The sequence below is a fragment of the Tachypleus tridentatus genome, chromosome 7 (assembly GCF_004210375.1).
Source record: "Tachypleus tridentatus isolate NWPU-2018 chromosome 7, ASM421037v1, whole genome shotgun sequence".
NCBI classification, from domain to species: domain Eukaryota; kingdom Metazoa; phylum Arthropoda; class Merostomata; order Xiphosura; family Limulidae; genus Tachypleus; species Tachypleus tridentatus.
In genome coordinates this window covers 54598049-54670137 of record NC_134831.1, presented here as the reverse complement: position 1 = coordinate 54670137, position 72089 = coordinate 54598049, and the positions used below count along the sequence as shown (strand labels likewise).

At 33.7% G+C, this 72089-nt stretch overlaps 1 protein-coding gene across 3 annotated transcripts; it reads left to right on the top strand.

Moving 5' to 3' along the window:
* The first annotated feature begins 39737 nt into the window (after positions 1-39737).
* LOC143257998 (uncharacterized) lies at positions 39738-69564 on the top strand. 3 transcript variants are annotated; one of them, XM_076517039.1, is made up of 5 exons: positions 39738-39861; positions 50181-50299; positions 56865-57074; positions 59091-59183; positions 69389-69564. In XM_076517039.1, the coding sequence occupies exons 2-5, from the start codon at positions 50210-50212 to the stop codon at positions 69398-69400; spliced, it is 405 nt and encodes a 134-aa protein (XP_076373154.1). In that variant the 5' UTR covers positions 39738-39861; positions 50181-50209; the 3' UTR covers positions 69401-69564. The 3 variants fall into 3 exon arrangements, with proteins under 3 accessions (XP_076373154.1, XP_076373155.1, XP_076373156.1); XM_076517040.1 differs by having other exon boundaries at positions 39799-39848; XM_076517041.1 differs by lacking the exon at positions 39738-39861 and adding an exon at positions 45958-45979.
* Positions 69565-72089: the final 2525 nt, after the last annotated feature.

Sequence of the window (72089 nt, the reverse complement as noted above, 5' to 3'; positions counted from 1 at the left end):
AAAAGATTATCTTGTTTGTACACTTTACCTTGTTAGCTGTGATCGGCTTAACTTTATTGAACTTTCACAAGAGAAAGATTTAACTAGAAAAGAGCAGTTCTAGTAGACAGTATGGGTTTACATGTCCCTCTTCCCTTCGGCTCAGTGGTAAATGTGACGGATTATTACTTTAAAATTCACAACTATATCGATGAGGAGAGTACAACACAAATAGCTCGTTGTGCAGTTTTGTGTTTGAAAACAGTAAAAAACATTGCTATGGGATTTTTCTGTGCATTTATTTGGAAGCTCGACTGTCTGACTGAAAGAAATAAAGGGATCCATACAATTAACAAGGGACCTCAAGCTTGTTCGATTTCTATTTTTCAACTTCCTTCAATAGCTTCTAACCAAGGAGAAACGGAATTCTACTGGAAAAAAAAATGCTTGTTTATTTGCATTTAAAAACAAATTAACATAATACTCTGCAGGTTTCTGTGCTATACCCTCCACGGAAACCGAAATATGGTTTCTAGTGTTACAAGTCCCCTTATTGGCCGCTATGCCACTTTAATGCTAAATAAAGACAGCGCTTCTGGTAGACTGCACGAAGATAAATAATGCATGATATCTATTTACATTTCTATCTTGTTCCTATTGTAATTTCCTTGTACTTTTTGAATGATAAACTTGAATATAAAACATAACTGTAGTAAGATATCAAGGTGAGATGTATTTTACTGAACTCCCACTTATTTTTATAATTTTGGTCTCAAAGGAAGTTCACATATTCTGTGATATAGAGGAATTTTATATTTTGAAATGTTGAAAAATATTTTGTGTCTTGCATTGTATTTAATTATTTGTATACTTTAATACATTGTAGTTACTGTCAGAGATTATTTTAATTACACACAATTTTTTTATTAAATGTATTCATCATTTTAAGGTTTAACGAAGAACTGATAAAATATATAACTATTTAATTTCATATTGTCATGAACCATTTACTGCTAATAGGCCAGTCATGGTCAGGTGGTTAAAGGCCAGGCATGGTCAGGTGGTTAAGGCACTTGACTTATAATTTAAGAATCACAAGTTTGAATCCTCCTCACACCAACCATGCTCAACCTTTTAGCCGTGAGGTGTTATAATGTGATAGTTAATCCCCCTATTTGTGGGTGAAAGGGTAGCCCAAGATTTGACTAGCTGCCTTCCGTCGAGCGCAGATAAGATAGTTCTCGTGTAGCTTTGTGCGAAATTGAAAAATAAACAAAGAAATGCTGCGAATAATAAAGTTGTGTTTCAAAGTCATCTGTGTTTGAAATAATTACAGCATAATGTAAATAAACGTCAGTGCTACTTGTTTGAAGGCAAGCACAAAGCACTCTCTGCTCTGTCCATCAGGGATATCGAAACCCGATTTTTAGCGATATAAGTCCCGAAACATGCCCCTGTGCTAGTAAGGGTGATACAGATTGAGATATTGATTTACAAACAATGTAAATGAAGTGTTAATTAGTATAACAAATAAACCAAAAGTGTCACCAGAGAGCCCGCAAAAAGTAGTTGTACTCTAGTCTATAAAGGTGACGGAGAGGACGGAGACATTTCCTGAGAACCCATACAAATGGTAATAAAATGTGTACGGAATGTATCAAATCCTTACAGGATGTTTAACCAGACATCAACTATGTCTTGAAATAAAGCACCATACAAAAAACTCAGAGATGGGGACGGAAAGTGCATTTTTGTTTCAACGCCCATGATAGCTCTCGGCAGCCTTCGGTCAGTGAATAGTACAATTCTCTTCTCTTTCAGTTATCTAAGCGTAACATGTTGGATTATGTAAAAAGTTCTTGGCTAAACACTCATAATGGACCTGCTAAGGACACTGCTGTATCATGCTTATTTTTTATTCATTTTGCGCAAAGCCAGACGAAGGCGATCTGCGCTAGCCGTCCCTAATTTAGGAGTTTAAGACTTAAAGGAAAGCAACTAGTCAACATCATCCACAACCAACTCTTAGGCTACTCTTTTAATCACGAATAGGAAAATTGCCCCTTCACATTATAACGCCCCCAAGGCTGGGATGGCGAGCATTTTTGGTGTTTGATGGGGATTTAAACCTGCGACCCTACAGATTACGAGTTAAGAGCCCTAACTACCAGACCATGCCCAGCCGCTTTCGAAACATCTAGAATGTTTATTCAAACATAAATTAAATATTGTTTTTATTTTATTCATATGAATAACTGTTAACGTTTCTCTAAATATTATTCTCTCTCTAAGTTTGATTTTGGTATTCAAAAATGTGTAATTTTCTTATGAAACTTTGTAGAACGGACGACAACTTGTGTCTCCACAACAGGCAGTTGCCATCCATTCTCCAAAGTTTCATCATGAATACACTGCCTAAACAATCTATCAAAGAATGTGCAATTTTTGTTTTTCCAAAATCATTTGTGGTTTTATTTCTCATTTATGTAAGAAGGTCATTATATTTCTTAGGTCAGTCAAATTACTTGACCAATAATACTTTGAGTTTTTCTCAGTTACATTTTCAATAATAAATATTGCTCCTAATGTCCTTAGTAAAGAGTATAATTTTGCTTTTCACATAAAATTTTCATTAATTTTATTTCATTATTCGCTATTCGGTTCTTTGATGTTGGACGTATATCTGAATGACAGTCATGCAGTTCTTTTGGATGCCCAAATCTACTTTTAAAATAAAACCAATCTTAGGATCATCCTGTACTTTCATTGCATCAATAACTGCATAACTCTATTTAAATCTGCTATATGATGAATACTGACTCAATATTGAGTATTATCTCCAATATTAGCTAAATAAACAGGTTATTTATTACAACCATAATATTACATGTATTTATTTCTTGCTTTGCAATATGTATTACGATACTGAGTTGCACCTCCATGAATATCTTTCACAAACATTAAAATCATACCATGTTCAACCAATAATTCTGATTTAATTCTAATCATTTTTAACATTGCACCCCGTAATAAACCCCGTGCTGTCTTAATTTATGTTTTCAAACAAACATCTAAAACGTTCTCGAAAATATTAGTGGATATATAAAATTCAACCTTTGCATAAATATCACAATATTTTACTATAGTTTGTAGTTTAAACTTTTTACAAACATTTTGAGCATTTTTATAGTCATGGTCATCATGCAAAATATCACATTCATTTAATATAATATAAAATGTTCCTTTCAAAGGCAACCATGTTTTGTTATATTTATCTAATTTAAGGTTACCGATTGTTTTATTGAATACAATTTATTTTTGTTTATTGTTTGGAATTCAACCAATTTTTTTATCATCTAAGTCTGAAACCTTGATGAACATGTAGCTATCATATCGACTCATATTATGAATAAACAATGATATGTATGAAAAACTTATAAACAATGGATTACAACTTTTGTAGACCAGTTCTCATAATTATAATAACTGTGAACGTTCTGTCCATTATGTGCTAATTTATCTTCATATTTTATATAACTAAATTTAGCTATGATTACCGTACAACAGTGTTACTTATTATAAGTTATTCCGGATGAGCCCGCAATTATTGCGTTACGTATTATGATTTCTAATAGCCTCAAACCGAGTTAAATTATAATTTAAACTTATATTGTTTGTTTTTAATTTGGCGCAAAGCTACACGAGGGTTATCTGCGCTAGCCGTTCCTAACTTAGCAGTGTAAGACTAGAAGGAAGGCACCTAGTCATACCCACCGACAACTCTTGGGCTACTCTTTTAGCAACGAATAGTGAGATTGATCGAAACATTTTAATGCCCCTACGGCTGAAATGGCGATCATGTTTGGTGTAACGGAGATTCAAACCCGCGACCCTCAGATCATGAACCGAAAAAACAAACCTTTTTATACCTTAACAATATCTCCTATATTAAATTCAAATCAATAAGCATCGATATAGTTATTAACATTATCTATTGAAAAGTTTACAAATGCCATTCGTTGGCTGTTTCTACTTTTCGAACAGATATTTGCATATTTCTGTATATCATACTTAATCAAAAACACTTTAGATACAAAAAAGAATTGAGTGTGACTTAAAGTAATAAAATAAAAATTGGCATCAAGTCTGATAGTTACACTTATAGCATCTAGTAACACTATGTAACACAAATTTTGTTCCTGGATAGTATGTGTTAATTCTTAATTGCTTATGTTGTAAAAGCGCAGAAAATGGCCATTATTCCCTCCAAACTTTGCTTTAGTGACATGGATAATTTTCTATGTAAAAACGAGCAAATATGCACATTTTCATTGATATAAGGTTTGAATAAAACAACATATGAATCAAGATTTACATGTATTTATACTAAAGTTATACAAAATGTTTAGAGGTGAGTAGTTTTTCGAGATTTGCGACTGTAATGTAAATCACTTTCACGTATCAGCCCCCCAAATATAGTCTCCCATCATGTTTTCGTTATACGCTCCTTGGTAGCGGCGTTTAAAGTCCAGTATACCTTGGTGGAAGCGCTCGCCTTGCTCCTCTGAGTATACTCCCATGTTTTCCTTGAATTTATCAAGATGTGCATCAAAGATATGAACTTTCAGGGGCATCCGGCAGCCAATTTTGCCATGGTTCTTCACCAAAGCCTCAACCAGTTCCACATAATTTTCGGCCTTGTGATTGCCCAAGAAGGCCCGAACCACTGTGACAAAGCTGCCCCAAGCTTTTTTTGCTTCCTACGGAGCTTTTGGGAATTCTGTGCACTCCAGGATCTTCTTTACTTGTGGTCTAATGAAGACACCAGCTTTGACCTTTGCCTCAGACAGCTTACGGAAGAAATCTCGAAGGCACTTGAAGGCTGCAGATTTCTTATCAAAAGCTGTGACAAATTGTTTCATAAGACCCAATTTTATGTGCAATGGTTGAAACGACACCTTCTAAAGGTCCACTTGTAGCTCACACTTGACATTGTGCCTCCCCACAAAGAACTCGATCCGTTGCAGTCAGTGCTTCCTATTGTGGTGCGCTGTGGTGTCCCTGCTGTCCCAAAGGCAAAGATAACAGGTAAACTTGGTAAAGCTTTCTTGAAGACCCATCAGGAATGCCACCATTTTGAAGTCTCCGATAACCTCATCACACTTCAAGGCTTCTAGCAAGGTCTTGACGTTGTTGCATACCTCTTTAAGTGCATCAAATGAGCCAGGGGAAGAGACGGATATTTATTACGCTATAGAGCAGCACAGCTTTGAGGCTTCTGGATGAGCTATCAATGAAGAGACACCACTTGTTCAGGGTTACGGGCAATTTCAATTGCCTCGCACAGACCGGATACATTGTGGCAGAAGCAGAGCCCATCTTGACGAGTGAAGAAGCTTGAAAAATGTTGGTGACGCTTCCTCTGACTTATGACTTGCAAGATCTACAACATTCTAGAAAGTTCTTGAAAAGTTTTATAAGTTAGAGAAAATTCTCTATCAGCTTCTCAGCACTGAATTTATCTAGAATATTCTGGAAAATAGGTAAATTTGAAAATTTCATTACCCAGGTCACAAAAGCAAAGTTTGAAGAGAAAAATAGGTCTTTTCCATTTACTTTAGGCATAAGCAATTGGGAAATAACACTTTCTGCCCAGGAACAAGAAAAAGTAAATATTATGTTACATAGTGTAATTTACCAATAGATATTCAATCATTAGACGCGTATTCTGTTTTACCCATCATCATGCCCCAAATTAAATTTTAATATAGGCCTTACTAACTATTTTTTTAAATATTTGCTGCAAACACCTTACACTGTGTATCAACGCTATAAGTGTAGCTAACAGTTTGATCGCCAATTTTGATTTCATTTCTTTAAATCGCATACTCAGTCATTTTAGCAGCACTTTTTCCATACCTGTGATGCTTTTCTTTAGATGTCATGACGTTTTCTGAATACACACCAATAAACCAGAGTAAGCAAGAAAGTCACACTCGATAGCAACCCACTCTAAGATCGCAACCCTATTACTTGGAACATATTTTTACTTTGCAAATCCAGCTAGATTCTGTAAAATACATGAGGGTAATTTTCTTTCTAAAATAGTGTTAATAGGTTCATTGTAATTTATATTAGCAGTTTCTTGTTATCATCCTGGCCCGGGCATGGCCAAGTGTGTTAAGGCGTTCGACTAGTAATCCGAGGGTCGCGGGTTCGAATCCACGTCACACCAAACACGCTCGTCATTTCAGCCTTGGGGGCGTTATAATGTTACAGTCATTCTCACTATTCGTTGGTAAAAGAGTAGCCCAAGAGTTCGCGGTGGGGGGTGATGACTAGCTGCCTTTCCTCTAGTCTTACACTGCTAAATTAGATACGGCTAGCGCAGATAGCCCTCGTGTAACCTGTAGGCTGTTTTGGTCGCACAGCACACTGCTGTGTGTCGTGATATATGTGTGTGTCCTTAGTTTTTTAAACTGATGTTATAATTCACTTACAAATTCATTTACGAAAAGTTGAATCTTGAATATCACTCATATTTTTCAATTCTTGATCTGCAATAAATTTATCATCTGTAGATTCTGATTCACAACATACTTCTTGCATGATTTATCTACTGTGTTCTTACTAGGATCACCTCTAGCTAGATCCTTTCACAACTTTCAAAAGGATTAAATTTATTTAGCTTCGAATCAGCTAGATCAACTAGATAGACCAAAGAACTGCAAACTGCAGTAAAAAACAAACAAGCCTGTTTTTAATGGTTTCTCTATTGGACAGCGGTAGGCTTACGGACTTACAAAGTTAAAATCCAGAATCCGATTCCTAGCGGTAGACACAGCAACTAGTCCGAATTTAGTTTCTTCTAAAATATAAGAAAACGAACAAAATAAAACTTTATTTAGAGGAAACAAAATACCAGTAAAGGTAAAAGTTGCCATTTATAAGATCATATTAAACCAATATTGATATACGGATCAAAAGAATGAGTTTTGGAAAACAAAGAAAAACAAAGAGTAAAATGCAGGTAGCAAAGATGATAGCCTTGAAATTCACTTGTGTGGTTACTCACAGAGATAAAATAAAGACGAAGGCATAAGAAGTGGATTCAGTGCCGGAATTCATAAAGAAGTCACTCGAGGTGGTATGAATTTGTCAATCAGACAGGTAAAAAGAGGTAATTGTGGAAATAAGGAATAAATACCAGCCGGAAGAAGGCATGTAGAACTACCTAAAGTAAGATTGAAACAGAGTATTAAACAAGCAATTGGAAATAGAGGAAGAAGAATTACACCACAATATGAGTGGATAACAAAGTTTTGTGGAGTAATGCAGGTTACAAACTTATAGACCAATAGGAAAAAGGATAATTAATTTTCCACTTCATTCTGTAATTTTATTTAAATGTTCTTCGTTGGTTATCTTATCCTCCTCTATTTTGGTCCTTTACAATCTTCCCATAAAAAGTTGGTTTTTATTTTTTACTCAAACGAATTAATAAACTTGCATCATTTTCAAGCAATGGCACAATGGCTCCGAACTGTGTTTTTTTCAAGTACAAACTTGTAGCTTATAGCTTCTCATTTGTTCACCATGTTCAGATCTAACTAAAATTTTGAGATCAAGAGGTCGAACACTTTCGACTGAAATATTTACCCACGAACTCATAGATTAATTTGCTCTAATTCTGCCTAAAATAATTTCAATTTAAGGGTAGCCTGGTGGAGATCCTAATGAGCAATAAAATCGTACATGGTAGACAAACGCTTCAGGCTTCGTATTGTTTGTGTTTTGGAATTTTGAGCAAATCTACACAAGGGCTATCTGCGCTAGTCGTCCCTAATTTAGCAGTGTTAGACTAGAGGGAAGGCAGCTAGTCATCACCACCCACCGCCAACTTTTGTGCTACTTTTTTTACCAACGAATAGTTGGATTGACCGTCACGTTATAACGCCCTACGGCTGGAATGGTGAGTATGTTTGATACAACGGGATTCTCAAACTCGTGACCCTCAGACTGCGAGTCGAGCTCCTTAACCACCTGGCCATGCCGGGCCTTTAGTATTGATATCGTACAAAACTATAGCTGATAAAATGAGGGAAGTGTCATTGATTAACTTAATCCTACCTAAAAAATTTCAAGAGCCACAGCTACTAAGGTTTTCCTTTTATTTAAATTTGTTTGCTTTGTGTAATCTTAACATAGACTTACAAATGCCCAATTTCCTAGACAATGTACTTAATATACCTTTACAACCTAGCTAATATTTTTAACAGACATACACAAATAGTCCTTTTCCTGGACAATTGTCTTGACAGACATTTATCGAAATATTATTCTTCCACTGTACATACATTCCACTTTCTGTCCCCTGATGGGACAGCAGTAAGTCTATGGATTTACAGAGGAGACATCCCATTGTAGCTTTGATCTAAAAACCAACAATCAACTGGCCTATTTCCTAGATAATCATTTTAACAAACATTTACAAATATGTCTTATTTCCAGGAAATATCTTTTAAATTTATTAAGATAAAACTGGACTAGATGATGAATAAATTTACAAACTGTCTCTATCTATAATTATTATTTTTGTTATATCCTTCAAAAACATGAGGTCGGAATTTGTTGTTTTTATTATTGGTTAATATCAATCGGAATTATTTTTATCGGATATGTCACTTAAAAAATAAACACAAACTTCAAGTACTATTTTACTAATTGAAACAAAGAACTATGTGAGATTCGTATGAATTTAAATGTTTATTGTTCAGCAAGAATATCGAAGTTAAAATATTTCACTTTCATCGTGAAATTATTTCAAACAATTTGATTTATCAGTTATACTTTGAATAACCCCGTAAATCAGAGCTATGCGTGTTTCTTGATTTTAAATTAAAACAGTATTAAACTTAGATATTTTAAATATTTACTTTGATATCTCCTAGATATATACACTGAAGCTCCTTTGAAATATTGAACGTTACGCCATCTGTTGTAAAAGTGACACATAACTTGATAGAGCCTCCAGAAAGTGCAAAAGAAACAGAAGTTTGGTTTGTTTTGAATTTCGCGCAAAGCTACACGAGAACTATTTTCGCTAACCGTCCATAATTTAACGGTGTAAGACTGGAGGGAAGGCAGCTAGTCATCATCACCCACCACCAACTCTTGGGTTACTTTTTTGCCAACGAATAGTGGGATTGACCATCACTTTATAACCCCCCCCCCAAGGCTGAAAGGGCGAGCATCTTTGGTGTGATGGGGATTCGAACCCACCACCCTCAGATTACGAGTGAAGTGCCTTGACCACCTGGCCATGCCGGGCAGGAATAAATGTAATATAAGTGTTATACAACGGTAGCAATATATTTTAACACGACAAAAAATATGCATGACATTTGTTTTATTTTTATGTCCTTTGTTATTAAATAATAATAATTCGCCCACTACATTTATTATTTTATATATTTTTACCAAATAAAGTATCTCATCGAAATCAGAAACATCGTTTTCAAGATGTTTATAAACTCAAAAGTTGGAAAAGAATCCTTATTTATATTTAAAAAAAAAAGAATTTGTTAAATATTTCGCAGAATTTTAGCTAAAGAAACTTTGTCAAAACTTTATTTTGTTTTAAATGGAAGTGGCATACTATGAACATTTCATAAATATGACCAGATTTAAAGTAAATAAATTTTTGAATAATAATAACTTGTTCATTATTTTAGTTTGAATAATGTCATATCAGTATTGTTAAATATTGAAATAAACATAATAATATTTGACATAATGTTACATCTGTAAGATAAACAAACCTTTACTCGTTAGGAATGGCTTGCAAGAGATTGATTATAAGTGCAAGAGTTTGTAAAATGTTATACATATCTGAAATTCAATAAACTTGTACAGTCAATGGGAAAACGACATATTAATCATAAACAAATCTCAGGAATGTGTAGAGCCAATCATCCTAAGGTATTTGTTACGTATTATAATTTATTTCGAATGAGTCTTTGATTTATTACATTACATATGTTAACAAATTACCATTTCAAATAACTGGAAATTTGAATTTGAATTTAGAAGTTGATTAATTTTAACATAACTATATTTCAATATACCAAAAAACAATACAATTTATAACAACAATTATTATTAATAGTTATTTAAAAAATGGCTTATATACAAAAGTTTTATAAACTTACAAACAATACTGAGTTTTGTATCCGGTCTAGAACTGAATATTTTGTTGACGATCCAAGTGACGAGCAAATTAATTCTGAATTGATACACACAATTTGCTTACACTGGCTAGCTTGGTTGGCCTTGCACTATTTATAAGTTCTCTTACCGATGAAGATAGTTAACGTCCTTGCAAATACAATAACGTCCGAAGTAATTCAGTGAAGTTGGACAGTTTGTAATGTTCGAAATATATAAATGTTCCTGGTCCAATTCTGTAATTTTCTGATTAATAGACATTAATCACAATTATAGCTTCTGAAGCCTATACCACATCGACTGCAGCTGTCCAATAATAATACACTGTCTCTCGGCTAGCCTCTTTCTATACTAATCACGCGAGCTTGTAGAAATTTCATCAATTTTCTAGCACGTTTTCGTAAAACACGTAATGTTGATTCTTACTCTCTAGAACTTTCTACAAATTTCAAAAAAATGCGAGACTTGCGTACTACACAGTCAACAATACACTTTGCAGGCAAAAAAGGAAACTATAATGAAAGAAACGTAGGCACTAAAATAAACGCATGATGGTAAATCCGTTACATTTTATACACTTTACACTTACAGATGTTTACAAGATAAAGATATTGATAAAATGTTAATCATAAGTGATTTTAAGAGTCGTGCAGAGTCAAAGTTTATAAAATGCTATTACATATGTAAAATACAGCGACAGGATTGTTACCTATATTTTTGGTATCTGTGAATTCTAAACAGTTCGAGAATGTAATACTATCATATTTAAAGTTTGACTCAGGTGACACAGCAGTATGTTTACAGACTTATGACGCTAGAAACTGAATTTCGATACTCGTTCTGGAAACAGCACAGATAGCCCATTGTGTAGCTTCGTGATTAACTACAAACAAACACTTAAAGTTATGTCTGAAGATTCATAAACAGCTTTTCTGAAGATAAGTACATAAAATGAAATTATTAAATGATGTTAAGTTAAATAACACAGCATTTCAAAGACGAGAACCTGCAATGATATACTTGGAAGCGGACATACTTGCATACTACAACATTTATGACAGCAAGCGGACTCCAAAACTACACTCCAAGCCATTCGGGAATAAAATCCTTTTAGGTTATAGTTATCAAAACGAACCATCTGACTCCAAAAGCCTGTGTTTTCAGACCTAGGTAAGTCTGAATAATTGTTTTCATACATCTCATATCAGGTTATCGAAATGGATAAATTAAAAGGAATTTCAAAAACAAAATATAAAGTTTACATGTAAAAACGGTTGCTATGAGTAGAGAAAACTCTATGTAGAAGAGCGAACAACGTTTCGACCTTCTTCGGTCATCGTCAGGTTCACAAAGAAAGAAAGAGGTAACTGACCGATAGCTGACCACATGTTTCAAGGGGGTTGTGTAACTGAGTGTAGGAATGTAGATGGCGTGCTTAGATGTTTGAATATATAATTTTATATTATTGGTTTTATTATTATTATTCATTATATTATTTTTAATATAGGTATAAAGGTGTTCTTTTGTATTTGTTTATTTTGGGCTTGAGTTGTTGCGTAAGTAAGGCTTCTTTAATTTTGCGTTTGTTTATGTTTGTTTCTTTATTTGGCCAGGTGGTTAAAACACTCGACTCCTAACCCCAGGGCCCCGGGTTCAAATCCCCATCATACCATATATGTTTGCCCTTTCAGCCGTGGGGTGTTTTAATGTGACGGTTAATCCCACTATTCGCTGGTAAAAGAGTGACCCAAGAGTTGGCGGCGAGTGGTGATGACTAGTTGTCTCCCCTTTTGTCTTACACTGCTAAATTAGGGATGGCTAGTGCAGACAGCTCTCGTGTAACTTTGCGCGAAATTCAAAAACAAACATTAGGGATGAAGATTGGCGCTTATTTTATATCTATATTATTCATTTATTTTTGAGATGGTGCTAATTATATTATAAAATATACTGTTTACTTTGATTTTTGATCTATTAAAATAGAGTAGAGTTTGTTGTTGTTGTTGGTGGTGTAAGTCCAGAGGGAAGGTAGGTAGCCATCACCACCCACCGCCAACTCTTGGGCTACTCTTTTACCAACGAATAGTGGGGTTGACCGCACATTATAACGCCCCCACGGCTGAAAATGCGAGCATGGTTGGTGCGACGGGGATGCGAACCCGCGACCCTCGGATTACAAGTCGCACGCCTTAACCCACCTAGCCATATAGAATAAAGAAAACAAGGAAATTTACTGGGTAAATTTGACGTTCATTGATAACTCTGAGTGAGGGTAGTTCATTTTTTATTTTATTTAATTTTCCCATTATCATACTCAAATCGTTTTATTTTTATTTGAAACACCCCTTGCTACATTTGTTTACTTAATAAAATATCAAAACATGTAAGAGTTACAGCCCCCCCCGGACATCTCTTACTCACTGAACGTTTTGTAGCGTATCTTTTTATTACTTTTTTAGATTCGTTTTGTAATAAATTTTGCGCAAAGCTACACGAGAGCTATCTGCGATACCCGTCCCCAATTTAGCAGTGAAAGACTAGAAGGATGGTAGCTAGTTATTACCACCCATCGCCAACTTTTGGGCTACTCTTTTACTAATGAATAATGAGATTCACCGTCACATTATTACACTCCCATGGCTGCAGGAGCGAGCATGTTTGGTGGGATGAGGACTGTAACCACAAACCACAGATTATGAATCAAGCCCACTAACTACCTGGCCACGTCGGGCCAATACAAATGGAAAACCACAAAAACATCGTATCATGTTTCATGTTGTTGTTTGTTTAACTGTATATTTAAGAACAAACCTACATAACTGAACTATCTATTCTCTATATTATGCTCACTGCAATTAATGAACTCCGAATTTTAAAATTATAAGCAATTGACCTTTCCCCTGAGTCACGTGGAAGCATTCTGTATCATTGTCTGTTATAGATAATTTCATACTTTCAATCATCTAATTCACATCTCTATAAAAAATACATGAAACTTTATCCTGCTTTATGCTTTATTTAATTTTGTATAAAAAATCATGAAACTTCATTTTGCTTCAAGTTTTATTTAATTTGGATAAAAAATACATGAAACTTTATCTTGCTTTAGGTTTCATTTAATTTTGTATAAATAAATATATAAAACTTTATCCTACTTTATGTTTTATTTAATTTTGTATAAATAAATATATGAAACCTTACCCTGCTTTATGTTACATTCATTTTTGAAGCCCTCTTCACTCGTGACTTTGTGCAGTTGTTTGTTCGACTACTAAACCAACTACTGTTAGTAATCGTCATTTTGGTGCGGAATTTAAATATTTAGTATCACATTGGCTTCGACTGGAAGTTTCATAAGAAGTCAAATGAATAAATTTACAAACTTTATTTGTAAAAATATAGTAACATTACGCTTAAAAAATTAACATCAGTATTTGCCGTTTAATTATTACACAGTTTGCCAATGCTCAGTTTTTATATCACAGACTAATGCTATTTTAGCCAAAACTCTTGATTTTGAACGTTGCAGTTATCGCTCTATTGAGAATAAGACTCAATTTTGTTTAAAAATTGCTTAGGACTGAGTATATTTAGAAAAGCGTAGAAATTATTTGTAATGTATATTTACAAACTAAATATTATTTGCAAGTAAATCATACCGGTTCGAGATAATAAATTTAATAACTTTACTAATTTCTTTGGCAGACCGAAGCCTTATTTTCTCGAACACTGATAGTCAAAGGAATATTCCATTTTATAGGTTCTTTGTGCTTTGCTAGTGTCGCCATCTTCTAATGTTAAGTACAACTAATATGTAATAAAAACGTGTTAATATTGCATATTTTTCAAACAAGCAGATTTTTGTCACAGTAAAAACACAACTGAATTTTGAAATAAGTCAGTATTTTGTTGATCTGGTAGTTAGATAGTTCCCCTTAAACCTTTTATTTCTTATTTACTTAAGATTATTTTCGATTTAATTTTTTCTTTATGGCCAGTAACCTGAAAGTTGGCGGTGGGTGCTACTGGCCGGTGGCCTTCCCCTTGTTAACAGTTCAAAATAAAGATCGACGGTAGATAGTAGTAGTTTTACAGTAAACAAAACAACCAAACAAATTATTCCATTATTCATGCATCCTTCATCTGGTATTGAGAACTGCAAACTAAGTAAAGCAATTCATGATTACGAGACACTCCCTTGAAATAAAAATGTATCCTCAAGACGGTTGATATGGGTATTCACAGTTTATTTTAATTAAAGTTTTAATACCCATATCAGCCGTCTTGAGAATACATTTTTACTTCAAGTGAGTTTCTCGTCATTAAGAATTAATCATGTACTTTATAAATTTAGATGCTTCTTTGTTTGTTTGGAATTTCATGCAAAGCTGCTCAATGGCTATCTGCGCCAGCCGTCCTTAATTTAGCAGTGTAAAACTAGAGGGAAGGCAGCTAGTCATCACCGCTCACCGCCAACTCTTGGACTTCTATTTTACCAACGAATAGTGGGATTGAACGTCACATTATAACGCCCCCACAGCTGAAAGGGGAAACATGTTTGGTGCGATGGAGATTCGAACTCGCGACCCTCAGATTACGAGTCGAACGCCTTAAGCAACCTGGCCATGTCGGACCAAGCTTAGATGCCTCATTGTGATTGGTGAGATTCTTTAGAAGTGTGAATGATCACTTTGTTTAGTTTAATTGAATGGAAAGTATTCAATAATTGTATACTAACTAAGATGTCCCATTAAATATCGTAAGCACACAATTAATGTTTTGTATCACTATGTAAGGTGAAAGAACTACGTTTATCGACTTTATAATTTCAGTAACATACAAAGAAAGCTTTGGTTAAAGAATGATAACATCAAATTTGTGAGTTTGAAATAGAGTTTGAACCTTTATTTTCAATACTAAGAATAATGTAAATGTATAGATAGTGGATAGTGACAATGTATTATAATTATGTTGTTCAACTCATGTTTCCATAAAGTTTTTTTGCTATACTGATCACCCCTCTTCTATTAATAAACCTATGAATTAGGTCGAATGTTTTATATTCACAAAAATTATGTTTTAGTGAACACAAAAAGTCCAAAGCTTGATGTCTTGTCCTGTATATTTTTTAAAACCAAAGTTTGTTGAGTCTGTCAGTGGTTTTGAATATCAAACATGTGACTCGTGTATAGTAATATACTGAAACGAACTGAGTAAAGGTATAGACTATGTGCAGTTAGTTAGTTAGTTTGTTTGTTTGTTTTTGAATTTCGCACAAAGCTACTCGAGGGCTATCTGTGCTAGCCGTTTCTAATTTAGCAGTGTAAGACTAGAGGGAAGGCAGCTAGTCATCACCACCCACCGCCAACTCTTGGGCTACTCTTTTACCAACGAATAGTGGGATTGGCCGTCACATTATAACGCCTTTACGGCTGAAAGGGAGAGCATGTTTGGCGCAACCGGGATGCAAACCCGCGACCCTCAGATTACGAGTCGCACGCCTTAACACGCTTGGCCATGCTGGGCCTTTAAAATGTTTTGAGAGAAAAGGCGTGTGTGTTTTTTTTTCTTATAGCAAAGCCACATCGGGCTATCTGCTCAGCCCACCGAGGGAAATCGAACCCCTGATTGTAGTATTGTAAATCCGAAGACATACCGCTGTATTAGCGGGAGGCGTGCAGTTAGTAAGAAACAATTTTGACGTCATACAGTCTCAAGGTCTATTGAAGAAAACATTTTAATCTTCAAGTGAATGCTCTATAGAAAATTAATGGATAAATAGTAATTCGTTCATCTGTTATATTTAACTGTAGCAAAATAAGCTTCCTATTCAGGATGAAAAAAGTGTTTAAGGTAAATTGTTGGTTATAATAACTGTCTCATTCAAATAATGGATAATATGTACATTATAATAGTAGACTTGTGAAAATGAGTGTCTTATGGACCATTGCCAATTTAAAGTAAAACTTTCCTTAATGATGATAACATCTTCAACTCATAGAAACACTATGAAAAGTACGTAAGTGACACGACATATTTTGTCAAAATATAATTATATTTTGTAAAATGTATGCTTAAATATAGAAACTAAAACTATAATCAGTAAGCTAAATCAATATCAGTTGTGTATTTCCTTGGATTTTACCATAAGAAAAAACACTGAAATATTTTGTCAAGAACATAATTATATGGATAGCATAAAGAAAAACTAGTGAAACAGTAAGATTGTAGTAAGTTTGAATGTTAAATAAGGGTCCTTTTCAGGACAGTATATAACTTAAATAGTAAAGGTCAAGAACTGAAAAGGTACGATTAAATATAGAACTGATGAATTAGTGAAGTGTTTCATGTATAAAACGACTCTATTGCTTTAAGATCATAACGTAGTCCAGCCATTAACTATACATTGAGACGTGTATGATAAGCTCATCATGATCATGTCTGCACTTCATCGAACTGTGATATCATTGTCTCTGACGTCCTGTTGTCATGTTCTCCTATCATGGCTGCCTTACAATGCACACAAAGAGAACTGACAAATGTGGACTTAGAGCAAAAACCTACTGCAATGGCCGTATTCATCTGTGGGTGGACAATACTGTATATATAATTTTCTTATTATCATTGTCAACATGTGTAGAAATGAAAACTCTTATCTAAACTTAGAATACACAAATATAGTAATGATATTTTTGTTCATGATTTTGTTGCAAAACGTTTTCATGTAAATACATTCTTAATTGATGTCCTTTTATGTAGATCAGGTTGCAAAATCTTTATTGTGATAAAATTGAGTCAAGTACTGATTGATTGTTATATTAGACAAATAATAGATTTACATGTATATAAATACAGAGGTTCATCACATGATGAGACAATGAAATCATCGTCCTTCATGTATACAAACACTATCTTTGTAAAACACGTGTAATTTGAAGTCTGCATGCAACCAACAAAAGCATATTTGAAACTTAAACTGTCAGCCTTTATAAGTTGTGTTTAATGATTTATTTATAAAACAAAATTGTAAACACATGGCCGTGAAATTACATTAAATTATTGGTTTTAAGATTTTGTTACTATAATGTTATGTTAATCAACATCATGACAATGCGCCCTCTGGTTTCACTTCGTAGAACTATGATGTAACACCTTGTAAAGCTCGCTTTGTCTTTTGCTTGTCCTAGCAACATGCCCTCTGATTAAACTCTTGGAATGATTACGTCATCCTCTCTACCCTCTCTATTTCCTGGCGACTCCCCTTCCTGAAGCAGCATCGTTTGGACACAATAGTACTAAAGCAACTACTTTCTCCTATCTGCATGACCCCACACCTTGTAGTGCTGTGTCTATTAGGATTTCATTCGAGGACAACAACAGTGGCCAACCTAGAACCTCAGCTTATGTCCAATCGTACCGCTTTGGTTGAAATGTTGCCTGATGGCTTAGATCTCACATACCATGATTCAGTATTGAACTGTCATTTGCTCTGATGTAATGCTACATCTGACATCTACTAAGGTTTGGTGCAAATGGTTAAATTGTTGGTTGTTAAACAAGAAATTATGCAACTCGTTATCTGTGATTTGTCTACCATGGATATTGAAACCAGATTTTTAGCGATGTAAACACATAGGCTGACCACAGAGCTACTAGGAGGTGTTAGTGACATAACCTACTCTATTATTGTTACCAACATCGTATTAGAAATGGTATAAATGATTTAAATTAAAAATGGCCTAACATATATATGTACGATCTCAATACTTTGATAATATACTGTATAATGTAGTAATATTAAATAAAATAGTTAACTTTAAATGACACTGATTTACAAAATATCAGAGATTAAGAATTGAAGTTATACATATCACATAAATCAAACGTTTAGTTGAAATGTTTACTTTAAAAGACTACTAGAAAAATATAAAAATCTAATAATTTAAATAAAGATTTAATTTTAGATAAAATAGGCTTCGCCATAATGATTAATACATATAATGAACATTATAATTTCTTAGGCCTGGTATGGCGCTATACTCTCAATCCATGGTTCATGGGTTCGAATTCTGGTAACAAACCTAAAAATATTCTCGCACTTTTTTGGAGTGGGTAATTTATATCTAAATCATAAAGATGATCTGATATCCCAACTTTTGGAAGTGTTATCCGTGTAGCAAATGAAATATCTGCATTATGCCCACAAAAGAGTTTGAACCTGGACTTTAGCTATACAAACTGTCAAGCTTATCAAAGAGCCATAAGGTGGTCTTTAATCACTGTATACAAAGCCTATATATTTTATCATCTAATCTATTGCTATTTAGGAAAGCACTTAGGGGTATAATTACAATTATATATAACCATTTTACATCGGGCTTTGTTTTCGCCACAACCAATAATGTAAGTATTGAGTGTTTTAATATCTTTCTTTCTCTCTCTAGTACCTATAATAAAACCTTAGCTAAAACGTAGCATGGTTTGGTTGTCACTTATTCGCAAACTGACCAAGATTCCTACAGTGCGCAACTTGCACGTATCTCTAACAAATATAGTGAGTTGTGGGCCTTGAAATATACGTAATGAAGTACCTAAACGTTACCATTAGAGCTGATGTTTGTGTATTAATAATTACTGTGTTGATCTATTCTGTACATTATGAAATACAAGTTCATATCTCAAGGCAGTTCTGACTTACATTTCTCTTCAGAAAACTTTTATAAAACTTTCTAAGAATTAACCAAACTATCGCTGTTGTTGTTTCAGTATATATATTTGAACTAGTTAAAGCTACCATATAGCCTTCAGGGATTTCAGGCATCAACTAGCTGGGCCCCGCTAGGCTTGTTCTTGTGATGTTGCCAACTGGGATTCATAAGTGTTGATTTAATCAGTACTAGCTGCCACTTCAGTTTGGTTGTACGTGGTTTATTTAACGTATTAAGACTTCTCTCCGTTATCTCTCTATCCCACTGTCTGTCTTCTCATTCATCCATCAACTCATGCTCCTATCTATCTAACTATTTGTATTTGCTCAGGTTACACGAACTGTATTCTACCGATGTTTGATTCTTCTACCTTGCGGGAATATAACAACATTCTTACACTACTTGGTCACGTGAAGGATGAGCACGTTTATGTATTTATAAGCTACGAGAAGACAACATCATAGGAAATGTGGTTCATAGAAAATTCTATGACCCAACAAAGATATGATTTTTAGGTACTTGAGCGGAAAACTTGTTTCTTCTAACACATAACGACGGTTTCTGTCATATGAAGAAAATAGTTTTAGCTATTTTTTTCCATATTCCTTGTTTTGATTTATTTTCCTAGAACTTTCGCTATATAAAATAAGTTTCGGAACGGCGAAGAATTATCATCGAAAGGTTTATTTTCTTTCGTACATTCGTACACAAGGCCTATAAGCGTTATTTGTTCCTAACTTTGAACTGATATACTAGAGTGGACGCAACTAGTTAACAACACCAACGTCAAACTCTTGTGTTAATCTAATCGAATACTGGAATTTGATCGTCACACCCACAACACACCCTTCATTCCAACACGTTGAGCGCAGTTTTTTGGCAATGTGATGAAAGCTATGAAAACCTGGAATTTACAGCTTTGAAAATAATTGAAATTCTACGCCGGATCCTCATAAAAAGGACATTTTTGAAATAAAAATGTGCTATCTTATAATAAAACAAAGAACAGTATGTGAGAAAAATGTGCTGTTCCAGGCCTTCAAATTGATTTTTTTTATGAAATTTGTACACAAACTCATGGAAACAAAAAACTATAATTACACCTCAAGAAATGGAGTCAGAAAACATGTTTTGGTATGTAACATTTTCTTTACCATTTTAGTCATTAAATTTCTTTATATCTTTAAAGTATGTAAATAACTTACTCTTTCTGTAATGAAGAAAATATGATACCGAAATCCAGTTTATCTAGCTTTGCAAGTACATTAATGACATTTATGTGCAGTGTTTATTTGTGTTGACTTGTCACTACCACAATTTTTACTGTAATGTAATTTCAGCATACCCTATATGAACCCCTAATTTTCAAGTTAAAGTGTAAGTTTCAGGCTATACTCGCCATATAAGACGATTCTCCGAATCGAGCACTTAATTAATGGAACTAAATGAGCCAGTAAAGAATTCCTGTCCGATAGTCTTTAGTCATCAGTATTCGAAATAATATACAGTGTATATGTTAAGTCTTATTATTGAAAGATAAGGTAATGTTGTACTTTCTTGGATCATGAGCAACATTTGACCGAATTTCAAAAACTGTGTTTTGTTTTCGACAACAACTTCTAAAATGACGAAATAAAGCATGATTTTTTGTCAGAAAATCTTTATCTTGATCCCAAAACTTCTCCCCTAAAAATACACTATTACCAAAGACAATTTATTTCATTAATCAATGAACAGTAATGTTATAAAATCTCCCCTAGGGCATCACTGATCCTAAATGCAAGGTCAGGTTTGATCGAATATAATATTCGCTGAACTCCTTAGAGGAGATATGGCTTGTTCTTTTAATTTTATTCCATCACCAATACATCGGAAATCAGCTCCACTATCCAACTGTATTGGATCCGCCAATATTTATACTTACCGTACACCACCGGATTAAAGGTTCACATATGATACCTGGTGTATAAGACAACCTCTAGTTTTGAAGAATTTTTTTAAATGTTCAAACATTGTCTCATAGGCCAGCATATATGGTAATTCTAAGTAAATTATGCACGAAATGGATATCACTAGAAACAACCTCTTCTATTGGACAATAGTAGTAGATAGAAAGCAAAACTGAATAAAATAATTCAGTTGCGCTATTAACTGCTGAAATGCGTCAAATTTTGCATGATGAAATTACTTTCAATATTAAACACTCTTATACCTGGTGTATAAGACAACCTCTAGTTTTGAAGAATTTTTTAAATGTTCAAACATTGTCTCATAGGCCAGCATATATGGTAATTCTAAGTAAATTATGCACGAAATGGATATCACTAGAAACAACCTCTTCTATTGGACAATAGTAGTAGATAGAAAGCAAAACTGAATAAAATAATTCAGTTGCGCTATTAACTGCTGAAATGCGTCAAATTTTGCATGAAGAAATTACTTTCAATATTAAACACTCTTATACCTGGTGTATAAGACAACCTCTAGTTTTGAAGAATTTTTTTAAATGTTCAAACATTGTCTCATAGGCCAGCATATATGGTAATTCTAAGTAAATTATGCACGAAATGGATATCACTAGAAACAACCTCTTCTATTGGACAATAGTAGTAGATAGAAAGCAAAACTGAATAAAATAATTCAGTTGCGCTATTAACTGCTGAAATGCGTCAAATTTTGCATGAAGAAATTACTTTCAATATTAAACACTCTAACGGTCGTAATGATTTAAAGGATCTTTAGGCATAGTAGACGTAGTGGGTTTGAGAACTTTAATGAACTACAAATTCGTGTTTAATGAAAAAGGGATAACGTTTTAGCTTCTATATTGAGAACATAAAAAAGACTTCAGTACAAATAGTGCAACGGATCTACTATGATATATTAATTTTAATAATGATGTTTGTTAGTTAGATATATACTTAGAAGTGCATGTAACTTATAGTACTGATTATGTGTTGCGAAATTTCCGCCTATTCTGTAAATGTGTGGAATATTCTCGAGTGTAAGAATCAACACAATATTTTATGTAGTAAGTAAAATTTTGTTTTCAACTGGACTTTCGAGAACCTCGCCTAAAGTTTATAAATCGACGCGCCAAAGACAGTTTTCATATTATTGTTAACTTGTTACAGTTAGTATACTATAAACCTCGAAATCTATAACTGAAATAAACGCTTTTTAATTGGGAAACTATAGATACTTAACCAGGAACGTTCATAGATTACGAACATTATAAACCGTTTGACTTTAGTGAATTAATTTCGGATGTTAGTGTTTCTGCAAGGAAATTAGACATCTTTGTCGGAGAAAAGTAGCTTGTAAACGGCGTGAGACCAGTCAAGAATAGAGAGCTAGCTTTTTTACCGGTCATGTCAGTTGTACCTGTAACAACTTAGAATTATATCACTCATCGTGAAAGGTCAATAAAATTCAATTCCAGACCAGATAGAACACTCAGTATTGTAAGCAAGTTTGTAAAACTTTTGTATACAAATCATTATTTGTAATAACTAATTGTAGTAATCATTATTATAAATTGTGTTATTGTTTGTATATTAAATATATTTGTGTTAAGACACAACATTGTGTGTTTCAATCTTGCTGGCTATTATCATAAATTTGATACGTATCTACATTCATTTCACTTCTAAATTAAAATGTCAGGCTACTTGAAATCATAATATGTAACATGATAAATCGAAGACAACTCTGAGATAAATTATAATACGTAATAGAATAGAAGCCGAAACTTCAACCCATTTTTATTAAAAAAGAAGTTGCATGCAGTCCATTAAGATTTTTAAATCTAAAGACCTTATTTGGCACTGCAAAAATTAATCCCAAGAAAGCTTAATTGGCTCATAGAAAATTACTGTAATGAGGATGAACATTCAACCATTTTTTAGCCTTGAAACAAAGAGTTTTAAGAGCATTTTGGTAATAAATTTAACAACTTGCTTTATCCTGAATATTTCGAGTTTACAATGAAATACTTTTTATTTCTACAAAATAATTTGAAATTTGGTTAAAAGATAATTAGTGAATAGAGGAACAACAGACATAGAAGAACAACTTTACATGAATTCATAAACAAACTGTTAATCACACTGAACGGAATAAAGGGCAAAGGTTATAAGCAGAATATTCAAAACATCATAAATGTCACAGCTAGAAAGCTTATTCTGTGACCTACTGACTGTAGGTGGAAGAAGGTTTATTAAGTAAACCTCTTTTACTTAAGTATTTACTCTGTTTAATTCATAACATTCATGGATCAATAGACTCCTTCCATAAGATAACTAGTTTTATCTACCCTTTCAGGTTTAGGTTTCACTTCTATGCTCTCTCGGACTGTGTGTGCTTCATATCACTACTATGTCCTTGGTATTGAAAACGACAAAAGCGAGACTATTGCACTTATCCGTTCTTCCATATCATATGTAAACAAAATGGTTAAAGGTTTTTTATGGTCAGATCCATTCGCCTTATTTTCTGAATTTAATTACTTAGCTTTTCTAGTTTGAGTTTTAATCACTAGTTAATTGAGTTGAATAAACAATCGCTGCAGTCTATTCTTACTCTACAGTTACGTGAGATTTTTATCAGGAAATGTTTAAATAATGTTGAGCCACATGGTCTCAGTTTCCTATTGTACAGCTTCAGTGGCATCACTTACACGTGTGAGATAAAAACAGAGCAGTATATAAAAGGCAAAGTTTTTACTTTATGGTCCTTCACTCTAAAGGACTCCAACTTCAGTTTTAGGTGAAATGGTAAAAAAAACAATCTGAGGATCGCGAGTTCGAATTCCTGTCGATGTACATGTTCGTCCTATGTAGTTACGAACTGAAGCAGTCACCTGGATGTAAATATTATTGTCTTCCAAAGACACCGACCAAATCCCAAACTAGTTGGAGCTAAGGTTGTAATAGAAATATAAAAGTAAAAAATAAAGTTGTTCTGTAAACTTTCTGGTTGTTGCATTAATTTATATGTGTTTACTTATTTCTCTACTAAAAAGCTAAATAAATATTGTTGGAAAGGTTGAATAAATATGTTCAGGTTGTTCTTGATCTCGCTTCAATAATTGTTTTTCTCACAATGTAAGAAAGGTTTATTGTAATTAAGTACAAAGCTACACAATAAGTATTTCTTCTTACCATGGGTATCCAAACCCATTTTTTGAAGCTGTAAGCCTGCAGACACATCACTGTGCCACTGGGAGATATGTATTAAAGACTTGTACAGTCATACACGTGTCAAGCGTGTCTTTATAAGGAGGTTAATGAGTCCCTTTCTCAGGTACCAAAATATTATATGTGAAAATATAAATTTATTTCTTGTATTTGAAGTAATACTACATGAATAATTGAATTTATTTTGTGCGTTTAAACATTTCATACTAAAACGCAGTATTATATTACCTTATTTTTTGTCTTTTTTAGTATACGAAACACACTTATATAATCTCGATTCTACAAAAACGGCCCGGCATGGTCAAGCGTGTTAAGGCGTTCGAATCCCGGTCGCACCAAACATGCTCGCCCTTTCAGCCGTAAGGGCGTTATTATGTGACGGTCAATCCCACTATTCGTTGGTAAAATAGTAGCCTAAGAGTCGGCGGTGGGTGGTCATGACTAGCTGCTTTTCCTCTAGTCTTACACTGCTAAATTAGGGATGACTACCGCAGATAGCCCTCGAGTAGCTTTACGCGAAATTAAAAAAAACAAACAACCAATGCTACAAATATTTTTCTTCTTGTATATTAAATAATATTTGCAATCTTAGCTGAGAGACGGAAAATAGCTTTTATGGTACCTTCCACTGTTCAAAGTGTTGGAAGTTCCATATTATTTTGAATTGTTCTAGAAATTGTTGAAACAAATTTTCAGTGTATTTTACTTATGGCTATTACTGTTAAAATATTATATATAAACAAACATTTTAGATATATTCGCATTTAATTCAATAATCATCGATATTTTTAGTGGTTATGGAACAAATAATAATGTGAAAATTTTAAGAATAATATAATATTTTTTACGCACTCGTACGTTAATTGGATGTTTTACATATATCATATATCATAACATTTATTTTTCATTTGGTTTATCCTCCAAGTTGAAGATTCAATTTCACATCTGTTTCAGATCAAGTGTCCAAGTAATTGACGAAAGTATAGTTCATAAAGGGTTTTTGGAAAACAACTTGAAATGATACGAGTCTATCCTTTTTTAACTACAAATTCAATATTTTCTTGATTTGGTAAATACAGGATTTATATGTGGTAATAAAGTATTGTTGTGGTAAAAAATGCTACAATATATTAATTGTTGGAGATTAAGTAATGTTACGTCACTAACATTTCCCATTGAACAAAGGAGAATAAAAAGCTAAAAATTTGGAAAGTAATCTGTTCGCGAGAATCTTGTTCCTAATAATAAGATTTATTTGAAAAACAAAAACTTTGTAGTAGTTGTGAATAAATTGCAACATAATCAATTAAGTGGGTTACTCACGTCTCCACAAAAAACCAACAAAAATTAAAGGTAAAACGTCATTGTTCTGCTCAAAAAAATATTCTCCATTACTCATAAAATAAACCTGACAATATAAGAGAAACTAGAACATGTTTTAGTTCACTCTCCTATTATCTCAGTCATAAGTTCAAAAATCCATCTAAACCATTATTTGACAAAAGTATGTGTTTGTTCTTTTATATTTGTCGAAGAGGTAGACGGACTGTCACCAACCCTCACAGATCGCACCTCCACTCCATGTCATCGCAGACCATCCTTATATCTTCTCCATTGAATGGAGACGTCACATAGTAACTCTAAAAACCAGTGTAGCTTTGCACTTATAAACAAACGAGAATGTAAATAAAAATCACTATGGCATTTTTGTTACATAGAATCATTACTTTTCAATACCTTAAAGTTTAAGATAAGGCAAATGTTTTATGTTCTTGTAATTATTAATATTTTTCATATGTAATTGATTCAGATAATCCAACAGATGTGCCTCTCTCTGCACTTAAACACAAAACTAAAGCATAATTAAATTTCTCTAACTCTTAAATTTTTGGTTTTAAAAAAGTTAATTTTATTTAAAATGATAAGTTGATTTTCAGTAAAGGAGAAAGTAAAACTGTTTACAAAATATTTAATCTGCTTCTTACGAATTTACCCAACTTTCTGGTTTGTCAAGAGTTCTTTAATGTGACGCATGAATACAAAAATTTACGTCATACAAATCTGTCAAAGTTCCAGCGCATTTCAAAACAGCTTTCTAGATCATACGACTGCATTTGTCAGTGTTTATTTCTTCTATTTCAGATCGAACAAATAGAAAAAGCTTATCTACGTTCACTCGCCTTGACCAAGAACTATGAGAAAAATTTAAATTGCTTTAAAACTATTGTAAAGCATTATATCTTCTAAATGTTTTATTTAATACAGCAACAAACTTAGATTAGCTTTAGTTTTTTATTTTTGAATATCAGATGTATAAAAATGATAACATAATTTGTTGACGTTGGACATCACTTGAGAATAATGTATTTTTATGTATAATAATTGACTAGTTTTAAAAGAAGTGTTCATTCAATTTCTAAGTAACGTAATAGCGATAAATATTGCAATTATTCAATATTATTAAATCTAAAATGGAAATTAAGGTTTAAACCAAATTACGATATATTTTTGTCATAATTAATTAAAATATCTTTGATCTTCTAAATGTGAAACATTTGTAATTATATTATACAATATTTCTAGAAGTTGCTATGCAAGAAAAGAGACTTACATGAAAATTAATATGTTAATGTTCATTGTTTTTACTTAAAAGTGGGTGTATTTCATATAAATTAATCATATTTTTAACTCCTCATGTGTTTGTATTTCATTAATCCATTAAAATTAGATACATTTCAGAATTAAAAATAAATTAATATGTAAGCAATAATAATCACATTTTAATCATAAAATCAAAATACTTTGAGATAAGAATTATTTCTAATTCTTACATAACGGATAGAAACAGACGGTTTCAGCTCAACTGAAACTCAATTTTGAAACTAGTCTTACCTGCACATCAAGCCTTTCATATTGGAACTCAGACTGATTCTTTTCAGCACACATATAGAAAATGTTCTCAATCCTTCAACTGTCATGGTTCGTCTGAGTATTATCTAATGATTACCTGTCTGGTTGCTATTCAGGATGTTCAAGGTCCTAGCAGCAATATTCCGATAAACACACACCTCACTTTCAGCTATTTGGAGGGGGGAAGGGGTAAATTGTGGCAGTCAGTCTCAGGGTTGGATGGGACCGAGTGTGACGTCCATAATTTGTAACTGCTGGTCAAACAAGGTTCCATACAAGTATCAAAATCGTCTGCATCTGAAAATCTGTCCATGTTCTTTCTTTCTTTCAAGATGTGCAAATCAACTGCATTGTACTAAAATAATTATTTCATGGTAATTGTGCAAAAAAATAATGAGATGAGCGTTATTTATTTTCTTAGGATATCATTTATCCAGAGATCTTCACTATTAATCGAAATAAAAGTTTCAGTCAAATTAAAACCACTACACCTTATTAAAAATATTTGTATCTGAAGTAAATATCTATTCAACTAAAGAAACTTTTTGTGTATCATTTTCATGTTGATTTTATTTTTAATACCTTTATTCCATATACACTGCTCTCCGCCAGTACAAATTTCATTTCGCTAAAATCAGGGTCGATTCGGTGGCCTCAACAGATAGCTCGATGTGGCTTTGCTATAAGAAAAACACACACACACCCATATACACTGACCTTATGAACGATATTCTAGGTTATACGTTGCCCTTCACAACTTGTTCTTTCACAGCTCATTGTGTTTATTCTTATTCTCAGGGTAACACACTACTGCTCTCACTCCTCACTGATACAAAATTCCACTGAGGATGGTAGGGATACACTTTAACCAATAATGTTAACATGGTTAAGCAGATCAAAGACACATAAGTCGATTGGAGCCGTTGTGTTTTTCGTGCAACGGCCGTTGGTTTCGAGGTGAAGCTGGAAAATTAAGCGCTTGGCTTTTTTAACTTTACAACATAAATTTGAAAAGTTATATAGTACATTTGCAAAAATAAAAAGCAACTTATTTTAAAATAACTTACCAATATCTTTTTCCGTAGGAAGCATCACTCTTATCGACATAACACTATTCGTCATGGCAAAAATGCCACAGAATTTGTACCGATAACATTTACTGTTAATAGGTTTGTTCCCCCGATGGGTCAGCAGTAAGAAAACGAAGTTACATAGCAGATTTTGTAGCAGGTTCGATTTTGTAACAAAGATAGCAACAAACAGAACAACAGTAATAAGCTTAGTCTTTAAAAATTACCAGCTTAAAAGTATAAATTGTATGAAAACAAAGTACATCAGATTTGCACTGCAAGCCTTGTACAAATTCAAATCAGCTTATGTATAATTAGTTGCAGCATTGATACTTGTCTGTAAAAAGAGTGAGGTTCAGACATTGGGTCATATGTCACCTAGGCATTCATGTTTCTGTACATTTACACAGAGTGTAATAACCACTTACTTAGTAAAGTAAATATGAGTACGGCCCATCTGTATATTTATTTGAATCTGTCTCTTCCTTTCATCTCATTGTCTTTCACTCCCTCTGTTCACACAGCTATATACTAGACTGTTTCTGCCAAACATCAAAACAATCGCTCTTATTAGAAAACTTTACCGTAATGTTGTGCTCGAGATTATTTGAAGCTCTCCGTTTTACTAATGCTTCACCGAGTGCTCTTGAAAATGATATAAAATGTTTTGAAGTTATATTTTCATCCTGGCTACTGTCCTATACATACTTTATTATCATGGTAAGGTAGAAGAGACAGCTCTATACAAGTAAAGTATATATTCACCTACAAAATACTACTAGTTACGTTTAACTCAATTACGATCCGACAAGACAAACATTCAAACTTCTACGGTTCAACAAATAAAATCCTCATACTCTCGAAAACCGGAATTTTACGTCACCTGAAGACGCATAAACTCAATTTCCTGTAAGGCCTATTGTTCCAGTGTACAGATCACCCGCAAACGATTTGTGATGGTTAATGGAAAAAACTTCTGCTCTCGATTCTGTTACCTAGTCACTTAACATAGTTCCAAAGATTTCTTAGAGAAGCTCACAAACACTCAGTTGAACCTAGGCTAGGCAGCGTTCTGTTGTAGGAGAGATTGCATCATATCTATCCACTTCTATTGAAGAAGCAACATTAGCTATCATCAAAATCTTAAAAGAAAATTTTAATACCATAGGTATTCCGGGATTATCGACTAATTTAAAGGAAGCAATCTTTCATTATGTAACATTTATTTCCATTTTGAACTAAATACTAATCAATTAATTCAGTGTAACAATGAATAATAAGGTTTTAATAGTTGCTTCTGTAGTGTTTTTGAGTTAAAATATCCTATCTGCTCGGAAGCAAATCCTGAAATCTGGTATCGCTATGTGGAGAATAAGTTTTATATTTCAAACCATACAGTGAAACAACAAATTAGTTTACACAACCAAGTCAGTGAGATATACATTAACATTAACGTCAATCTTACATGTACACAGCTGCTTTCCTAAACTCCCTGCTAACATAGGAAGATAAAAAAAATACACAGGAAAAATCATAAGACGCCACTAATTGTACCTTATGATCACATAGCCTTCCATACATAAGAAAAGACTGTGGGCGAACTACGTGGGATACCAAGAAGATGCATGGTTACAAAAACACGGCACAAAAAATAACTAACGTTTGACATATTCTTCTACAAAACGACTAACCGAATAAATACATAATAAATATTCTCAACAGCCTAGGGGAAAAACAAAAAAGATAAAGTGAGGAAATGTACTCAACAAATAACAATGAAAATAGAACAATAGGAAATAAACATTCCCCCGCAACATAAATACATTTATGCCCTCTCAGTCATTCTATCTGCTTGGTTTGCGTCTCTATTTATAATGAAATTATTTTCTTTCAGAATTCGTTATGGAAACATTCGTATCCTTTATCCTTACTAGAAAATTTAACCCGTAACATCGTGGATGAAACGTTATTCTCTATACTTGTGTCTCCACAACAGGCAGTTGCCGTCCATTCTACGAAGTTCCATCATGAATATTCCACCTAAACAATTTATCAAAAAATATGTAACTTCATTAATAATAAATAGGTCAACCAAATTATATCTAAACGTGTCCCAACTTTTCTTTACGTCTTGTTATTCCTTAGCTTGGAAAATAAAGTTTTATTGTTAAAACCCAACTAAACAAGCTATTCAGGTTCTGCTCTTACACTGCACTCTGTATTGTCTTCAAAACATTTTTTTAGAACTAAAGACATTTTACTCTTAGTTTCAAAGCTCGTATATTATTCACATGTTCTAGACGTAAAGCCATTTACGTAGGCAAAACTTCTCACAGTTTACAAGTACGCGCTTTGAAATACACGAGAGTTTCTAACAGACCCGGACTTTGAACTCCACGATTTTGCAACTGCCGGATGCTAACCAAGGACTATGGATTCTAAGATTCACGGTTTAGCACGCTAAACATTAAGCTACATATGTTATAAGAATGAATAATAAACGACACGGACGATAAAATGATTATGATATTAATTTTTTATCTATGGAATTATTGAAACAAAATATTCCAATTATAATGCACGTATAAGAGGTACTTAGAAAAAAATTTTGCTCCAATACATTAGATTTAACACGTTTCATTTCAAAATTATTTTAATACTGAATATCACATTATCCGGCTAAAGTTTCCAGTTGTTCAGAAACACTTCTCCAACTAACTCAACTACTGTCGGCTTGACCATATAGCTGAACCCAAAGGTCACTTGTTTGTTTCTCACTACAGTCATCAAAAAACACCTGTTTCTCTTTAACTTGCAGTGGTATCAAAGATACTTGATTTAAATATATATTTTAAACAGTTTGGACCCTATAATATAAGTTTTACTTTTTCCCAGGCCTCGCACGGCCAGGTGGTTAGGACGTTCGGTTTTTAACTGACCAGTCACACGTTCGAATCCCCATCTCACCGAACATACTCTCTCTTTCAGCTGTATAGGCATTGTAAAATAACGTTCACTACCACTATGCGTTGTAAAAAGAGTAGCCCAAGAGTTGACGGTGGGTGATGATGACTCTTTGCCTTTTCTCTAGTTTTACACTGGTAAATTTGTGACGGCTAGCGTAGATAGCCCACGTGTAGCTTTGCGCGAAATTCATAACAAATATTTTTCGAGTAATACTTTAATTACATTTAAAAGATCAGAAATTGTATATTTCACAGTGACAGTCAAATCCCATTACTAGAGTAAATTAGTGTTAGGTGTTGTTGATGAGGTTTCTTCCTTCTAGTGTGTTGATTTAAAAATTCAGACGATTATAAGCAGATAGCCCTGAAGCCAACCAAATCAACTATAAATATAAACAAAATCAGGGATAACTTCAAAAAATTGCAATTTAATAACAAACTCCGAGAAGTCACCGAAGCGTTATCATGATCCATACAACAACATTATGACGTTTATCATGTATAAATAACTATTCCAGAAAAATTACTTTTTCCGCGTGGATGGTACGAAAGGCTATTTGTTATTAATAAATGTTTATTACTTTGGCTAAATAATCTTGATCGTTTTAGCACAAGTTATACAATGAGTCACCTGTCGCCCGTTTAATTGAACCTTGGATGTTAACAATGCAAATATGTGAACTTGCCGTTGATCCGTTCGTGGGGACTGGTAAACTGTAACGGTTAAACAAATGTGAAGGATGAATTGTTTCAATTCGGATAATTACGTTAATATTCGGTTTTATGTTTTTTATCAGATAAATGATGTTTTCTTCCTTTTCGGACTTAACGCCTAAAAACAACAAATATGGTAAATCCACAGAAGTTTTCTTAGGAAAGAAGAAACCTCTAGCTGTTTGCATGTAATCCGAATGACATTTATGACATTTTATGTAAGGTTTTGATATAATGTATTCATTTTCTGTTTAGCTTTTTATCAAAGCTCCTACTTAATCCAATCAAACGTTTGACAGCTAAGAAAAGTAAAAGTTGAAAATGTAACAATGTTGTATTACGTTCCGAAATAACTAAAACAAATCAATTGAAATAAGACATTTAATGAAAAACGTTGGTAAAAAGAAGAGAGTGTCAGATTATCAATTTTATTCATGTAGGTCATAGAACTAAATTAATATTTTTATCTGCGTTAGTTTTTATTATATATCATATATACTTTAGAATATAGCCTTTTTGTTTAAAAATAACTACATATGATATTTTAACATCATATCTTCTAGACTTCTGTAAAACAGAGTTGATTGTTCTTCTTCTAGTTTGATGTAAGCCCAGCATGACCAGGTGGTTAGAGCGCTCGACTCCTAATTGGAGAGTCGCAGGTTTGAATCCCTGTCACATCAAACAAGATCGCCCTTTCAGCCATGGAGGAGTTATAATGTGATGGTCAATCCCACTATTCCTTGGTAAAAAAGTAGGCGAAGAGCTGCCAGTGGATGGTGATGACTAGCTGCTTTTCTTCTAATCTTACTCTGTTAAACTGGGGACGGTTAGCGCAGATAGCCTTCGTGTAGCTTTAAGCGAAATTAAAAAACAAACTATTTTGACTTTTTCGTCAACATGTGTTTATTTACTGTACTTTGGCAGCACGTTATTTCTATAATGTAGTCAAGTGAACCACTATAAATGTCTTTTGTATTTCCCATTTTATTAACACACACACGTACAATAGTGTTCAGAACACTATCGCCAAACACTCTTTGTTTGTCAGCTTATGTTCATTTCTGTCGATCACGTTGGATTTAAAGGCCGCTGTTTAACTGATCATTGAGATCTAATGAGCAATATTTTAAAAATGATTTTAATGAAACATCTTTTTTAAATGTTAAAAATATAAATTCCAAATTTTAATTATTATGGTATGTAATACTTTGTGCTGGAGAAGTTTGATGGATAGTTTGTATAGCATTGCGTCACAATTAGATTGATAATATATGTTTTCACAAATCTTTCTTCACTGGCTCCATGTTACGGGTTTCCAGTAAAACGATACATTAAAACATTTCAAACGCATGCCACTATCGGTGAGGCATTTCGCTCAATACCAGAGTTCGTCAGGATGGCTGCTATGCCGTTGGTAAAAAGACATGTGACTCAGGACTATGTTATTTAAGTATTATTACTTTTTCTGACAGATTTTTGTGTTTATCCATATATCTATATGTGTCCTTGGTTGTCTAAAATGCAAGAAAATTTTTTTCACAATTTAGGGTGTCCTTTATTCGTTACTTGTGCTAAATAAAATATTAATTCATCGTTTCAGTTTCTTAATATACTTTAGATTGGAAACAAATATAAGTACATAAATTCTGAATATTCGAATTGCGCAACATTTTAACATTCTAAAATAGCTTGATACCGTACTAATCACAATTTATTGGGAAATGTTGTACTATAAAAATCGCTATGAATACGATATCAGATATTTGTGCGCTTAACTTTATGTTATAAGTTTTGGCCATAATTAATCTATGGCTAGAAGTCATTAATTCAAGTTCTTGTAGATTCGTTGAGGACTTACCTTCCCGGTTAGAGACAAGATACTGTGTAAGGATGTATCGTAGAAATCTAGCAATGAGGACTTACCTTCCCGGTTAGAGACAAGATACTGTGTAAGGATGTATCGTAGAACGCTAGCAATGAGGACTTACCTTCCCGGTTAGAGACAAGATACTGTGTAAGGATGTATCGTAGAACGCTAGCAATGAGGACTTACCTTCCCGGTTAGAGACAAGATACTGTGTAAGGATGTATCGTAGAACGCTAGCAATGAGGACTTACCTTCCCGGTTAGAGACAAGATACTGTGTAAGGATGTATCGTAGAACGCTAGCAATGAGGACTTACCTTCCCGGTTAGAGACAAGATACTGTGTAAGGATGTATCGTAGAACGCTAGCAATGAGGACTTACCTTCCCGGTTAGAGACAAGATACTGTGTAAGGATGTATCGTAGAACGCTAGCAATGAGGACTTACCTTCCCGGTTAGAGACAAGATACTGTGTAAGGATGTATCGTAGAACGCTATCAATGAGGACTTACCTTCCCGGTTAGAGACAAGATACTGTGTAAGGATGTATCATAGAACGCTAGCAATGAGGACTTACCTTCCCGGTTAGAGACAAGATACTGTGTAAGGATGTATCGTAGAACGCTAGCAATGAGGACTTACCTTCCCGGTTAGAGACAAGATACTGTGTAAGGATGTATCGTAGAACGCTAGCAATGAGGACTTACCTTCCCGGTTAGAGACAAGATACTGTGTAAGGATGTATCGTAGAACGCTAGCAATGAGGACTTACCTTCCCGGTTAGAGACAAGATACTGTGTAAGGATGTATCGTAGAACGCTAGCAATGAGGACTTACCTTCCCGGTTAGAGACAAGATACTGTGTAAGGATGTATCGTAGAACGCTAGCAATGAGGACTTACCTTCCCGGTTAGAGACAAGATACTGTGTAAGGATGTATCGTAGAAATCTAGCAATGAGGACTTACCTTCCCGGTTAGAGACAAGATACTGTGTAAGGATGTATCGTAGAACGCTAGCAATGAGGACTTACCTTCCCGGTTAGAGACAAGATACTGTGTAAGGATGTATCGTAGAACGCTAGCAATGAGGACTTACCTTCCCGGTTAGAGACAAGATACTGTGTAAGGATGTATCGTAGAACGCTAGCAATGAGGATTTACCTTCCCGGTTAGAGACAAGATACTGTGTAAGGATGTATCGTAGAACGCTAGCAATGAGGACTTACCTTCCCGGTTAGAGACAAGATACTGTGTAAGGATGTATCGTAGAACGCTAGCAATGAGGACTTACCTTCCCGGTTAGAGACAAGATACTGTGTAAGGATGTATCGTAGAACGCTAGCAATGAGGACTTACCTTCCCGGTTAGAGACAAGATACTGTGTAAGGATGTATCGTAGAACGCTAGCAATGAGGACTTACCTTCCCGGTTAGAGACAAGATACTGTGTAAGGATGTATCGTAGAACGCTAGCAATGAGGACTTACCTTCCCGGTTAGAGACAAGATACTGTGTAAGGATGTATCGTAGAACGCTAGCAATGAGGACTTACCTTCCCGGTTAGAGACAAGATACTGTGTAAGGATGTATCGTAGAACGCTAGCAATGAGGACTTACCTTCCCGGTTAGAGACAAGATACTGTGTAAGGATGTATCGTAGAACGCTAGCAATGAGGACTTACCTTCCCGGTTAGAGACAAGATACTGTGTAAGGATGTATCGTAGAACGCTAGCAATGAGGACTTACCTTCCCGGTTAGAGACAAGATACTGTGTAAGGATGTATCGTAGAACGCTAGCAATGAGGACTTACCTTCCCGGTTAGAGACAAGATACTGTGTAAGGATGTATCGTAGAACGCTAGCAATGAGGACTTACCTTCCCGGTTAGAGACAAGATACTGTGTAAGGATGTATCGTAGAACGCTAGCAATGAGGACTTACCTTCCCGGTTAGAGACAAGATACTGTGTAAGGATGTATCGTAGAACGCTAGCAATGAGGATTTACCTTCCCGGTTAGAGACAAGATACTGTGTAAGGATGTATCGTAGAACGCTAGCAATGCGAATATTACACTTATATCTCCTTCTCTGATGGTTTAAACTGAATGATCGGTCATCAAAAAAACTGTTATGATAATATTGGTTTCAAAGTAAACACAGCTGACTAAGACAACGTTGCGAGCCCTAAGAGAATGGATATTCAAAATTTGTCTAGACTTCCATTTCCATTAATTTCCATGTGTACAACTGCATTAAATGTCTTGTTAAATATGACACAGAGTTCTATATATGATATTATAATTGTTCTGTGTTTAAGAATCATACGGTTTTATATATCTCAGAATATATAGAGGAAGCTCATGTTCAAAGTAAACTGTATTTCATGCTCGAGTGACACACTGAGAATGGTTACATGTAAACGCTTTTTGCATATATATTATGGGCTTTCAGTGTGCACGTATAAATATCTGTTACAGGTAGAAAATACATATAACTATATACTTTCAGGAAAACTACGCTTAATGGGTTCCAACTAGTAATAAACTCTGAATGCCGTTTTTCAATACCACTAAATCATGAGATTGCATGTACATCATTCACGTATTACTACCTGAACTGCAAGTTGGTCCAATGTTTGAGTTAGCGAACTGGATTTGAATCCCCACACTTTAAACTGTGGGTGAGTCAGTCCCTCAGTGTGGTCGGTGGGTGGTAGGAATTCCATGACTGGCTGCCTTATCTCTAGTCAACAGTTCAAATTAAATGATGATGACCGATAGCCACAGTAGTTTTACTATAGATATAAAATACACATACTTATGTAATACAGATGAGTCAATTTAGAAAACTGTAATAATGTAGTCACTTTAGAGTTTATTTTATAGCCGAAATAAAAATTAAAACATAAAACTTAGTTAACATTGAGCTTCTACCGTGTTCCTGAATTTCCATCGTATTCGAATGCTTCAAAAAATAGTGCACATTGCATTTCCTAACATTGAATAAAATATAAAGACTGCATATCCACAGAAGTAAACAACCAGTTACATTGTAATATATTTCTATTTACCTAGACAGATTTGAATTTGTATTTGTTTTGAATTTCGCGCAAAGCTACTCGAGGGCTATCAGCGCTAGCCGTCCCTAATTTAGGTGTGTAAGACTAGAGGGAAGGCAGCTAGTCATTACCACCCATCGCCAACTCTTGGGCTACTCTTTTACCAACGAATAGTGGGATTGACTGTCACATTATAACGCCCCACGGCTGAAAGGGCGGGCATGTTCGGGATTCGAACCCGCGACCCTCAGATTACGAGTCGAACGCCTTAACACGCTTGGCTATGTCTGGCCTACCTAGACAGATGTGTAAACAAAAACGTTATAAAATATTTAGAAAACAGGATCTTGCGCGTAGTTTATTTCCTATCTTCAAAATGTAAATATATCTAGCGAAAATATTCTTTAACTATGGAAGTCAATAACCTTCAAATACTTTGTACTTTCTATCAGTACCAGTACTATCCACGTTTTATTGTAATCTCAATAAACATTCTTATCGTCAGGTTTAGCGCTAAAAAAATAAAATCCTGAGCGCGACTCTCCGTTATGAACAGATTGCCGATAGCCAACAGTGTAGCTTTTCACTAAAAACAACATCAGCTGAATTGTATTTATACACAACTTTGTTTACTATAGAGCCTTGTGGAATGAAAACACAAACCCAGCCCCCTTGTATAATTTACGGAAACCCAGTCGGTGAGCCAATGGTAAGTTGACAGACGTACAAGTCTAAAATTCTAGATTTTATTTCCTGAGGTTGACATATTATAACATAAATCTATGCATTTCTAACTTAATGCTAACGTGTCCTGGTGGTTAGAAACTGAATTCACAATACGCTTGTCTCGGTTATAATGTGACGGTCAATCCTACTATTCCATTAAATTATTTCAATCTTTGGGGTGATGTTTACTAACTACCATCCCTCTAGATTCTTCTTTCTAAATTAAAAAGGCAAATAGTATCTTTGCGCAATATTGAACAAATAAACAAATATTTTGGATTATAACAAATATTTAAACAAACATTTAGATTAATGAATTATTAATCAACATTTTTGTTTTCATCTTCGATATTTCTATGTATATTTTATTTAAGTCATTTTTAATTTTTTATCAGAAACATCTTCGGGAAAATCTTAATTGTATAGGTAGTATACCAACATATATTTTTCACAACTAAGTTTATTCATTGTTAAGTCGTCAACCTTATTCAGTTTTTCTTTATCCGGCTGGTGTTATCTAGACTACAGTCGTGAAAAGCCACACAAAGTCTACATACGCATAGCCGTCACTAATTTAGAACCGATAGACCAGAGGGTAATAAGTTGGTCAACAACACTCCCTACTAACTCTTAAGTTATTTTAGTCTGGCCTAATAGAATCTCTATTATAGCTAAACATTGACCTCAGAACGGCCTTTTAAAGGAACGAGGCACGAACATAAATAGATGGATTCACAATCCGGGCACTCTGACCAATAGCCCACACCCGGCCTTCCGTTAGAAGAAACATCATGTTAGTTGTATTTTCAAATGAATCATATTTAAGAAGCATATTGTCATCAAGTAGTGTGTTATTTTTAAACTTCTAAGCTATAACTCCCCTTCTGATTTTCATATGCTACCTTATTTTGGAAAGATGGAAGTAAATTTAGATCTAAAAAAATATGTTTCTGATTTTCTGCGTTGTCCTGTAATATTTTATAGTAATAGAGTAATGCTTTAATACCAGTCGTTGCTATCATTCCATTAACACAATTAGTAGTTTTATAATTCCATTGTAACGGATCCATGAGTTCCCAAGAAACTTATTTACTTGTCTCTAAAGTATATTTCAAAGTTTTTTGGTTAATTCTTCTTGCAGGATCCCAAAGAATTAACTGAGAACGCCTTATTAGGAATTGCAAAGAAGCCAATAAAACATCAGTGTGAAACTGTTGTTAACGAATAGAAATTGTTAGTATATGTATATATATATATATATATATATAGAGAGAGAGAGAGAGAGAGAGAGAGAGAGATCATATATTCTTTGTGAAAGCTTTGTACTTTTGGTTTATTTTCCATATATATATTTTTTACATTTACGTGATGATATTACTAATTTTGAACACCCTAACTGATGAAATATTAACCACCTATACACACTTTAAAATTTCAACTTTATTGGTGTGAAAAATATTTATAATCATATCTCAAAGTTAATCAAAAACGTCACAAAATCCGTACAAATGGACGATTTTGCTTAACATAATAACATTTCATTACATCGAAAGAGCCTAAACAGAGTCACAAAATGTGTATAAAGACATGATTTTGCTTAATCTAACAGTAGTTTTCTGTCTTTTCACTTTTAGTACTTATTTACATCAATATAAGTATTTCTTTTTCGGCGGACAGAAAACATAAGTACGTGTTCCTACATCTTCTCGTATAAATTACTGATTATATACAAATTTATATAGCATGTCCGACATAAAGCTTACCAATAATTTCTTATGTAACTATGTTTCTTATGTTAAATCACCAGCTCTGTTTTGATGAGCAATGCAGTAATCTATCTTCATTGCACTAAATGGGAACCGACCAATGGTGTAAGAGTAGTAATAACGTAATTAAATTATGGGGGAGTAAGATCCAAATAAGGAAAAAAATTAAAAGTTATGAAATCTAAACAGTGGTCAGTTTTGTGTTTTTTTTTCACTTTTAAAAGATTCGCCTTTTACTTTTGAAAGTAATTTGTATGATAAAATTAACTGTGATATAGTTTAATTACTGTAAGGCCTGTAGAATGTAATAATTTTCTCACCTATCTTCACCAGAAGTGTTTCCTCATAATTCTGTAATAATGATAATGATATATAAAACGGTAATGAGCATAGTTAACGTTGTCATTAAACACTGACCTTAAAGTAACTAAAATTAAAGCATACTTAGAGCAACATTGCAGTCGTCCCAACGAGTCTTGTTGACGTGCGCAAAGATAAACAGAAAATCCACCTATGAATTCCATCATCGCGGGCGGACTACGTCCTAATGACGTCACAGCCACTCCCCACCTACAATATAAGAATCTAAGATTATGTCCTGACTATTTCGCATCTGATTCCACGCTGCAGCTAACTTCGGATCCATCACACTTGAGGTAAAGCTCTTTGGTAAGTTACCATTTTCGACTTTGACTCCAGATATGTTAGATCTGAAATAGGTTAAAGGAATTATAATTGCGAAAACAAATGTAAGACGCTGTTTTCTTCTGCATACTTGAAACGTTTCTTTCACATGCTCTGTAAAACTTTGATAACTTTAGAAAATATTAAGTTTTATAGGACTAAAAGTTTAAGTTTTGATTTTGTTTCTTTTCACTCCTATTTGGACCAGTGATCATGATTGTTCTCTTAAATTTAAGTTTTCAACAAAACTGGAACATTATATTTTATCAATTAGATATTTCTCACCAAACCTAACATTAGAAATATAAGAAATTACAAGAACCATAAATGTCAGTGCATAAAAAAACAATTTGCACATATTCAGTTAGGCTATTTCATGAAATATTTACTTAAACTCATTCATAACATGTTTTGTTGAATTGGTTCAAGAGGTATTTAGTTAAGATGTCATTGTACATATTTCGTTAAGCTGATTCATAATATTCACTTAAGATGGTTCCTGACATACCTAGTTAAGATGATTCATGAAATACTCATTCAATTGGTTCATGACTTTATCAGTTGAGCTGGTTCATGTTATGTTTATTTAAGCTTGTTCGTGCCACATTCAACTAACTGGTTCGTGTCAAATTCATTTAAACCATTTATAAATTATTTGTTTTTAATTGGCACATGAGCTCACAATACACCAAGTTAGGTTTGATTATGACACATTAAACTAGTTTACTCAAATATTCATTTATCTAGTTCGTGACGTGCTCATTTGGGCTGCACCGCAGAAGTACTAAGTTGAGATGGTTCATGATGTATGTATTAACCAAACAATCATTCCGTTCAGCTGGTTCTTAAAGTCTCTGATTAAACTCGCACGATAAATCCAGTTAGGACGATTCACATCTTATTTGTTAAACTAGTTATTACATATTTTGTTAAATTGGTCCGTGACATGTCTATGTAATTCGTAAACTATTCATTTACGGTGTATTTAGTTAAACTAATTCACGACAGGTTACTCAAGTGAGATAACTCATGACTTTCTTCATTTAAGTTCGTTTATTAAAAGTTCAATGGTTTAAAAAACTTGTGAGTTTTTATAATTTTTCACAGAGTACGAACTAATAAAATGATATACTTTTCTTAGATAAATGAAAAAGTATTAATCTCAAACATAATTTTATTGAACTAATCGTAATTTCTCACATAAAAAAATCGATACCACAAATAGTCGTGTGCAGTGATTTTGTTATATTTTTATAAAAAACGAAATTAAATCTAACTTCCTCGATATCAGTAAGTTCCAAAAAAAAACATTTTATTTTTTATAACCATCTTGGACATCAATGAATAAGATGCATTGCAAAATATGGAATAATAAAGCAATTTAGTTTAAAATTTACGCTGAACAATGTAGATAAACATGGAAGTAAATATTAGCATCTCAACAATATGTGTACTTCTAGCACTGGTTTGATTAGAATGTAAAGCAAAAGAAACGTGTTCTGCGATTATCAAAAAACAATTAATATATTTTAAAACGTGTATGAATAAAGTGGTTTGAGATCTTTAACCATGTAAAAAATTCGTGAAACATTTTGTCTTTTCATTGTTCCTAGCCATCAGTTGCCCTTATTTGTGACCTTAAAGTTTAATACAAGTTATATAGTTTGACAGGGATTTGTGTTACGTAAGTAACGACGTTACTTTTTTTATTGTAATCAGTTACGTATAACTGAAACAATTCGTGTATTAAAACTGACACCAAACTAATCTTTCTTGATCCAAAAGGTTGTACGTCTTGTAGTGTTTCGTTCCTGTGGCGGATTTAATCTAAACATATAAGCCTGAAACGAATTGAAAATAAAAAGAAATTTTTTGTGTCAACCAAAAAAGCAAGACTTAGCTATCGTGACGAATATAATATATAAACTTCTCAGTACGTTATAATTTGTTTGTTTTTATCTTGTCGATGTGTAGTACATTCAGTGTTTATGGATTTCACCAGTTGTAAATGTTTCCTATTATTATTATAACAATTTATTGTTTGTCTTGAGAGTAATAAGGTCTGTGTTAAAAAAGCGCTCACATGGAGGGTTTTCTCTTTCTCATTATTTGTACGATCCCTCTCAATTATATTAACATTATAATAAATATAATTTACAAATGTTTGTTACTTGAAATGGCATGAGGTATTAAGTAAATCATGAATGTCTGAAAGCAAAAGAACACCAATCATGGCAACAGGAGAGTACCATAGGAAAATATGAATGTTATAGTGTTACATAGTGATACGCTAAACAACTTTCAGAACGCAAGAGATACACTGAACTACTTTCAGAACCCAAGAGATACATTGAACTACTTTCAGAACCCAAGAGATACATTGAACTACTTTCAGAACCCAAGAGATACACTGAACTACTTTCAGAACGCAAGTTACTATAGAGCTTGAAAAATGATTAATAATTAACAAGGAAGCTCACTGTTAGTAAATATAGTTATGTCTTCGTCTGTCCTTAAGCAAACACTATGTTTTATCTCTTGTGCAGCTTCTCGGGAGAGAAGTAAAATAAAAGATATAACAACCGTACAATTTGTATCTGCTGCATGAATTAGTTATTTTGTTCGTGAACCTAATCGAGATTTCAAAGCAAACAATACACACCTAACAACATGGTTATTTATTATTCGTACTGCGAAGCTTCCCAGCATCAAAGGAGGATGTATTAAAATTTAAAAGGATTGTTTGTTTGTTCTTAAATTCGCGCAAAGCTGCACATAACCTTCGTAAACTTTGCGCGAATTTCAACAAACAAAAAACTTTGTTATTTTTACTTCTTTAATAGTAAATTTCCACCATAACTTGATATTGTATCTTACTTTTCTACCAGTCGCTCAGAGTAAAACGTACATCTATAAATAAAATATATTATTTCCAAAAGATTTCATAACTACGTTCTCGTTTCGGTAAAAATGTACCATCTGTTAAAACGGCAACTTTTATTTTTCATTAAAATTCCTCGTGTTTGTGTGTGTGTTTGTGATTTTTTATAGCGAAGCGACATCGGGCTGTTTGTTGAGTCCACGGCTAAAATTTCTTATGTCAGAGACTTTTGGAATGTATGAACCACCCATTCTGACTACGACATTTGATAAAAGATTTTGTTTTAAACCAAAGCCACATTGAGCTATCTGTTATATTCACAGCGGAGAGTCAAAACCCGGATTTTAATTTTATGAATCCGTAGACTTGTCGCTGTTTCACCGGAGAACTTTAAGAGAATCATTCTGTGAAGCCTGAACTGGTGAATCTAAACTTCAACTAAAACGGTTATTTGAAACTATTTTACGTTACTCTTTTTACCTTAGCAGATAAGAACTGTTTTATATTACATTTTACCTTAGCGTAGCATATGACAACAATTTTACTTTTTACATTGAATCACACTTTACCCTGTAATTGTACTTTATAAGTTATTTAATAGTGTGTGTACGTTTTAATTTTTTGTCGTTGTTTTTTTAATAAGGAGTATCCCTATTTTTAACAATCAATGGAACGACAGTCCTTTTACATTAAAGGGGGGCTAATATGTTTATGAAATATTCTGTGGCTTCGCACTTCCCTTTTATTGAGATTATAGTTTGTTAAGTTTTCTAACTCCTTAAAATACCAACCAAAGATGAAACTCAGTTGCAAATAAAATTAGAAACTTGTTATTTCGAAAATTCGAAATAACCTGAAGTTTTAAAATTATTTCAGTATCATATACTGATTTAATTTGCACAATCGTCTCCAAGAAATTAATATTTTATTCTGCGTTACTAAGCGACACGTTGTGCACACATAATAGAACGAGTTATCATCCATGGCGCTGAAGTCAACAGGTACAAGTACTTGTTGAGCAATTGGAAACTTAGTTGTTTATTCAGTAAATTACCACAAGAAGTTTGTTTGTTCTTAAGCGCAAAGTTATACAATGAGCTATGTGTGCTCAACCCACCGCAGATATTCAACATTAATTTTAGAATTAGAAGTTCTCGTCTTTACCATTGAGTATCCGAAAAGCCCGCAAAAATTAGCTATATTCAGGTCTATAAAGGTGGCGGAGAGGACGGAGACATTTCCTAAGAACCCATACAAATGGTAATAAAATGTGTACGGAATGTATCAAATCCGTACAGGACGTTTAACCAGACATCAACTATGTCTTCAATTACTTATGCAGAATTATTCAAAAAAACATTTCAGAGATGGGGGCGAAAGGTACATTTTTCTCGAGGTCCATTATAGCTCTGGGTACAGTACATAATATAAGTCTCTGCTCTTTCGGGTTTTAATCGTAACATGTTGGATTATGTACAACATTCTTAGCTAAAAGCTCTTAATAGATGATGACATTGATATCATGCTTATTTATTTGTTTTTTTAATTTCGCGCAAAGCTACACGAGGGCTATCTACGCTAACCATCCCTAATTTAGCACTGTAAGACTAAAAGGAAGGCAGCTAGTCATCACCACCCACCGTCAACTGTTGGACTACCTTTCTACCAACGAATAGTGGAATTGACCGTCTCATTATAACACCCTCACGGCTGAAAGAGCGAGCATGTTTGGTGTGACGGGGATTTAAGCCCGCGACCCTCAGATTACGAGACGAGTGCACTAACCACCTGGCCATGCCGGGTTGATAGCGTGCAGCATCTCTCCGTGAGCTTTAACCAAGCACTTGTTGCGTTATTCACATATGAAAGTTGTTCTCATTTATATTACTAAACAAACTATAATTTTTCTTTTATTTCTTTTATTTTCGTTTTAACCACACTAATTTCATTCAATTTTGAAAGGGAACTTTGGAAGTTTCTGAAGAATCTGACAAAAGTTTTAGACTTTTTTTTATGTCAAATCCCGAATAAATTTGCACATTACACACCGGTATTCACTCTTGGTAGAAGCTAAACAATTATTTGAATATCGTGAGTAAAACTACACACAATATCCTTATAACATATCCCGAGTAAAATTACACTCTGTGAAACGCTTCAAGGTAAATTACATATTTGTCTTTCTGCTCTGTGTGAAGACTCCTGGGTGAAATTAAACAATGCAATTAAAACTGCACACCACATCTGTGACAGAATTATATCAACACGCTATACCACACCGAGTAATATTACAGATTATATGTTATGAAAGTTTTTCAGTACAGATACACCCTTTCTTTTTACAGGACTCCGTGTGAAATTTCTTTTCATGTTATTACTCATATCAGATTGACTAATTTTGAGCTATATATTTCAAGGATGATTTTGACAGCGTAGATAGTAATAATGTTGAATATTCAACTGATTAACTCTCCCATAATGCCCCATTAAGACTCAATCTACAGATTATTCAACAATATTAATTCCCCAGCGGCACAGCTGTATTTCTGCAGATTTATACTGTAGAAACCAAGTTTCGGTACCAGTGGTGGGCAGAGCACAGATAGTCCTTTGTGGTGAAGCTTTGTGCTTAATAATAAAACAACATAAAAAGTTTTATATTCTCTTTCACTGTAATCTCTAAACTAAGTAAGTTAAGGAAGTAACTGACATCAGTGTGGATGCTCAGTGATGCAAAAGAATCAAACATCTAATAACGAGAACTTCCAAAGTAAAATGCATAAAAACATTTAACTGATTGATTTGAAGAAGAATAGTTGTTTAGTTGCTATTGGTTGAGTATATGGTCTTCATTTCCTACATGTTACTCTTTCAACAGCAATTTTAGAATTTCATCATGTCTCAGTCTTGGAGCTCAACAGAAGAGATGGGTTTCAACAAAAAACATTAACTGAAAACGGCAGATTAAGTTTCCGTGTTCTTGTCGTTTTAAATAAACTGACGTTTTAACATAAATTTTGTATTTCTGTCCTCGTGCTTGGGTTGTTTTTCCTGCTATGCTATTTTTCTCCGAACAACGATTAATAGAACCTGATGGCCATGAAGAAAAGTAATAAATGTTTCCCTGGTGGCGAGTCTCCGAGTTAATAAAACGGGGAAAACTGAGAGAAAATTAAGTTCATGTCGTTCTCTCGGTTGTTGTCAGTGCCTCCTGGAACTCGTGTAAGTACGATAAAAACGGGAAAAAATTCTGCTGTAACTTTGATAATATGCTGTTCGGTGGGGTAAAATTATATAGTTTTAGTCTGTTATGTAGGCTACGTTTCTTACTTAGTTGTCTTTTATTTATGAGAGTGCATAAAGATAAAACATGCAGCTGTTTGATATAAATGTAATTCTTTCTTCACCAAAAACTGCCATGAGGCCAAGAAACAATTCAAAAACATTTAGAATCACTTCCAGAAAACTGAAACATAATTTGTCGTTGAATCAATGCATAATATAGTAAAAATGCTTACGTTGAAAAAATCAAAGTGAAAATAAAATCCTTGTGGTGAAAATACTTTGTAAAAAAAAGTCAAAGAATTATTATCCGAGAATGATATAATTAAATATCCAGGATTAATGAAATTGAGTTCAGTTCGCTCTGAGAGTAAACTAAAATCTGTTAAATTAAAGAACTATCAAAAGCTGTAAACCATCAATCTTTGAAAATAATGTAATAAGTCAACATCACCCTACCTGTCTCCATATGAAACTTGCCATTTGTTCTTTCAGAAGCTTTCATACAATTGTTATATAAAAAGGGTGCATTTCACAGTTGTAGATTTTTCATCACTCTTTTTGCATTTTACCAAAATAAAAACACCACTAAAAGAATAAAGCTTTCGTTCAATTAAGACATCTAATCATTTTTATTCAAAAAAACTTGGTCATATCAAAAGCTCATTTAAGAATTTAACATGCCAAAAAATAAATAAAAGTCCTATCTCACACATTATTATAAAAAACACAACTTATTCTACTCCCAGTCCCTCTTTAGAAGTCATCGCATAATTTTATCACCACATATATTCAATCCATATGAATGTGACCTTCCGATAGTGCAGCGGTACATCTGCAGATTTACGATGCTAAAATTTAAAGTTCGATTTCCTGCTGTAGACAGAGTAGCTAGCCTAAGATGAATTAACTCTAAAATTATCAGCTCAAACCTTGTTAATCGGCCACGTGTTCTTTCTTTGTTAATTCATATGTCTGAAAGGTATTCGGACTTTATACTATAATGTAAGTATCTTTCACGTCACAGTACCACTGTAATGTTGTACTGTTTGATAAGGATTTGTTTCTTTATTTAACTTCACTTCGTACTAAAGCACTGTTATGCCCCAATGCATCATTACAAAACTTCTGCCTTAAGTAATGCAGTACTCCATACCAAAATACCACCATTTATAAATTTGTCAGTGTGCACAAAATACCTCCTTTAGCGTATTATTTAGTATTAATATTTCATTTATCCGTGCACTCTTGAGTAGTAATCCTCATAGTCTCGTGCCATCACAAGGTGTCCCGTTCTCCCTTTCGTTTAAATTCTTGTTCTTAAAATTTAGATATTATTATGTGTTTTATACATAATATCTAGAGAATGTAATCTGTGCCTGTTAATGAGTTGAACTCGTAACATCTCTAGTAACAGGTATACTGCAGGAAAATCCTGTACTGGTTCTTGGAGTCACACTACAAAATAACATGAGACTATTAACAAAATGTTAACAAAATTAACATTAAACCTGCGTATGAAAATAATACGAATAGCAGAAGTTTATGGAAAATATTTTAAAAATATGTTAGGTAACATTTTCTGGCATTATTTGGTTACCGTAATTTTTAATTATTTAACTCGTTAAAATTTGTCATTTATAGCTCGAACAGTATCTTGTACTACATAGTACTAAGGAATTAGGTCAAAAAGTCCAAGATTTAATGATCGGAAGAAGATCAACTAAAGAGCATCATCCACAGACCAACACGACTAACCCTAACCAAACAGTGCATCATCCACAGACCAACACGGCTAACCCTAACCAAGCAGTGCATCATCCACAGACCAACACGGCTAACCCTAACCAAACAGTGCATTTTATTATCATGTTTGTAACTTCCTTAACAGATGAAATTGTACAGTCCGTTAAGCAGTGTACGAATGCTCGAATCGTGAAGGTTTAGTTATGCAGTAATTCACGCTAACTATTAGGCTAAACCCAGAACAATATACTAAAACATACGAATCTGTACAAGAAGCTTGGAATTATTTTGTGGTTAATTCGCTCAGTATGGTGAATGTTTGGTTTTGTCAGAAATTTCGTGCAAACCTACACAAAAAGTTTTCTGAGCATAGCCTTTCCTAATTTTGATTATGGAGAAACCAGCCAATTAGCAGCGTTTACGTCTACTCTTGTTTTTTTGGTTTTTTAAATTTCACGCAAAGCTACTCGAAGGCTATGTGCGCTAGCCTTCCCTCTAGTCGTACACTGCTAAATTAGGGACGGCTAGCGCACATAGCCTTCGAGTAGCTTTGCGTGAAATTTAAAAAAACAAAAAAACAAGAGTAGACGTAAACGCTGCTAATTGGCTGGTTTCTCCATAATCAAAATTATACTGTCGCACCAAACATGTTCGTCTTTTTAGCCGTGGGGGCGTTATAATGTGACGGTCAATCCCACTATTCGTTGGTAAAATAGTAGCTCAAGAGTTGCAAACCCGCGACCCTCCGATTACGAGTAGCACGCCTTAACCCACCTAGTCAGTGAGGTTGTTTTATTTTTTTACGTCAGTCTTATATCGTGCTCACGGCTTTGAACCATGAACCCTCGAATGTATAGTCCTGGCACGCTAAATACTAGACCACACCCAAATCAGTACGGAAATAAACATGAAAAATTATAAATGTACAGATTATTAAGATTTATATAGATACAAGAAAATGCAAAATCCTAACTTTTGTGTACATAAAATTGGCAAAAAATATAGAACAATATTTAGTAGACGATAGTTTGTTGAAGTCGAAAATTCAGTGTGGATATATATATTTAAACTGTTTGTTTGAAATTAAGCACAAAGGTACATAATGGATTATCTGTGATCTGCCCACAATAGGTAACAAAGTCCGGTTTCTAGTGTTTTAAGTCAGCAGACATACCACCATGTCGTTGGGGGGGGATATTGTATTAAAAACAGCTATTTATGCCATAACAATATGCTTTTCTCTGAAGCATGAAAGTTTGTTTTGTCTTCTAAAACTTTAGAAAATCATGATTTTTCTTATTCTAGTCTGAAGCGGTTGATGGACTTGTTTTGCTTTTAACCACGATTCCAATTCTTATCTACTATGGAACAAAGATAAAAGAAATGTTCAGTTTTCTACCCGGCAGCACTTGAATCTAGCGTCTGGAGAAAAGCTCGCTAATTCCATTTGCTTGCACAGATAGCCTACAACAAAAGCAGATATGATTGGTATATGTCAGACCAGAGAAAAAAAGTTTGAACATAACCTCACATAAATATTTATATAATCGATGTCATCGCTCAGTGTAGTGATGGTTGACAATAGATAAATAAGAATTGTTTAGTAAAAATGTAAAATAACTCAGTCATACATATACATATGTAAGTTTTTTTACTTGTGTTTCTACATTTCTTTCCAAATTTTAATTATAACCTGGTAAGCTTTGCTTTATGGGAAGAAAGTTGCCATTATTAATACGAAAAATAAACCATGTTATTATTAAATGGCAGAAAAAAAAAACAATAGGTTGAATGATATAAAGGTTAAGATATGTAAATACGAATTATATAAATGCACTTACTTTATTTATATCTATTGACAAACACAGTGAAAGATGAAAAGAAGATGGGTATTCGTCCAATAGCATCAAATGACCATATTTGTTTATTCATACTCTCTTACCCAAAACAACTAAGTATATAATCACTAAACCATCTAATCACAGAAGTGTACAATCTATCACACACAAAGCAAAATGAAGAGATTCATTCAAAAGATATTAGAGGTTATGATAAATGATGATGCATTTTCTCCGTTTCATCTGATTTATAAAAGTTGTTTTATCAAAGCTTTGTTTAAACATTATGTTATTGAAGAGATCAGAAGCACTGAGTAAACTAAACGTTTGTACAAAAGACATTAACGATTTCCTGCTGGTGTTAGTGAGTGAATAGGAAACAACATTTCAAGCTCAGCTTACCAAAGATTTCAATAAACGATTATTTCTGGTTATTTTCTAAGTAACGTTAAGCAAAAACTAACAAATGATATACCGATATTTACATTGTAATTTGGTTGAATCTTGACATTTTAGAATTTTTTCTGAATGATTTATTTTTATTTCTTGAAATTTAGAAAGAATAATCTCCACTTGTGCTCCAAAGATGTCTCCAACTCAGCGTTCCATGACTTTTTTTCTGGTAATGGCCATAGTAATTGCAACTGGCTTAGTGGAGTCAACATTTCAGAAGCGAGTGAGTGTTTACTGTCATTTTATTGTGTTTTTTAAAGTTCTGATAGCTTATGAACTTACCAGACCATGTCACAAGAAATGGCAAAGTTGGAACTTAGCATATTTTGTCAGCATAGGTATTATTATTAGTATTTGTTAAGCAAAAGCTACGCATTGGGCTATTTAAAATCGAATGTTCTTTGAGGTTATATACAAAATTAAGTCGTGTTTTCTTCTTTTTTATGTTTGTTTAACTAAGAAAAGTTTGGCTTTACAGAATAAACGTGTCTACCTTTCAGCACAACACGAGGTTTACGAAACTGTAGTGAAATTGAAGCTAGAATAGCAAACGTTGAGCTCCGCATTTGCTACTTACTTTGAGTGCAAGACATGAGCATAATATGAACAAGTCATCAGTATTATACAGTGGTCTTTTCAAGCAAACTGACCGTGTGCTGTTGAAAAAATAAATCTTAGGCTTAATCCGGAATCATTGTCTCGTTTTTTTTACGATTTCTCAATAGGAAATGTATGAGCTGTAAACTTCTTCATGTATCCTTGTCTGTGATTTTTTAAAGTTAGAATTGTGTTTAAAATAATATGAAAATTTCATTCTTATTCTGATAAAAAGAGACGTTTTTTTGTAAAATCTTTATTATGATACTTTAAACAAACACTTTTCTTCTTAAATATGAACAGGTGACAATTTTCACTGTTTTTGTTTAATTTGGACATCTCATTTTTAGGTTATATCTTTCTCACTTCAGACGAGGTTCAGTTAATAACTTCTTATACAAATATACATATAGTTCATGGATATTAAATACTAATCTGACAGCTTATATCTGTCATCACAATATCGTTCTAAATCAGTGTTTTCTTTAGTTATCCTTGAGAGCACACTTACCCATCTCATATGAGCTGATTATGGCATTTCAAATCTTTATATTTACATAAAATCGTTATATATCTAGCTGAGGGGGCTTACGGCTAGCTGTCAAAGGCACAAACACATATTACTGGAAATTGTCCTGTTGCCATTAAAAGTCACAGATACGTTGATTGTTTGGATTTAAAACGAGTAGTTTACGTCATTGCGTGCTGTACATTGTGTACAAGACTTTATATCGTGTCAACATTTCAAAGCTTGCCATCACTTATGGATGAACACGCTGTATTTAATAAAGCTAACACTGCTGCAGTTATAAATCATCATTTGAGTGAGTGTGGAGAGCAACACACAAAGGTCTATTTCAAAATAAGTACAACCTTTGATGAGCGTCAAGTTGGCATCAGGGAAACCATCCTAACTTTCCAGTTGTTATAACGGAAAACTTCAGTGCTACAATGTTTTTATTAAAGATATAAAATGGCGTAATTTGTTACACACTTAGTGGCTGTGTGTGTGCTGCTTTAGCATAAAGCTACACAATGAGCTATGTGCACTTTGGGGAATCAAACTTCAGACTTTAGCGTTATAGGTATGTAAGCTTACTGTTAAACTCCGGGAAACCCTAACGTATCTCCAATAACATTTTCATCATATATGTTGGCGTTTTTATAAGTTGGTTCTCTTAAGAGACCGATCTTATTGAGAATGGTGATTAAAATTCTGGACTACAGATTTAAAAATCTAAGGTTCGAGGAGCGATTTGTCGTTGAACACAGTCTCCAAGGACGTTACAATTCAGATTTTAAATATTGTTATTCTGTTAAAAATAGCTTCATAGGCGGCGGGTACTACTTAATAGTTTCCTTCCTCTGGGCAGCAGTTAGAAATTAGGAATGGCTGTGCTTGGATCTTAAAGGTCACTGACTTAGATTTGGACAATGAATCACATTGAAAATAACAACCTTATTTCTAGAAAATATTAGATACATTTTTTTATTTCGGGTGCGAATTTGCCCTGTGGTAGAGCTCTGCATTTCAGAACTTATTAAACGTGTTCAAACCTATACACTTTAACAAAAAACGTTCCCTGGACTTTTAACTGTGGGCGCGTTATAGGTGTGAAAGTCAACTCCTTAACGTAAATAGTAGATGGTAGAATGCTACTTACTGGCTGCCATCCTCTGGTCAGTAATTAAAAACTAGAGACAAAGATAGATAGCTTTACTGGCTTTTACATAAAAACAAAATGCACATACAAATGTGATTTACTGTAAAATCACTTCTATGAGCTTTTAGCAATTATTTAAAAGTACCATAACTTTTGCCATTCCACAACAAACTACGTTTTTAAGTCTTACCTCGTTATTTATGAAAAACATAAAATTCAATATATAAGACAGACGTTGGCTTTGTTTGCTTACTGTTTAACACAAAACTACACAATGAGCTGCACCCACCATAGGTATCGAAGCCACGTTTTTACCACTGAGGACAAATGTTGATTATAACTCTTATATCAACAACATGTGTGAGCCATTCTTTTGAGCACATCACTTTTTTGTTGAGCACAAAGCTTAAAAATCTGCTCATTGCGAGCATCAAACCCCGATTTTTAGCGTTATAAGATCTCAGACTTGTCGCTGTACCAGTAGGAACAGAAATTACTTTTAAAATGGTATTGATAAGAATTAGATACAAGAAAGAAAGAACTCCTTTATGTTTAGGAAGAGCTCTTCAACAACAAGAAGAAAAGAAAGCTGCAAAATTCTACATCGGCACAAATTAAATATTGATAACAAATAATGATATGTATTAATTATAAAAAGATAGTATGTACAAGCTCATCTGTTTTAAAGTGAATGTTCTTGAGCTTCTATTGAGATACGCTTGGAAACATATTATATTTTGTGTTATATTTAATTAAAAAGTATAATAATAATTTGCAGTCTAATGACTGTCCGTATTTATAGAAAGAGCCGTTGAGCACATCGCACTCGGAAACGTAGTCTGAGAATCCACAAATAATTTAACACATAATTGGCTAATTGTATTTCTTTACAAGCCGCCCTGTAGTGACAGGCTTAAGATGTTACAACTTATTATTGTAAGCGACGTGAAGCATCTAGAAGGCCGTGACAAGCTGTAAATCTCATTTCTTGTTCAGCTCTACAGAAAGTAATTGGGTCCCATGTCACACACACACTGTAGTAATGCTAGATGGTTTAACTAATAACTTTACGAATTATCCTGAGAACAAATTACACTTAGGTTACCATTACATGCTATATGAAATATTGTGTTCTAGTAAACTGTTTAATATTGTACAATGAACGTACTTTACAGCTCAAAATCGTTGTTATTTTTGGGGTTTTTTTTCAAAAAAATCTAAGTTCAAATAAATTCTTGTCACCACAATCTAAGAGTGGCCAGATTTAATTTACTTAAGTAGCTACACAAGTTGTATGACATAGTTTTAATAATGCATAAGTTCACATAAAAAAATCTGTATTTAAAAATTAGCAATTTCGAAATTGGAAGTAGGTTTTTCTTAAATGTTGGTGTTTTGTTATTACAAAACACACTTAGTTGAAGGTGTACCCACACTCTCGCTTTGGGTATTTCACCAAAATAACTGTTAACGCACTGCTATATGCAGTTAAGAGAGCTTTCAAGACTTTTATTTTATAATTTAGAAGTAAACGAGGTTTATAAGTTACAAGAAAAAAGAAATAACAATTCCATTATGTTCTGCTTCAAAGAGGACCAAAAAAAAGCTGCGAAATTCTATATCGGAACAAATTAAATATTAATAATAAATAATGTTATGTGTGAATTATAAAAGGACATTATATTTATGCATGTAGTAATATGTGTAACAAACATTAAAATTACAGTCTATTCTCAGTTTCTAAAAGAGTAAAGAACTATAATATATTTATTTGGTAATTAGAGTATAATTTGTTTCTTTCTTTCTTAAATTTCGCGCGAAGCTACACGAGGGCTATCTACGCTATCCGTCCATAATTCAGCAGTGTAAGGCTAGACGGAAGGCAGCTAGTCATCACCATCTACCGCCAACTATTTGGCTACTATTTTATCAACGAGTAGCGGGCTTGACCAAAACATTATAACGCACCCACGACTGAAAGGGCGAGCACATTTGGTGTGAAGGGAATTCAAACCAGGGACCCTTAGATTATGAGTTTAGCGCCCTAACAACCTGGCCATGCCGGGCCCAATTAGTGTAGATCGCTTGAAAGTCATAACACTAAAACTATGGACTACAAAGCTCACTATTTCTATCTCTATTGTTTTGTCTGTTTTAGTGCAAGGTTACATAATTGGATTAAAACACATGAAAGACCCACAATGAGTGTGTATTTTTCTTATAGCAGAGTCATACTGAGCTCTCTGCTGAGTCCATCGAGGGGAATCGAGCTCCTGATTTTAACGGTGTAAATCCGTAGACTTATTGCTGTACCAGCGGAGAACATGTTCCATAATAGGCTCTGTCCACCGCAGAGAACTTTAGTGTTATAAATTAATAAAATTATGCGACAACTTATTGGGGTACTGCCCCTAAAGACTTAGCACTCTGTTTATAAATATTTCTCACTCAACACACAAGGTGAAGTATGAAACATAAAATATTCTTAATACTTAGCAGAACTTTTTATTTTATTGTTCATAAAGTTTCGATTTTTTTATGTTCGGACTGCTTTTCTACCACAGTTAAGATTGAAGTATCCTACGTGTCATGATGCAAAATTCCAGAAACTTAATTTGCTTGAATATGATTATATCTCATCTTATGTCTAAAGCTACTCAAGTGTTTCCTACTTCAACCAAGTTGTTTGGTTTCCACTGACCTGACGCTTTTATATTGTTAGCATACATCATGGCATAGTTATATATGAAATTAAAAAAAAAATTATCAGTGAGTTTACATTATGCAAATATGAAGTTATTTAGTATGTTCTTAATTATAACTTTGAGAGTATGCAGTATTTTGAATTAAGGGTCCTTGCTGCAAACAAAGGACTGAACGATGATCCTGTATAAGTTTCTTAAATACGGTAATTATTTAGTTCCACTAAAGAAATAGGAATGGCAAGTGTACTCTCTGTATTTGCTATTTGTTTGACTCCTCTTTTAAACAATTTTAATAAAATCTAAGCCACAAATGGTTATTAAATAAATACCGTTTGTTTCGCCCTATCCAATAAATAAATGAGTTTTGTTAAGAATATATTGTTTTAGGGGACTTAAGGACAGAGCAAACTAGGAAAATTCAAAATATTTCGTTATGCGAAGATTGTATAAAAGTAGTAAGTTAACGTTAATTCTATTGCCTGTCACTTTAAAACTCTACGACCAACAAGGTATGCGTGCTACTGTTCTTCAAAAATCGTGTAATAATCCATATTTGGAAGGAAAAAAGAAACGGTGTCCGTCAGTATTATTTTTCAAATCATATACGAATAACGAATGAACACACCTTATAAAATATCCTTATTTATGGGCATGAATTTGTAAAAATATACTGATCTCATTACACAATAAGTAATGTGAATTTAAAAGTTTTTGTGTTTATTCTTCTGACCGAAAAGTTTGATATTTTACCGTAGTAAACGACAATAATCTTAACGATTGTCGAATATATAGATGAGTTTCTGATATAATAGAGTATAGAGCAACTAACTACACAACATATTTGGTATTGCAAGTCCACGTACGAGCATTACAAGCTTATATAAATGCCATAAGGGTTAATAACAATGTGTGTTTGGTGAGTTAATTAGCGGAGCTAATGAGCAGCATACACTTTGTTTTCTTATGGGTTGATCGGAACTAATTTACATTATCTCATCGTGATTGTCTATGATGATAATGATAATTACAAATGACTTAAAATATTAAATAAGGTAGCACAACGCAAGATGTGTTTAAATATATATAGAGAAGTAAGTTAAATCATCGTAATGTTTGATTTTAAGGAAGTTCTGCCGAACATAATTATTGTTAATTACTGCAGTTAGAACCAAAATGAGCACTGATATCAAAAGAGCCCGGTTCACCAATGAATACAATAAGTTGAGTATTTGTAAGAGTAATAAAAGAAGTATTTTATTGCGCCCTTTATTAACATAAGTCAATTAAGGATCACCGTTAACTAATGTTTTATAAATTCTTAGTGTAATTCTCTTGTTACAGTCGATTTTCATATTTTTAATAGCTTTACAATAATGTTTCAATTGTGGTTAAATGACCTGAACCAAATTTTAGATCAATATATTAAAGAAAAAACTGAAGTTCGCACTTCAACCAGTTTTAAATTCACTTATAGTTCCGTTTTTAATTATGGCCTGATGGCTAGGGCATTAGACACACATTTTGCGAGTAGCGGATTCGAATCCTTATCACACCTATTATCCTTTAAGCTGTGGGATTGTTATAATGTAACGTTTAATCCCACATTTCGTTGATAAATTAATAGCCCAAGAGTTTCCGGTTGGTTGTGTTAACTAGCTACCTTCCCTCTAGCCTATCACTGTTAAATTTAGGAACAGCTAGCTCAGATTTTACAAAACCATTTACAGTTAATCCAAATCATATTTTCATATTATTTGAAAATAACTTCAAATTTGACAAAAATCTTAACTTTTAGCTGACAAGATTATTCTTCTGGTTGTAGAACGCTGTGCGACAGCCTGGTCTAGTGAATCAAAAAAGACCCTTTTGTAACGCGTTCACTGGTTGTGGTATGAAGAGGTCACCAACTGGAATGGACACTGAAGAGTTCTTATCACGTTTAAGTAAGCAGATAATGGCTGAAGTGGAATTGTGGAACCTTTTTCGGCAACGAGCAGATAAAACTGCAACTTTAGTTGCAGATAAGAACCAGGTAAGAAGCTTTGTTGTGTCTGTTGGGCCACGGTGTCTTCCTGCTCTCTATTAGAAGTTACATTGTCGTTGTTCTCCAAAATGATAGATATTTTTGTTTAAAACACACCGTGATTTTTTGACGCTGTCATGTCGTTGAGTCTCCGAAATATTTATTTGAATTTTCAAACTTGAAATTAATTAAATGTGCTGGTACGTTTATTATAAAGTAATTTCATAAAAATGAATGTTCCCAATTTCTCTTTCCAAAGCTGAGTTAAAAAAACAACTAAGTGAGTATACAAAGTGATGGACAATTGAATAATACTTTTATATATCTTTTGACACTTGTAAAGATGTTCAAATAGTAACTTGATTGTCAATAAAATATATTTGTTTTCTCTCCCAAATAAAAACTTAAATTATGCAGCGATAAGTCTACGGATTTAAATGCTAAAATCAAGGGTTCGATTCCTATCAGTAGACTTAGTAGATAGCCCGATGTGGCTTTACTATAAGAAAACACGCACACACTGTTAAGTTAATGCTAAAATTAAGCTCGAATTAGTACAATGAACATCTAAATGATCTTTACAATGACTAGGTTCATAAAATATAAACAATGTATATGACAATTGTACAGATATAAATATGAAATTTAAATATATAAACATATAAGCTTATATAACATATGCTTTAAACATCGACTCATTGAAGATCAAACTAAAAATTTGAAACCAACTTTTTTCTTACTTTTTATGGAAACGACTAGAGTATTTTGCTTCCTGTACTTATTAAAGAGTTTTAGGCGTATTATATTTTAATTATGCTCTAGTGTATAAGATGTTACTGTACCTTGTTTTCAAGGTCTGAACAATCAACATCCGTACTAATGTCGCATTCTCAGTTCAGTAAGTTTACACTGAACCATGTTCCGAACAGTTTCTGATCCTGCAGAATGAGATGTATGATTAGTCCTAATGCTACGTTATTTTGTGTTTTTGACCAACGTGTATGCTAACTTCAGTCTTATCAAAAATAATTGTAAACTGAATTTAGCTTCGATCACTTTCTGATCTTAGATCCACTGTCTGTAGATTTAATCTCATTTTATCTAGTTTCTGATATTGCTGTCTACACATTGATGAAACTTACAGTAGGTTTCAGATTTGCTTTATTAGCAAAGCTTGTGAATTAATATGCTTTTATAAAAGCGTCTGTCATTTCTAAACTCCCAAAGACTGAATATTAACTTGCATTTCTAGCGATTTTTGCTGAATCGCATAAGTTGTAAACATTATCAATGTCTCGCGTTCCTTTCACTTTTAGGCCGAGCGTGGCCCAATAGTTAATGTGTCGGACTGTCTAATAATAATCTCGCTCCGCGCTTTATGGCCGAGGATATGTTATAAGAATGATATTGAAATCTCACAAGTTGGCGGCGAGTTGTATTCACCACTTATTTTTCCTCTAGTCTATCACTGCTAAATTGAAGACGACTAACGCAGATGGCTCTCGAGTAGCTCAGTGCGAAATTCCAAAAACAACAGCAAAAATCCTCCACTTTGAACTTGTTAAAGGTTATAACCTGAAGTAACATCTCGAGAATCTTCGGGTTTAGTTAAAGAGAAAGCTCAGTCGCTTCGAATAATAATGAGATATTGGTTGTTAAATATCATAATATCTTGCTTCTAGAACAGTGGTTCCCAAACTTTTCCATTGACCCTAACCTATTAACCTTGATTTTTTTCTACACCCTTGCTGCCAAATGTAATACGTTTTTTATAAAATGTTTCTTTCGTTTGTTAATTATTCTTCGTTTGGTGGAGCTCTTCAGACACTTCAAGCACCTTCACGCCATACACAGTTTAGAATATGTGTGTGTTTTCTCATATCAAAGCTACATCAGGCCATCTGCTGAGTCCACAGTTTGGAAACCATCGTTATAGAATGTGCGTTTTCGCTGTTTTGTTCTTTGTTGCAGTTTTGCGTTTACAAGAACCAAAGTTATTAATTTAATTTCAATGTATTACTACAGTTGGAGCGCAAGAAAATCAGTCCCATCTTGGACTTTCTAGCTGCAAAGATGAGTCAGCGAAGACCGATTTTAGAAGGAATACAAACCTTAAATGTAAGTCGTCATTTTTAATTTTTAATACATGATATTTATTTAAGGACGAGTCATCATTTTATCAACCAGAGATATTTAAACTGTACGTTTTGTCTTTCATGGAGTTTCTTACATATAAGGAATATAAGTAACTAAGGAACGTGAATCGAGTCCTGTGAGAAATACTGACTCTGTATATTATATTTGCGACTACTTTTATATTTATGAATACATTTTCCATGGATATGAGAGTTATGTTTGTTTTTGGTTTGGTTTGGTTTGTTTTGAATTTCGCGCAAAGCTACACTAGGACTATCTCTGCTAGCCGTCCCTAATTTATCAGTATAAGACTAGAGAGAAAGCAGCTTAGTCATCACCACCCAAGGCCAACTGTTGGGCTACTCTTTTACCAACGAATAGTGAGATTGACCGTCACATTATAACACCCCCACGACTGAAAGGGCGAGCATATTTGGTGCGACATGGATTCGACCCCGCGATCCTCATATTATGAGTCGAGCACCTTAACCACCTGGCAATGCTGGGTCTGAGAGTTATGAATAGCAACACATTATTCTAATTCAGTAATACGAGATGCATAGCTTAACAACAATTAAGAAGGGAACAATAGAAAAGCGTAAATTTTGGATGTCTTAATAAACTCTTTAAAAACAAAACGGCTGGATCAAACCATATAGTAGACAGAAACCTTCACTCTGAGCAATAAACATAATAGTAAAATATGCAAAGCTATGCTAAACATGCTGCCTACATCTAGCATAGCAAGTTATATCTGAATAAGTAAACTGTTTTATGATGCATTTTTATCTTCCTACAACAAATTACATCACGCATGTGGTTAGTTTTGAAATTCGTGCCAAAATACATGAGTTATTTGCGTTAACCGTCCCAAATATATTTGTGATAAGCTAGAAAAAAAGACAGATAATCAATACCACCCACCGCCAACTCCTGAGCTACTCTTTTTACCAACGAATAGTAGAATTGACCGCCACATTATAACGTTCCGAAGACTGAAAGACCAAGCATTCTCGGTGACTAGAATTCGAATCCACGATCTTCAGATTACGAGTCAAGCGCCTTAGTCACCAGGCCATGCTCATACAAAATGCATAAAATAACTAAATATATTACTAATTTAAAGTGAAATGTCCATAATTTAAGAAAAAACATATTTGAAGAATTACCCGAAGAGTTTCACACCAATATACTATAAAAGGTTCGTGAATGATACATTTTGTCGTTTTTTGAACGAATTGAGTAAGTCGGTTCAGTAAGTACTTGAACAGTCAATATAATTGCGTAAAATTTACTATAGAACATCCAGAGGATCATCAACTTACTATATTGAATGTTTTAGCACACATCAACAAAGAAATATTGGACTGTAAAGGTTTTCACTATCACAAACTTCTACAGGACTGAGCTTTGACTTCGTTGTATTCCCAACATTGTAAAAATATTAATCCACTGAGTTTATATAATCACAAACACTTATGAATATTTTCATAAAGTGATACAAAATATAATTTATTTTTTGAAATAGAGTAATTTTCCCATTTATAACATGAACCACAAATCATAAAGTGTGAAAAGTGTTGACGTCGATAATATTGCCTTCGCTGATAAACGTAAACCTTTAACAAGATAACGATTCTGTGATGTTTTCGTATAGTCTACTTCAAATAAACCTTAGAGGTAGGACCGGCATGGCCAGGTGGGTTAAAGCGTTCGACTCATAATCTAAGGGTCGCGGGTTCGAATCCCCGTCGCACCAAACATGCTCGCCCTCTCAGCCGTGGGAGCGCTATAATGTGACGCTCAATCCAACTATTCGTTGGTAAAAGAGTAGCCTAAGAGTTGGCGGTGGGTGGTGATGACTAGCTGCCTTCCCTCTAGGTCTTACACTGCTAAGTTAGAAACGGCTAGCATAGATAGCCCTTGTGTAGATTGTAAACCTTTTTGAATAATTTCTAAATAAGGTTTATGCACAAAAAATATCTAACGTTGTTTATGCGTTTACTCGTCATGGTTGTTGTGCAGAGTCTATAGGACATATCACTAGATTGAGCAAGCATGTAAATACTCTGAATGACAACAAATCAACTACAAAAGTGCGTACCACGTGTCACGCATGAGTGCAGTGTAGAAGTCAGAAGCGATCGGTTTGGAATGATGACAATAAATCTACATATCAAAGAAACTTAATTAAATAAGCAGCTGAAAACCCCAAATTAATGAAGTAGAATTGCCTCTAAAACTGTTATTGAAATGGAAAGAGAAAAGGAGAAAAGAAGAACACATGCATTAGTTTATGGTTGATTTGTTTCGAATATTCACGAATAATCGCACAAGGATGATCTATTGTTAGCTCCTTTAATTTTGACCTCGTTGGTTAGAGGGAAGGCAACTAGTTAACAGCACCTACCGTGAATTCATTGGCTACTCTATTCGAATAGAGGGGCTTAACTGTCATTTTTATAATGCACTAATGGCCTTAGCGTGCAGAATGTGATTTTGTGTGTGTGTGTGTTTGGCAACAAGACACGAACCGTGAACCGTCGGACCCACAGTCCAATACATTAAACATTAGGCCACGCTCTGTTCTAACTAAGTTGTTTCGCATTGACAATCCTGAAAATACATATAGTACTGTGTTATGTTGATAAATACGCCTCAATTGACCCTAATCAGTACCACGACAGGAGTATATCTCACTAGATAAACCACCAGAACGTCGTTTTCATTAATATTTTATACTATTTTTATACGCAAGACCTTCTCAAGTTTTTAAAAATTATTTAAATGACATGATTATAGATATCTGAAAAATTCAAAACAGTATTTACTGCTCGCGGTTTTGGTGGTATTAGGTTTGGCGGTGAGGGTTGTTGACTAGCTGCGTTCCCTCTAGTTTATCACCGTTAAATTAGGTATGGCTGGTGCAGATAGTCTTCAAGTGACTTTGCACTAAATTCTAAACAAAACAAATTATGACATCTCGTATTGTTTAAGTGAGATGCGAGTAATTTTTACATTTAAGATGGTAAACAGTAATGGATATATTTTTTGTGTTGTTTATTTCGTCATTTTGATAATTTGGCGAATTGTTTTTATTTTCTTTAAATATTAACTTCTGCTCTTCGCTTGATGTGTGCTCTTAGGTTCTTACCAAACTCTCTTTCAGTCCTAAGCTTATCGAAACCTAGAATATGTGTTTTGGATTATCACCCTAAATAAATATTCATTGCAGTGTTATTGTGACAGATTTCAAGTTCTGTAACTGATTTATATAATAATAATTGTTAATTATATGTCTTAATAGTTTGTTTAACAGTAGTATTTCAAAATAAACTTAACATTACTGCTTACTTGATCTTATTGAAGTGCCAATACCAATGTATATTTTATTTCACAATATTTCCATTCCAGTGTTATCTTTCAAATCTTTCAAAGAAATTCTAAATTACTATCAGTCTTGTGTAACAGTCTTTCTTGTTTTAAATGTCACGTAAAATAATGTAAGGAACATCTGATATCGATAGCATAGATGTTTTATATATAAATCGTACAAACCATAATAGCGTGAAATAACTCACTTTCTTACGTGCATAAGAAATTAACTGCTTAAGCGTACCTTCAAAAACTCTATTATTCTTAACCCCAGACTGCAAGACATGTTCGAATTATTGTGTATTGAACGCTGGGACGTTATTACTGAAGGCGTTTCTCATTAAGAGGTTCTACAATTACACCTACTTCCAACAGTGTGGCTTAGGAATACGATTGCTGCAATTTTAGTTTGATTTTGAGCAAGTGTTAAATCACCAAGGAAATCTATGGCAGTTACAGTCTATAAAACCTCATTTGTTTTCACCATTCGTCATTTTATCTGTAGCTCTGTAGAAACTCTGCATTACCAAAGGAAATGAACAATGTTACGTGCTCAATTATCGAACAAATGAGTGATTGGTAATGCCATGCAACTCCTTTAAGCAACATTTAAAATGGTCAGTTAATGGTTATTATCAATATCACATATAAGCCTTTTATGTAGCACGAATTTCTTTAGTTTGTAGTCAAGCACAAAGTTACACATTGGGCTACTTGTATTTTGACTACCATGGGTATCGAAATCCTGTTTTTAACATTTGTAGGCCTTCCGATGTACTGTTAATGCCACTGGAAGAAAACATGTAACGTGTAAGCTCTTTATTATTAAAAGGTGAGCGTAAAGCAATTGATAATTTAATAAAACCAACAGCTAATTAAAATAACAACACTAAAATGGTTTGAGTATTTGAATGTGATAATGACATTTTTTAAAGTGATTTATTTTCTGTTCATCATAGTTTCCTTACGTTGAACTCTATAGCTTTCATATTCTATACATTTTTCACTAAGCTTTTCATAGTTAAATTGTCTGACTCATTAACACAACATACCTTTCACAAGATACAGTGTTGAGCGCGTTGTATGAAAACTATTTTGAATATACGACTTAGCAAGTCGCATGACAACCATAGTCAATGTAAAGCTGCAATGAAACGATGTGTATCAGGACGACATTTTATCATTGACTGATGTTTTGTAATGTCGCAGAAAAATGATTGTTTTTGGGAAATGTATGCAAAACATTCATATATTCGGGTCATAAAGTCGTATTGAAATCGGGGATACGGAATTTCAGAATTGTGGATAGCCTCAATATCGTTGAAAAACAATCAAGGATTAACTTGGAAATCCAGATCCTTCCAGAAAGAGACCTAGAGCAAGTCGTATCTCAGCCGTGGTCAACAATAAAGATGTCTGATAGCAAGTGATAATCCACGAACACAAAACTCAGCATAGAAAAAGCCGTCCACGTGCTCCAACTAATAGTGTGTTACATACTTGAGAAACATATCAGAGATGTTTGTCTGGACGAGTCCATTAGGGAAGATCTTCACCCAGACAAGGCTTCCAGTCATATCTCCTGAAAACTGTTGCATGTCTCAAGCAACTAGATAATGAAACTATTTAACGCTGTATGGTTTACGATCAACACAAGACGCACCTTGTATATCTATAAGCTCTTTTTAATGGAAAACATTTTTTCGTTGATCGCATGTTCTAAGATCCTGAAACCGTTAGCAATAATTATAACATCACAGCCTTGCAAATAGTTACAGAGTATGACCGACTGATTATATGGTATATTTTGCACGGGCGGGCGTCTTTTGTAAGAACACCATGCTGCAGGAACATTGTCAAAATGTATGGTCGTCAGTTAAGACATGAACAGACCTAGTAGCGTGGAGGTGATGAGGCTAGAAAATAACGTACAGAGGCTTCTCACACTGTTTCGTATTATAATTTATTTCGCACGAGTCTCCAATTTATTACGTTATGTAAATTACGTATTACTATTTCAAATAACCGGAAATTTTAATTTAGAAGTTAATTTGATGTTCATATATATCAAATTTATAATGTTTGCCAACAATATTGACACATACAATTTTATTTTTTTTCAATTCTGTATATTTTAATATATAAACAAAAAACAATGCAGTTTATAATAACGGTTGTTACTAATAGCTATTACAAATGATGGTTTATATACAAATTTTACAAACACTACTGAGTCTTTAAACCTGGTCTGGAACTGAATATTTTATTAACAATCCAACTTTTCACGACAAGCAAATTAATTCTTAACTGATATTGTCACATATCTCGCTCAAGCATTGACTTTTTACCGATGAAAAATACTAGCGTCCAAGGTCAATTCACTGAACTTGAACGGTTTGTAATGTTTAAAATCTATAAACTTTCCTGTTCCTGTTCTGTAGTTTCCCGATTAATTAACGTGAATCACAATTATGGTATCCGAGGTTTATAGTATACTAGCTGTAGCTGACTATTAATAATAATAATATTGTCTCTTGGAACGTTGGTTTATATAGCTTAAGAAAAGTTTCTAGAATGTTCAAAAATGTTCAGAAAAGCTAGCGTATTCGTAAAATAAATATTGTTGATTCTTACACTCAAGAATCTTCTACAAATTTAAAGAATAGGCGAGACTTGCGCAATATACATTCAACAAATCGAAACAAACGTAGGTGTCAAAATAAACGTATAGCGGTAAATTCATTACATATTTAAGAACCTAATTATCTCTTTTTTTTAATTATGGTCAAACTAACATTCTACATAATTTCTTTGAAATATTCTAATCCACTAGTTAGTTTTGTTTGTTTGTTTGTTTGTTTTGAATTTCGCACAAAGCTACTCGAGAGCTATCTGTGCTAGCCGTCCCTAATTTAGCAGTGTAAGACTAGAGGGAAGGCAGCTAGTCATTACCACCCGCCGCCAGCTCTTGGGCTACTCTTTTACCAACGAATAGTGGGATTGACTGTCCCATTATAACGCCCTCACGGCTGAAAGGGCGAGCATGTTTGGCGTGACGGGGATGCGAACCCGCGACCCTCAGATTACGAGTCGCACGCCTTAACACGCTTGGCCATACGGGGCCCAGTTAGTTTTGATCAATTTAGTTAGACTGCGCAGTTTTGTACTAAATAATTATTAATACAAAACTAAGCTTGCGTTTATTTGTTCTTTTGCTATTGTGTTGAACTGATACATTAGGTATTAAATTAGTAGACCGACTGGCAATTTTTAAGATATTAATATCTGAGTAGAAAGACTGAATTGTATGGAGAAGATTCTACATTCAGGTCAGTGCCAAAATCCTCAAGTGTATAATAGTAGTGGAAGTAATTGTATTATGTTATATGGATATTAAAAATTATTTTCTTTCTTTGTCATCAAACACAAAGATTTAACGTTAAAAACCCCACTGGGACATAGAATAAATACAAAAAAATATAAAAATTATACACAACGATTAACCATAGTAAACTAAAAGGTTGTCTCCCTGAGGTCAGCGGTTCCGAATTAGGAAACCCTCCCCAGTGATACAGCAGTATGTCTGCAGACTTACAATGTTAGAAACTGGGTTTCAGTTCCTGTGGTGAGCAGAGCACAGAGAGCCAATCGTGTAACATTGTGCTTAACTACAAACAAACAAAAACAAACATCCGAAATAAAGACTGCTCGTTGACAAACATGCTGCAACAGGACTCCGCAACTTCGGGAGGAGAACTTGTATTTTGATCGGTGCTAACTTCCTCTGGTGTGTAAATAAAGTAGAATTAAGCAGATATTTGTCTCATTAAAATAACTATCTCAACTTGAACATTCTTCACAATCTAGTAACATATATCTCTATTCTCCAAAGAACATATTTCATATGGAAATAAGATACAACTGTCACACTTTAACCCCAAAGAGATTTTAAACCTTAAGACAACATAAGTTTCTCATGGTGGTAACTAAGATATGGCTCTTGAGTTTTAGACTTGCATATCTCTTAGACTCAACATACGTTTGTTACAATGGGAAACCAGAAACACCTTCACACGAGGGACAGCAAGGCCTGCTTTTAGAATCTTTTACATTTTGATCAACACATCTTTCAAACAATGAACTTCGGGTATTAAATCCTACTCACTTTAAACTGTGCTTCCTTGATAAATTAGCGTACATTGGTGTTACTAATAAAGTACAGTATGGAAACACGTTTAAGCCATACAACCATTGAGATTTAACTAATAAATGTATATGAAAATATCTCCTCCCTTTCGGTAGCACAGCAATATGTCTGCGGACTCACACCTTTATAAACCGAGTTTCGATACCCGTCTTCGGCAGAGCACAAATAGTCCATTGTGTAGCTTTGTGCTTGACTCCAAACAAACAAACAAAAACAAGCATTAAAAGGCCTAATAACTAGACTTTTTAATTTGAATTTATTATAAGCCATAGTAAGGTTTGGTTTGGTTTGAATTTCGCGCAAAGCTACACGAAGGCTATCTGCGCTATCCGTCCCCAGTTTAGCAGTGTAAGATTGGAAGGAAGGCAGCTAGTCATTACCATCCACTGGCAGCTCTTCGCCTACTCTTTTACCAACGAATAGTGGGATGGACCGTCACATTATAGCGCTCCCAAGGCTGAAAGGGTGAGCATGTTTGGTATAACGGGGATTCGAACCCGCGATCCTCGGATTACGGGTCGAGTTCCTTAACTACCGGGCTATGCCGGGCCAAAATCCGGTTGGACCCTCTACACTTTAAACTATAGATAATTTATAAGCGTGATTGTCATCTCTTAGCATGAATTGTGGGCGGTAGGGTGCTGTTGATTTGCTACCTTCCCTATGGTTAGTAGTTCAAAATTATAGACGGCAGCAGATATCTTTAGCAGCTTTGCCATAGGTGCAAAATACAAAAATAAATTGACATAGACGTCTTATACTTCATTATGCTGTTACATAGCTGGTGTGAGAGTTTGAATGCTGACAATTGAAAATAAGTTATACTTAATACCTCCAGCGGCCAGGGTTAAGTAACCTGGTTTTATTTTTGATTTATTAGATTTAGTTCTGAAATTTCTGTTGCGTTATATTTTTTATTCTTGTTTATTGTTAAGCACAAAACTACAAACTAGTTACCTGTGCTCTACCATTCAGGTATCGAAATCCAATTTTTAGTATTATTATCTCTTAGACTTACCACTGAACCATCGGGGGACCATAGCGTTAGGACCAACTACCTTGAGACGGCATAATATAATCTTTAGATATGAGGCGTGGGGAGTTTGAACATGCATATCTGCTTCTCATTCTTTTTAGTTATTTTGTTCCATGTGTGAAATTTACATGAAAGTTAAATCTCTTAAAACAGTATATCCCCACTGCTGCACTGGTCCTACATCCATGGATTTTTGTCTCATTAGGATACATTTCAGTGATTATATGATGCAGTTTTTATCCAAGTTTTATTTGTATGCCATTGTTTCTTACGCTTTTTCTATCTTCTTGTCAGAGGTACCTATAAATATATATTTAGAGGAATCCTAGTGCTGTGTTGGTCACTATACAAATTGGATTTTTCAAACATTTTAAGTATATATGTTTTATTTCGTGTGTTGTTGTTTAATTTTTTTTACATTAAGTAGACGAGAGGATGATAACCAATGGAAAATGTCTGTTCATGAGCATGTTAATTTTCTTCTTACTCATAATCAAGTGGACTCAATACCAGCTGACACGTTTAAAATAGCTTACAAGCGTGGATAAGATTTCGAGAAAAAATGCAATTAACATGTAATAAAGGCGGTAATAAAAAAATAACGACCTAAGATTTTTTTCACTTAATCAACTGAACTTATTGAAGTGAAATTAATGCTACATACCACTGAATCCTTCACCTCATCATAAAAGTGCGATAAAAACATAAATGATTGCGCTTGCCCAACATAATCATGTTATCGTTTAACAAAACATGGACTAAAAGTAATTTGATTTAACTCCTAGGCCTAATATTAACTGTCAAGCAAATGAACCTTTCTCCTTCAATTATAAAAAAAGAAAAATATAAATTATTTCGGTTTATTTTTCCTTTTTTTTTTTTTGGTCATCCTATTTTATATGACTTTCCCATGGTTTATACACGTACCAGTAAATAATTATCCATATGTTTATGAACACTTATGGTCCTTTGCTTTTATCTTGTCTATATAAATTATTCTATGATAACGAATTTACTTTTAATTTAATTTGATAATTTCCTTTTCCTAGCAAAATACTCATTTAGAACATTTAATGTTTTTTTTGTTATTTTATGTGGTGTTAAAGTCCACTAAGGATTTTTTAACCTTTCCTTTTATTCCAAAGTTCGTTTACACTATTGTAAGCAATGCATGTTTAAAAAAAAAACTGACTTCAATTGTGTCACATCTTATTTAACGTAATCACAAAGTTAATGATGGAAAGCAATAACTTATAAAATATTATTATTTTTACAATAAAAATCTTAAGCGTAAACATTGCATTTTAGTAATATACATTAATATCTCTCTATCCTTGGCTACCTTCAAAAGTTTCCAAAAACCTGACATTTTTTTCTTTTTTAACATTGATTAGAAAGAAACGTACAAAAACACCTGACTTTAAAGAAATGTCATCAGTTTCTCTTCCAAACTTAAAAAGTTGAACATGTGATGCTTATCTCAAAAATATCATAACTCGTATTTACTTTTTAACTAGCTAAGCCTTTTTGTTTTACCTTCTCAACTTTCTGTATTTGATCAATTTTCAGGAAGAAGATTAACGAAAATAAGCAGAAAGAAGCCCAGGCTGATCTCACCCAAAATGAAGCCAAAAGGCTTTAAGGTTAAATTAAATATAAATTTAGAGATCTGTCTTCTAGTGTGTATAATTTGTATCAGTTTATCAGTAACGATGCTTATATTAAATAAAGTAGCAATCCTTTAAGCTTGTTCAATGTTGACTTTTATCTATTCCTTGGAAGTCAAAATGTTGAAAATTTATATCGTACTGGTTTATCTTATATGTTAAGCTACTTCTGTGTGCATAATATAAATTAGGCAATTTGTATTTCATTCAGATCTTACTTCTTTTTTCACGTATTTACCCACCTAATCTGTTTAGTATAGTCTGTTATCAAAATGGTAAGATTATTATTATTAGCATCCGTTACCTGGATTAAACAAACTCAATTACCAAGCACAGATATGAGTGAAGAATAAAAATGTACTTTTAGAATAAACCTACTCATTACAGAAAAACGGTTCTACGTAATTAACGAATGATATTGTGATTGGTTGTCAGGTATTTAAATAGTGTATAATACCCAATGGCAAATCAGTGGTATAGTATCAGATTCACACTCTACCGTATACATAGACACAAAAAGCACAAACCCTTTTGAGAAAAAGAAACATAGAGAAAATGATAAAGTGAGTTTTTCTCTCCTGACGTCCGTCATATAAGACGATTGAGATACTTACAATCTTGGATATGAGTGTATAAAAACACAACTGACTGGTTATGGGCTAAGAGTACTGTCAAAGCAGAATAAAAAATTCAATGTTTAAAAAAAGTCACTCTCCTTTGATCACCTGTGAATATATTTTTGGTTCCTTCTGATTACGTCTATTGCTTACAATATTCTGTGCTCGAGGTGGGCACAGCATGTATAGCCCATTGTGTATCTTTGCGCTAACCTTCTGATTCAATGATGATATAAAATATAGCACACATATATGAAAAACTTTAATAAAAGGTAAATGGATAATGTTTTTTAAAGTCACAAGAGTAAAACTATATTTGACAAATATTAATTTTTGTCATAGTGAAATCGTCACCATCTCTTCTTGTCTATATTACCATAGTTAAGTATCAAGTTACAACTCATTAATGACCAGATACGATGAATAAAAAGCTGACATCTGGTCACATAAATCATTCTTATCTAGAATAAAAACATTTAAATCCAAAAACCAAGTTGTTAATACTGGTAATAAAGCGATAATTAATTCAACTGTCTTTTTACAACCCCTCTCACACATAGAAGGAAAAAAAATACTAATATATCCAACACTCAGTGATGTAACTCATGATAATTTATTTTGAATGTTATCGCAAAGCTACAAAAGGACTTATCTTCGCCCTCATTTTGAACTGATAAACTAGCTAGAGAGAAAACCGCTAGACAACACTAACCACAACCAATGCTTGAACTAATCTAATCAAATAACGGATTATAACCGCCATTCTTATAAAGCACCGACGGTCCCAAAATATCGAGTTCGATTTTGCGGCTACAGGACGCAAACTATAAACCATTTGGTTCACGAAGTTCAGGTCACACCCAGTTTTACTAAACATCGGATATGTTTTACGATATTTTGTACTAGATTTCCTAATCGCATTCCGTATCAACTGAAATTGTTACCCATATGAAAAAAGGTAGATATTTACTGGTTGTCATCTATTATCTGCCAGTAAAAATTCATGAAACTGATCACCAAACCTATAAAACTGTGTGGCCAAACATGTCCATGCTTATATACGTAAATTAATTCTGTATTTCTTGTCTAACATAACTGCGTAGACAAACAGTTGGCGGTGTGTGATATTGAATGGTTCTAAAGTAGCCTTCGAGTAGCTTTGCGCGAAATTTAACAGGAAAACCAGCACGTATAAATAATAATAAAATGTTAGTTAAATCTAGTAGCTAAACATGATTGTTTTATAATATAATTATTAACATTGTGAGGTAAGAAAATTTACATTTAAAGTAAATGAACATCTTAGTCATTGACAGAACGACATAATTAAGCTTTTTTTGCATTAACTGATTTTAGATAGTAAATGACTATATATAATGCCCATTTGTCTCTTAAATACCCCGAATACGCTTTCCTAGTAATCACCCAAATATTAAATATTCCCACCACGTCTTGAGTAACCTAAACTGGACATGACTTTCGCAATCAATTTGCATAGCGACACATCCAACTAGGGGAAAAACCATTAGTATGAAAATTAAGCAACTGTGTGACAAACAATCGATCCGTCTCACACCTCGAGCAACTGAATAAGAATCTTTGTTATAAATGGCAATTTACAAATCTGAGATTATCATTTCTTGTTCGTGGGAAGAAATTCTTCTCCTGTCTCTGTTTTGTTATTATATACATATAGATGCTATATGTAATCTGTCTTAGTTCTTTACCAAACTTCAGCTCTCTGAGCAGCAAAGAACAGAAATCTGTCGAATGGTAAACCAGATTATAAAACTGACTTCCTCTTGCGATGGATGCATTGACAATAATGATATTATGGTAGTTGAGTTAGCAGCATACGAAGTTTGTTCACAAACAGTTACTAATAGACTTTAAAAGTAAGAGAAAACGTACGATCAGTCACACTCTATTATGTATTTCTACCAGATATTTTTTCAGATCTTTCAACATAAAAACAGAACACCAATC

What these genes read in the sequence shown, in the direction of transcription:
- LOC143257998 (XM_076517039.1), top strand. Translation starts at nt 50,210, where the DNA reads ATGTCTCCAACTCAGCGTTCCATGACTTTTTTTCTGGTAATGGCCATA. An exon ending in AGTCAACATTTCAGAAGCGA is followed by an intron (nt 50,300 to 56,864) that starts GTGAGTGTTTAC and finishes TTCTGGTTGTAG; the next exon opens with AACGCTGTGCGACAGCCTGG. An exon ending in TAGTTGCAGATAAGAACCAG is followed by an intron (nt 57,075 to 59,090) that starts GTAAGAAGCTTT and finishes GTATTACTACAG; the next exon opens with TTGGAGCGCAAGAAAATCAG.